At 31.9% G+C, this 50,959-nt stretch overlaps 7 protein-coding genes across 7 annotated transcripts; 3 read left to right on the top strand and 4 right to left on the bottom strand.

Moving 5' to 3' along the window:
• Window positions 1-9,157: 9,157 nt before the first annotated feature.
• LOC111041355 lies at window positions 9,158-19,749 on the bottom strand. The gene is given in 4 exon segments (XM_022325602.1): window positions 9,158-9,916; window positions 9,972-10,186; window positions 10,189-13,108; window positions 19,669-19,749. Coding segments are annotated over 4 exon segments (3,975 nt in total).
• A 3,987-nt stretch (window positions 19,750-23,736) lies between these two features.
• Window positions 23,737-24,675, bottom strand: LOC111041370 (vegetative cell wall protein gp1-like). The gene is made up of 2 exons (XM_022325623.1): window positions 24,625-24,675; window positions 23,737-24,549 (listed from the first exon to the last, which is right to left on the bottom strand). Exons 1-2 carry the CDS (start codon window positions 24,673-24,675, stop codon window positions 23,737-23,739), a joined length of 864 nt encoding a protein of 287 aa, XP_022181315.1.
• A 1,394-nt stretch (window positions 24,676-26,069) lies between these two features.
• LOC111041361 lies at window positions 26,070-26,675 on the top strand. The gene is made up of 2 exons (XM_022325609.1): window positions 26,070-26,165; window positions 26,247-26,675. Exons 1-2 carry the CDS (start codon window positions 26,115-26,117, stop codon window positions 26,502-26,504), a joined length of 309 nt encoding a protein of 102 aa, XP_022181301.1. The 5' UTR covers window positions 26,070-26,114; the 3' UTR covers window positions 26,505-26,675.
• A 2,581-nt stretch (window positions 26,676-29,256) lies between these two features.
• Window positions 29,257-30,480, top strand: LOC111041354 (leucine-rich repeat extensin-like protein 3). The gene is made up of 2 exons (XM_022325601.1): window positions 29,257-29,334; window positions 29,578-30,480. The coding sequence occupies exons 1-2, from the start codon at window positions 29,281-29,283 to the stop codon at window positions 30,478-30,480; spliced, it is 957 nt and encodes a 318-aa protein (XP_022181293.1). The 5' UTR covers window positions 29,257-29,280.
• Window positions 30,481-35,469: 4,989 nt separating this feature from the next.
• On the top strand, window positions 35,470-36,569 carry LOC111041366 (vegetative cell wall protein gp1-like). The gene is made up of 2 exons (XM_022325617.1): window positions 35,470-35,520; window positions 35,606-36,569. The coding sequence occupies exons 1-2, from the start codon at window positions 35,470-35,472 to the stop codon at window positions 36,509-36,511; spliced, it is 957 nt and encodes a 318-aa protein (XP_022181309.1). The 3' UTR covers window positions 36,512-36,569.
• Window positions 36,570-38,299: 1,730 nt separating this feature from the next.
• Window positions 38,300-41,223, bottom strand: LOC111041353 (leucine-rich repeat-containing protein 51-like). Its single transcript, XM_022325600.1, has 3 exons — window positions 41,106-41,223; window positions 40,593-40,804; window positions 38,300-38,566 (listed from the first exon to the last, which is right to left on the bottom strand). The coding sequence occupies exons 1-3, from the start codon at window positions 41,221-41,223 to the stop codon at window positions 38,300-38,302; spliced, it is 597 nt and encodes a 198-aa protein (XP_022181292.1).
• Window positions 41,224-42,759: 1,536 nt separating this feature from the next.
• Window positions 42,760-45,543, bottom strand: LOC111041337 (radial spoke head 1 homolog). The gene is made up of 5 exons (XM_022325564.1): window positions 45,481-45,543; window positions 44,923-45,142; window positions 44,247-44,491; window positions 43,516-43,633; window positions 42,760-43,061 (listed from the first exon to the last, which is right to left on the bottom strand). Exons 1-5 carry the CDS (start codon window positions 45,541-45,543, stop codon window positions 42,775-42,777), a joined length of 933 nt encoding a protein of 310 aa, XP_022181256.1. The 3' UTR covers window positions 42,760-42,774.
• Window positions 45,544-50,959: the final 5,416 nt, after the last annotated feature.

Below are 50,959 nucleotides of genomic sequence, written 5' to 3'. Positions count from 1 at the left end.
AAAAGATTTACTGTCTTTATTTTAGTTTCCATTTTTTTTTAAATTGTAATATTATATTAAATTTTATACTTTTGTATTCGACACTGGTATTTTATAAAATATAATTTATTAAACATGGCCATTTTTTTAAAGAAGTTAAAATATTTAAGAAAAAAGTTTAACTTGATAAAATGTAGCAATTTATTTCTGTGTGTAGGACGGCGATAAGGTTAAATCCGTCACTGCCACCTGTTGTACACGTATCACGTATGCATGTGATTTACAGGCGTTGATGTACCTATAATACGTCGTAGGTATTACATGGTACACGTCATGTAAAGCAATAATAATGTCATCGAAACTACGTTGAAAGTATCATTAATATTTTGACACAAATGTCGACGTCGTGTTATACCTATAACCGTTATTCTTAATCAAATCATATTTGGAAATCGGAAGGGATTCTGTATTCACCTTAAGTTCGAATTTCTGTGCTAATTTCTCATTAATATTATCATTGTTATTCTAAATTCGTGTGTAGGTACATAATATCAACTGTTGTCAAAAATATTAAAAATACATAGGTAACCACTATTTTTTTTTTTATAACCATTTAAATTTCATATTTTGACAATAGGAATTGACAATTGAACATTTTGCAAATTATTTAACACCTTCGCGTTACCTTTTCTCTTCTAGGCACCTGCTGTACAGCAGATTTTTTTAAATAAAATAGGTATTAGTTTAGAGGGCACTACCCTGTGATTTATTTTAAAAATAATGAATACATATCCTCTCCCCAATAAAAATGCGTGTTTAGGCAGCTGTCTGTTGATAGGCATCTACACACGTCGTGCACATGTGTTTTTTATTCTTATTTTTTTTGGTTGTCACCTCTCTAAGTACACGTCATTGGCGTCAATTGGTGTAATACTCCAAGTAAAAAACGTATATAAATTCTACTCCATCATAATGATTTGCGGATTGAGTCAGTATATAGGTAATAGGTATGGGTGTCTTAGTATCTATGTACATTCTACTCATACATATTACATATGTCATGTGTATACTATTATTATATTATATATTATACTACCGAATGAAAGTTATGTGATTATCGATTTCTCATATCGAATATTTGAATACATAATTAAATATTGCAAATGTTCGTACAGAATAAATATATAGGAACCCATAATATTATTATGTATACGTACAAATAAATTGAAAATGCGTAACTGAGTTATTATCGTCATCTTAAAGCGAAAAACCTGGGAAGTTGATGATGTGCAGGTGTCCAGGTGTACATTCATTGAGTAGGTCACTGTAATAGTGTAATGGATTATGTATTATATTTGAGTTCAATGACAAATCGCTGTTTATAAAAATACTACCTAATTTCCCGGCATATAGTAACAATAATAAAAAATCAATGGCGTGTTTTTGAATTTCAAAAGCACCTCTGGCTAAGAGTTATTAATTATTGTACACACAATGTTTGTTTGTACAAGACAATGGACTTGTATAATAATTTGTTAACAAATATATATAAAATAGAATGTTTTTATTCGGTAGTAATATAACATCTAATGCTGTCCAGCATTATTTTTGGCTTTCTCGGGGAAAAGAGGGTGGTATATGTATTTTATGGTGTTTATAATGAGTTCACCTTCCACAGATAAATTGTAGTCTGGGGATGATTTCTATAGGCATTTGAGCCCTGCGATATCTACGTATATTATATGTGCTAAGAGTAGATGACGAAATATTTTTTCACGAATTTCTAACTATGTTAATATTATTAATCAACTTAGTTCATTTATTACGTACAATGACTAATTATTAAATGTTGACAAATTGTTATAAATTATGATGTAACGAAAAAGCTTTAATATTTTGGGCATTTCAATGGGTTAACATAATCAGCTATATAATTTCACCTATATCTAGAATTGCCTATATTATGGGGTATACCTACCTACCACAATTACTAATTAGTAATTAGTATATATTAAACCACCCCGTAAGAATTCCAAAAATTTATGTTTTTTTGTTAGATCATAACAATATTGTTCAAGTTCAAAAATTCTATGTACCTACATATTATTAAGTATATATACACTTAGGTACTACGACGGTTATTCTTTATTAATTATTAGCGATTTTTGTCTGCAGTTGTTGCTGTGCTATTATGACGCAAACACGGACTGCGCCGCCGAGAATTACAAATTATTATTACACCTGTTATAATACTATAGGGTTTTTTTGAGACATTTATCATTAAAGTGTGCAAGATTGTAGGTGCATCAACAACTTGCAATGAAACGTGTACGAAAACGGAAAATAAAATAAAGAATATATAGATATCCAAAGCGCGGTCATGGTAATAATAATGGTGCACGGCCTTGAGGGAGGGCCGTACCCATAACACGCGACTACACGAGCCACAGAATAAACGCGAGAGAGAGGAAAAACAACAAAATGCAGTTTCGAATATTATTATTGTTGCCGAACACTTTCAACTCTCGTTTGTGTACGGAAATGTCTGTCGGCGTAAAAACAACAATGTATTATCATAGGTTTTATTAGTATTACTATAATGCCGTGTGGGTAGAAGTGGTAGTAACGATGGGTACCCGACTATCTTTAATACGAGCAGTGCTTTACCTTACGTCAACGGCCACTAAAAACAAGTTTACACGAAATGTGATAACGCGATACCGATTTGACCGCCATGCCACTGAAATAACCGAATACTAAAATATACACACGTATTAATATAATATGTTGCAGTGCGGTATTTTTTTTTGGGGAGGGGAGGGAGGGTCTCGGGGGCCTGGGGGTGCCATATATTCAGAGTCCCGCATACAAAGTGTTGCCGGTGCCCGGGAGTTGTTAAAAGTATCCCTAATACGCCATAATGATTCATTTTTATTTTTCCATAGTAATTATAAATTCAATCACTTTACTACTATTTAGCATATATATATATGTATACAAATACAATTTTATCGAAAATGAAATTAAAATGTGAACTAAGTAAGTGCCAAAAGTAAAATGTTGGCTGCACACTCAAGTGGCGCCCCAAAGAAAACCACGAATACGAATTATAGTTTTCTGGGTCATAGTAGGTTATATTTTACCAATTACACATGACGTGCTCTGCTTCGACTTTCGACAGACATCGAATTTTGTCCTATCATTATAGATGTGTTTTGGCGTTGTTAACTGTGCATTAAATGTGGTAAAGTTAGAGATTTGTAGATTACAATATAATATAAGTTAAAATGATTTTCAAACCGGTACTGAACCACTAAATACCAAAATAAAATAATATGCACAATTTGTTTACTGAAATATATGATAGCACTACGAAGACTAGAGACAATGAGACTTGGATACGGGAGACCAATATTTAGCCCTGCTGCCAAAATGATTGAAAAACGATCTGAGAAAGGACCATGGTCAAGCTGTCACCAATATCGCGACTTAGATCGTTTGTGCACCATGTTGAAATTAATATTATTCATATTATATTGTTTTAGATTTTGAAATAAATATCCAATAATTTTTATAAGTGGTATAATTTCGAATTGAGTAAGCAAATTATATAATATCGTATTATTATTGGAATTTTGAATTTGTATTATCATACTAGTGGTTACGCCTGTGCCAAAAATTTGTTTTTTTTATAAAATGTAAATTTGTAAAAATTTAATATACCATACATATTTTAATTTATTTTAATGGTATTTAATTATGGGTTTATTAATGGTAAATTAATTAATATTATACATATGAGTTTTCTCAGTAAGGTCCAGTGATCTTTTTGATACTAACCTAAATAAATACGAGATAATATGTAACCCAATGGTAAAACCTATGAATATACAAAAAAAAATATTATTTTTAGTGAGCTGAGAATAAAATTCATTTGTATTATTATTATTATCACTAACTTATAAGATATTTTAGTAAAGGGATTGAAAAAATAAACCATGAGCATCATCTAAGTCTTAAGGAATATATTTGTTTAAAACGATTAAGTAGTTTTTGAGTCTATTAATACCGGATAAATCAACGCTGCTGGTTAGAATAGTGATCGAATATCAAAGTTATAAGTTACAATTATTTTATACCGTATTATTCTTTAATAATAATATATTATTATTATATAAATAATCTAATATCTAATATATTTTGTTGTTCTCTCTTTCTATCTTTCCAATTAAAAAAAAAACTTTTTCATCATCTAGATAGGAAAATAATAATAATAATAATAATAATAGATATCATTATAATATTATTATATCTATATAATAATTATATTTTTCTCGGTCGCATAAAAAAATGTGTTTCCAAAAAAAGTTTACAGACGTGTTTCCGCTTGATGCAATGCAAATAATGCAGTAAAACCTTAACTGCAGATATTATCGAATTTCAAAAGGTAAGTATGTAACTTCAAGGTAATGATAAATTATTCATTTTATTACATTTGTAGTAATTTATATATCATTATTATAAATTAAAATACAATTTCAAAATCTCAATTAATACGACCTAAATGTTATGTGACAAATATATGCATGAATTAGAGATTTTACTACTCAAAAAAAATTTGCATGATAAAACATGTTGAATTTTTTTTCAAAAATACCTAATTTAACCATATGTAATTACTTATGCGCAGACGGTTTATTTGCTATACGCAAACGACTGAGGCAGTAGTTACCGGTTACCAGTTTAACCATACGTTATTTTCGAGACTTAGTTTTTCATAGTACTCATTGCATAAATATTTTTGCATAACATTTTCAAAAAAATTTCTATACTGGCATATTATTGAAATTAGTAACCGAACTTCATTGACCCAGAAGGCCAGACCCTTCCTAACTCAAAATTACCGGTTACAAAACAAACTAATTTTTTTTTTACAAAACTTAAGAATATATTAGTAACTCGGACACCTGCATGTTAACCTATACTCGCAAAAACAATAGTGATTTTTAAATTATTTTTTATGATAATTGTAACTATGAAAAACAATTATTTAAAAATGTTGGGTTGAAAAGCGATAGAAAAATTAATTCAGACCGAAAGCTTCATTTTATTAAATTCTGAAAACATATTTGAATTCCTTGTTCTCTACTCTAAGTTTGGTGGGAAATGGATTTTCGATTTGTACCAAATTAATAATTAATTTTTTTTTTTTTTGTAAAATTAACTTTTACTGCTGTAAACTGTAACGTTACTATAAAAAATATAGTAAAAAATGCATTTCCCACGAAACACAGACTAGAAGTCTGAAAAATCAAATAAAAAATTTTTTCAAAAAAAAATTGGATACCTGGAAGTATATATTTTTTATTGGTAAGAATCAGTGGTTCTTAGAGTAAGACTACCCGACATAATTTGTCTAAATATCTTCTCAAAGCAATTTAAGCATCATATACAATTAAAAAATTGTATGAAGTAAAAGAGTGATAGAATATAAAACTGATAATATGTCATTCCCTCAACATTTTATCCACTATAATTTTTGTAAATGTGATTTTACTCTAAGTTACTCAAAAATCATAAAAAGACGATTTTAGTTGAAAGCGTTTTATCAATGTTGTGCGTGGGTCTGAGAGAGAAAACAAAAGTATTGCACTGAAATAACGCACGGAGCTCATAACAGTCATAACGATAAGTGTAAGCAGTGTAACAGATAGTCAAGGTACCAGGATCGCAGCAAGAAAACGTGACGGCCACCGGGCCCCCGGCCGATCGCGGCTAGTCCCGACGGTGCAGTGTTGCGGCGGCGGCGACAGTAGTTTTGTTCCAGCGATCGATGATTGCATACACTCCTAGTGCAAATATAGATCAGCAGCCGACGAAAATTGTTTCGTCACGTCGGTCACGTCGGCCACGTGGTCGGGTGGTGGGGATAATGACTTTTTTCTTCGGTTCCACGTAAGTTAACGACGGAGCGTTGTGAAAAAAATTAACAGAAATGAAAATAATTACTCGTCATAAATGTTTTCAATATTATTGAGAATCGACTTCTCTTGTGGCAGGGCTATATTAATTATAATAATGATCAATAATTATTGATTCGTAACGTTTAATGTCTGAAAACAGTTTTTGCGCGGACCTCATTCATGTAAATAATAAATTATTATTAGGGCACTGACTTTAATGTCCTAATACATTTAATGCCTTATACTATATAACATCATTATCATATACCCAATAATGTGTATGAACAGATTTGAGATATAGCCGGGGATTGTATTATGAAATATTCTGACTAATTAAAATATTTAAAAAATAAAAATAAAATTTTTTTTCATGTTTCATGAGAGTTTTTGTTCAATCTGTTTCAAAATAGAACAATAAGAATAAATTGATGGAATAATTAAAAGATCATTTTAATTAGATTAAATTGTAGACTGGACTGTATAGACCTCCCAGTGAAGGTACTACGACAATAAATAATAAAATATAATTCAAATATTATTAATTAATCTTTATTATGATCCTAATTCATTAAGAGACTAAGATCGGTCCTAGAAATCTACCCCTAAAATAATTCTGTGAATAATAAAACAGATAACATAATATTGTTACATACTTATTACGTATGTTTGCGAGTCTCAGATTTGGTGAGACGAAATGATAGTTTATTTTCAAAATATTACCAACAGAGAGCGTGCCAGCAAATTAGTTACCTAATACGAACATCATATTGTCATCATCTATATTAGTCAATGACTTTTCTTTTAGGCTTAGATTTCTACGACTGATGAAACTATCGTAATATGGGTAAAATATTATTATTAAAATCATTTTCATTATAAATGCACTGAAAACAATTATCAGTGTAAAATATTTGTCTACAATACAAATCTTTCCTTTTATAGTTTTTTTTTTTTTTATTTGTATGAGATAATATACAATCTATACTGTATAGGCGTATAGCACAATAAGTATATGTCAAAAGAGTAGTTATACATGAATAACCTTGATTAAGAAGTCACCCTATGGTAACCCTTTAAATCCTTTTATCGTAAAACCAATGTTTTGGACTTGGTAATTAAACTATTTTTGCATAACCAAAGTCAAGAGGTACAACTGCTATACTAGCTGAATTCAATTCTATAGGGTAAATGCATATAATAATATTATATTATTATATTAGCCACATCACAATGAATAAACATGATTATTTAATATGTTGTTATCGTTATGAATTATGATAGTGATAATTAAAAAAAAAGTGTTTTTAAAACCAATGTCATTTTAACTGCAGTCTATTACGACGACTTCGAATATTGAAATAAATAAGGTGTTATGACGAACTTTATATTATAGTTACTCTCCGTTTGTAATACCTAGCCGAACCCGAGTGAAGACTTGTGTAGTGAGGAAACAATAATAATTATTATAGTTACGTCGCAACATTTGTAATGATTACATTCGCATCAATCACCTCGTATACCGCGATATACCACGTTCACGGGTGCAAACATTTAACACGAAAATCATGTATGATCGCGGTGTTGTGTACGTTAGCAGCTAACACTGTCATGTATATTTTATTTTAATTTCAAACCCGTGAGTGGTAAAATATAATATTAGGGCTTGCTTATGACATTATTGTGATCGTCATTGCTTAAATGACCAAAGACAAGGTTACAATGCCGGAATTATATACGACATGTATCTATAAAAATGAAAAATAACACTAATAATATTGCTTGTTTTTCGACAAAATTGAATGATTGTCATAATTAATAAGTGTACTTAAAAATTAATGAGTTTCGTGTATACATTTAATTACAAGCGACACGAATTCTATGGGGTTTTGGGTTTTTGTTTTACTCTTCGTCGACTGTTATATAATATTGTTTGAATGCGATACAGTAATTCTATATGACTATATCCCGGCGACAGTAACACCACGATTCTTCACTATAGTCTTCATAGTTACCTATATCTTATAGTTTTTTCACTATTGTTTTCAAATCGTTCAAGGTTATACTAACAATATTATGGTTAATATAAAACAGATAAAAAAAAAATAGATAAACAGCGATAACAGTAAAAAGTCAGTATCTATCTATATAAGTAATCTATATACTTAATTATGAGTAAAGACTGATGCCTAATTTACTAGGTACACAATTTGAAAATTTTAAATGAATGATAAATTTAAATTTTTTGATTTTTATATACACTTGTTAAGTTTTCTTTAATTAAGTTTTTTAAAATTAAAAATAATTCGTGATGTTCATCTTATACATTTTTTTTTATGTAACCTACCAAAAATTTCAATAAAATCTAAATCAAAAAATATATAATAATTATAAATCCAATCAATAACTATATACATTACATATATACAATATTAACTATTAATTACTAGTAGCTGAACTTATTCATTTATTAATTAATTTATGAACACCATTACTATTCATTGGATATGATCCATTCAAGAAATTATTATTATTTTAAAATGGTTCATAAAATATGTCCACACTTCATACTAATAATAAGTTAATTTTCATTTTAAATTTTGTGATATTTTTATTGATAGCAGTTGTTTTTCAATGTGTTGAACATCCAATATTTTATGTTCTGATAAAAATGTCAAACTATAATCCAATCGATATTGTTATTTTAATCGAAATTGTTTTATTTTATTTGTGTTTTAGTATTTTATTGATCATTCGTCTTTATAACTAATGTGTAGAAATTAAATTATTATGACTAATAATCTAAAAAAATTAATATAGGTTTATCGTCACAAGTGTTACAAAATTTATTATTATTATTGAAGTATTGGTTTTTATGTAAAATAAATTCAACTAAATAATAATATTTTACTATACCAACAAGTTTACTTTTCGGAAGCTAATTACGGATCGTAAAAAAATACAAATAAATAATAAGAAAAATAACAATAATTGAACAATTAGTTACAGTCTATAATATAAGTGCATATTTTGAAAATAGTTATGTGAAACAAAACACCTATTACTAATATTAGAAATTAATCAAACATGAAATTATAGTGAGTTGGTATAATAACAATTTTCAATATCACATGTTAGTTATATTTTTGTAAGATTATGATACATGCACGACGTAGTATTTATTTAATCGAATGTATTTCTCGTTTGACGAGAATTGCTTATCGATTTTTCGGAAAACTCCATACCGTAGGTGTTCCATTCACGTTTTCCGGATGAACTATTATTGGGTTTGGAAGGGTATTAGAATTTTCTGTATTGTTTCCGGTAGGGGTGATTTGCGAATCGGCCGAAGAACTACTGCTATCGCCGTTGCCTGTGACATCGCCGAAACGACTGATCGCTACGCTTGGAAGACCGATTCCGACTGGGACCATGACACGGGGAATGGTTCCAGAAGATTGTACGTTTTGAATCAATGTGAGCAGTGCAGGTCTCGGTGTGTTGCTTAGCAGGAACGGGTTGGCCGACAGGTACGCTAGGAAAGCAGTCAGCAGGGGTGTGAGCAGGATAGAGATCAAGCAAGGCGACGTGTTCAGAGTGGACACCAGTGAGGTGACTGCCGAGGGTGTGAGTGTGGCCAGCGCGGGCCCGGCAGCGATAGCCTCGAATAGCGCTGTGACGATTGGGGCCGGAAAGGCGCACAGGAACTTTGGTGACACTAAGCACAGTGCCTCTATAAAAGTGACGAGCGTGGAAGGTGGTAGCGCCTGGAGAAGGGGTGGCATCGAGGACAGCACGGCCAGGAACTTGATCAGCGTGCATGATAGAATGGAACCGAGAATGGCGGGGGTGGACACGAATAATCGAAGCAGTTCGTTGAGGACGAACAGCGGCAGGGCGGCGAATAGGTTAGGGAACTTGACGAGCACGTCGATAAGACCGTTGAGGGCGGGTGGTGGTAGAGACGCGAATGCGTGCTGCGAACCGAACGCTCCCAGAAGTGCTGAGGCTGTGGCTTGGGGCGTGTCAGACAGGACGCCTGGTTGTGCCTCGGCAATGGACGTGATCAGGTGGACGAGGGTGGTAGGTCGGAGGGATTCGAGTGCGGGCCGCGAAGACCCGACCGCCACTAAGAAGGACAGTAAAAGGCCTGGTGGCAAATGCTGGATCAGATGCGGTGACGACGCTGCCTTCACCACGACCGTGTTAAGCGTGGGGCCGGTTAATGCGTCGAGGACGCACGGTGCCGTGGCGGCGATGCGTAGTAACGAAGCTATCACGGTGAGTTGGAGCTCGTAAACGGTTTTGGCGTTAGACAGCGGTGTCAGAAGAATGTACAAGGCCATGGGTGGTACAGCACAAATTGACTTAGGGCCAGCCGCAGCCAGCAACGAAATGATGATAGACACGTCGACCTGTTGCAGCGCAGAAGGCGTCAGTGCCAGGATCGTGCAGAGGTCAGCGAGCGTGTGAGGCGGCAAGACTTCGGCCATTAGTGTTGGCTGCGATGACAGCAGGCCCAGCAAGCATTCAAGCGTGGTGGACGTCATGGCGTCCATCAAGCGCGGAGACGTGGACAGGGCGGTGACGAACGCAGCCAGGCACTCGGATGGGAGACATCCGATCTCCGACCGAGTAAATATCAACTCAAGCAGATTGGCCAGCACGGCTTTCGGTACAGCACACAGCAGACACGGCGACGCCAAGTGCGCGGCCGCCAACAGGTGAATGATTTTCTCGCGTGACAACCCGGCGAACCGGCTCGTCAACGTCGTCAGTAAGTTGACCAACACAGTCGGCGACAACGCTGCTAGCAGCGCGCGGTCCGCGGCCAACAGGTCTGCGAGGTTTACCAGGTCTGTCAATGTCAGCCCGTCGATCCCTCGTTCTGAGGATGTCAGTGACTTCAACAGCGCCACTGCTGCGGTCGTCGGTATCGAGTTCGGTGTGACTTCGTTTACCGCCAGTAAAAACCGCATGAAGCAACCCACTGGCACGAACGTTCTGAGCGGTTCGTTAAATGATATTGAAATCACTAAGTTGGTCACATCACCGGGTTCCAGGTCACTCAGTGCATTCTGCGACGTCGACAGATATTCTAAAAGGTCTTGTATCGTCTCGTGGTCGAAAGCAGATATCAGACACGGACAAGTTGAGATAGCGGCCAACAGTTCACCCAGACACGGAGTGCTCAGGCCGCGAAGCACATCGAACGAACCTAACGATTTGCATATGTTGCCGATAGACTCCGGTGGCATGGAACACAACAAGGACGGCGACAGTAAATTAATGGCAACGATCAGTTTGATTTTTACTTCTAACGGTACAGCGAATGGGGATGCGGTAATCGCTGTCAACAGAACATTCAAGTTTTCCACGGACAGATGAGCTAAGAAGCAACGGTCTTTGGTTAGCAAGCCCACCAAAGTCGTCAAGTCGGCGGGTGGTAACGAAGTGATAATCGAAGAGTTGTTCTCTCCCAAGAAATCGGTGAACGAGCTTATCACACTGGGTGGTAATGCGCAGAACACACCGCCCGACGTTTGGTTTTCAATTAGTGTCAGCAAGTCCAAAAGCGTCGCAAACGGGATATTGGACAACATTTCGTGTGTCGTGAAAAACTGCGTTAGTAAGTCCATGTAAACTCTGCTCGGAATTGCTTGTAACGCGCCGGAAACCGAAGTAAGCGTACTGAGTACGTTTACCAGCTGAGTACTGGACAGCGAGGACGTCAGGTACGGGGAACAGGCCATACAGGACAGCAATCTGGAATAGTGAACGGAGTCTAACGCCCTCAATGAGGACACTGAATTCAGGAACGACAACAGTTTCTGAATGTTTTCGGGCGGAATCTCTCGCAGCACATAGCCGGTGCCGGCTATGGCGTGAACGAAATCGATAATTTCCGACGGTGGAATGGCGTTTAAAAGCGTATCGTTGGACAACACGAAGGTCACTGTTAGGTTGACAGGACTGGTGTTTAGTTCTGCAAGAAAGCACTGGTTTTTGCACAGGACGCCAATCAACTTCACGCTTGTCTCGATCGACAAAGTGTCGGTCACCTCGGGCGATGTCAATCGGATCGCGTACGCTGACCGGACGCATGGAGGTACGTCGCACATCAGACGGGGCAACGTGCACGCGATGCCGTAGAGCAGCCCGATGATCGCGTCCTGGGAAACGGCCACCGCATGCGACAGGTCGATCAGCAGTTGGACGAGCACGGTTGGCGGGACGGTTAACAGCACGTTGGCCGGCGAAAACGCGGTCAGCAGCAGAGCGACCGTGGCCGGGTCTAACGAGCTCAGTGAGAACGGCGAACTGGTCAAGACGGCCATCAAGCGGGCGAGAGTTGCGGCCGGCAATCGGTGGGCAGACGCGGCGAAGGATGACAGCAGGGCGTCGACGACGTCTTGTGGAACGCCATCAATCAGTGCAGGGGCAGTCCTGGATAACAGGCACAGCAAGTCGACCGCTCGCGTGGCCGATACGTTGTTGGCGAAGGTCGGCGATAGCACTATAGTGTTCAGAAATTCGAGGAAGTCGGCGGGCGCCGTCGATCCGACTAACGCACATTCTGCTCTCACGAATACGTCGACGATGATCGAGATTTCCGCCGGTGTCAGAGTGCCAAACGCGGTCGGCGACAGCACGAGACGGACCAGAGCAGCCCTGACGGCGGGCGACAACGCGCACAGCGCAGTCGGTGACACCTTGCCCAACAGACAGACGACCGTGGACGGACGCAACTCTTCCACGATTTTCGGGCTCAGCACGACGGCGGTTATCAAATCACAAACCGTGCGGTCGGGTACGACTTTCGTCAGACACGGGAACGCGCACAGAGTGTCGATCAGACACACCATGTTCAGTGGTGCGATGGAGTTCAACAGCGACGGTCTAGTGGCCAATTCGTTCAAAATGTAGTTGACCTTCGGGGGCGGTAAAAAGGACAACAAAAAGGGTGACGTCTTCAGAGCGTTTATCAGCAACACGATGGCGTGCACGCGCTCGGTTTGCGCCAGATTTGTGGAACACAACAGGGCCAGTTCGGACGGGGACAGGCCACCGTACGTGCGACTATCGGAAGAAGTCGACGGTGGATACCTGGTGGCTGGTAATAGGAGTACAGGCGCAGGCAAAGTCGTGTTGTCGGCGCAGTCGAAACCCTAAAACAGGCAATATTAGTATCATTAAATTATTAAGGGTCCTGCTCTTGAGTCTTTATTAAGGGGTATTATTTAGGCAATATGCAATTTCGTAGCTGCCGCCAACATTAATGTTAGTCGTCAATGAGAGTGAATTAGTGAGAGTGTGATTGTACGCGGGTACCGGGCAATCTACGCACGCGCTGAACTCGCTCATAATATGTCAACGGCACCACCGACCAAAAATATAAACACTGTTTTTTTGCTCAAAACACTCTTTACAGGAAAAATTATCAAACATCATCGTAGAGTGATAAGATTTTACTAATTTTTTTTTGTTAGTAGGAGAATAATTTTGGGGAATATTTAACTTTGGTTTTCAATCAATACAACAAACATAATAAAAATCACAAAAGCTTGTGAAAATTTATCATATTCAAAATCGTATCGTATTGTTTAGAAATAGTCCAATGACCCTTGTAAGAAGTATTTCTGTTTCAAAAAAAAAAAAATCATCGAAATCAGATTAATACCCAACCAGACTTGAGAGTCTTCTGTAAGGAATGTTTTTGAGCAATAAAATAGGTCACGTAAAGACCCCCTAAATAATATTATAGAAATTGTTGACATTTAAAATGCATTATATTTTATAAGTACACATCAACGTCATTCGGTTCATCACGACACTAACCATGTGCACATAATATGCAGGGCTACACTAAACATTTAATGAATCAATAGTCACTTAGACAAGATTTAGTGACCAATAGTGGTTCATTATATTTTAGTGAACCATTAAATGTAATCCATTTGTATGCCTATCATTTAATGGACTGCTGATAATCACTATTAATAATTCCAAAAAAGAACTAACAATTGGTTTATAGGTCTGAAACGTAGTCGTACTTGTCAGTGTATTAATATTAACTTAAGTAATAGGTAACGACAGGTATAACTGCATTGACTATATGGTATTAAGCGTGTGAGGTTGATTATTATTATTGTTTTGTTTTTGTATTTATTTATAGAGGTTTTTGTATCATTTGTTATTTGCTGGTAAAAAAATATTGAAATTACACTAAAAAAAAATATGTTGGCAGCATCTAACTCTTCACTTATACTGCTTTACTGACTCTTAAAATGTTCAAACCATAACCTACAGGTCATCAGGTGTCAATAATTTAAGATAAACTGGATGAGTTAAAATAAAAAAACATGTATGATGATCCACAAAATACGCACAGCAAATTCCGAATTTATTTATTTATGTGCAGAACAAGTCCAAAATATGATGAATAGTTTCAGAATATTATAAAGTTGATTACAAAAGTGGAATACTGCACGGGTACGATTCAGAATTTATTGATACCTACAAATTGTTATTGGAAAACAGTCAGGTAGGTATTCGGTGCTTGCATCTTTGCGGTACATATTAGTTGGATAATTGGAAAATAATCAATATATTTCGCCAACAAATGAATGGGTATTAATTGGGACAGGAAGATAAGGGAACGCTTCCTTTGGGAAGATAGTACCATTGATTTTATAATAATTTATAGATAAGCCATCCGATTAATAATGTCAGCAAATTGTATTCAACCACTAGGTTTGTTGCATTTAGCGCAATGCAAACGGACACAGCTGCTAACCTAGTGGCTGAACGCAATTTGCCACATCCAATATTGACTGTGATGGGCTACGAAATCCTAAATGTCATACTAGTATTATAATAATGTTATGTATCTCGTTGCTATTGCAAAATATCATTGTATGTTCACAATTCCGAGTAATCTGTGAAACCAGCTAAACGTAGGTTTCTTAAAAGTCATGGCCGTAGTTCTTATTCTGTTAGTATTCATTAATTAATATTCACAATTTCGAACCCAGCTATCCACATTTTGACGAAAACGACGACTTTCCAAGACAAAAATAATTACAAGGACAAATTCCTTTAGGCGTGGAGTGCTAAGACAGTACAGCATATTCAGATATACCATAGCCGTTGTGACTTGAGCACTTTTATAATTTTTGCTTAAATTGAAATGGAAATAAATTATTATTTACCTTGTTTAATAATAATCACTGTCTTTCGATATTATTATAATATTATACATTCTATTTTACAGGATACACCGAGCACCATGAATGTCAAGTGAAAGAAATAAATGTGTTTTTTTTATTGATAAAAACAAATTTTATTTTAATAAACAATTATCGTAAAATTTCCAAGGGAGTTGTTTTGTTGGTTTAAAGTGTGACAGGGACTCAGTTATTTTTAAAATATATGGACTTAATTAGCATTTTAGTGAGTACGTTTCAGAAATATTTGTTCTTATTTCAATCTGGGTTTTTGAAATAGGTAAGTTATAATATAAATATAAATAAAATACCTATGTAACATCTTACATAATAATAGTAAAATGAGGCCTAATCGTAAATAATGTTTTAATACTACATTTGTACCAGAGAGCGACCTTTTCCAACAAATGAGTTACACAAAAAAATATTAAATATCTGGAAATCTACCAATATTTGTTTAGGTATACTACTATTTATATTATTAAATGCAGCACAATAATAAATTGTAAAATAATATATTCTTTTTCTATTATGTCTCCGTCTAGAAACCGCATGTTTTTCTTCGCTAATAAATACTTTACTTTGCTTATAAAGAGTAAAGCCAGTAAAGGTGTGTTAAAGTCTTAAGGGGATCGGTGGCGGTGACGACTGTCTTTGTCTAACACACGCGCAACATACGAATTCAGAGGTGTTTTTCGGCAAACGTACCGATTAATAAAGTGAAGGGATAAGAATTCTGAAAACAGATTTGAATTTGTCGTCAAGTCTACTTGAGATCGGTCAGTCTACATTTTTGATTTTAGATTCTGAGTGAAACGATAAAAAAAAAATTAAAATTAAAAATTAAAAAACATTCATCGTTTCACTCAGAATCTAAAATTAAAAATGTAGACTGACCGATCTCAAGTAGACTTGACGGCAAATTCAAATCTGTTTTCAGAATTCTTATCGCTTCACTTTATCAATCGGTACGTTTGCCGAAAAACACCTCTGAATTCTTATGTTGCGCGTGTGTTAGACAAAGACAGTCGTCACCGCCACCGATCCCCTTAAACTTTAAGATTACGCACGTGATGAACAGATATTACTCATATTAAGTATGATTAATTTATGGCGATCGACCAATATTTCTCCAAAGATCGAGATCGACTGGTTTGGGACCCGTAGCTGCTTTAGAGTACTTAAGGTACCTAACCTACGTTATTTGCTAAAAAATATTTTTTTAATTAAAAGATATTGACGTGATGATATGATGTAATTTAATTTACTTGGCACTATCTAAATAGTTTTAGGCCGATCATTGTGATTTGCTCTTCATTAGGTCTCGAGTCTTTAAAGTACATATAATAATGACAGCTTACCAACATGTATCCATGTCCACCTATTGATTATCTGGGATGCTGTCTACAGGTTATCACTATAATCGAACATTATTAATCTATTATGACAGCCATCAATTACTGTTTGACGTTAATGAAAATAACATTTTATGATTTTATATTCTAAAAAATAACGATGCCATGCTATAGGTACACCCGTTTGCAGGTATCGTTTTAGATGTTACCACAACGCATAAAATAAAATAAATATTAAGTAGTGCGTTCGGCCTCACAGGAAACTGCTTAAACAAATATTATCACAGTAGAAATAAGAATTTATAAATTTAAAAAAACATATAATGGTTGAAAAATGTATAGATTGTAAAAAAAAGAACCAAAATACATACATATTTTAAAAATAATTTAAATAAATAAATCCATTTAAAACTAAAAAGCAATATAATTTAAAGTTAATATTTAATTTTGAATTATGAGACATTGTAGAATTTTACATTATTTCGTATGACCTTGGATGACATACATCTTATTGGCATACAATAATTTATTGCTAACTATCCAAACAAAAAGGCTACCCGGCTAGAATAATAGGTATTCTTCGAAATTTAATATTCGTGAAGACGTGAAGTTATCCATCACGAAGGACAAATAATAAGTAATTACACATATATTTGCTTACGTCTATTTCCTTGTAATAGTTTTTATTTTCTCTAAATTTAATGTGCATTTAAAAAATATATTACTTAGTTATTATTTGTACCTAAATAATGTTCATACCAATATTTTACTTATCACCAGTAAGAATAATATTAAGTATTATATTAATGCGCAACGAATTTTTAACTATGATACTACCGCCAAATCGACACTGTAGGCACTAGGTCAATATATTAGTGTATTACCAGAACATCAAAATTAAATTTAATATTGACCTATAGCCCACAGTACTGATGTAACTCGAGAGGCTTTCAAATCTCCGCCGAAATTAACCAGGTTTTGGCGCTTTAATAATATAACGTAAGCAATACCTAAACCCACTCGCGTTGTTCCACGAGAAAAAGTACAATGAATGTCCACCAAAAATAAAAAAACAAATTCTTTCAAAAAAAATTTAAGACACGTAGTTCCTGACCCGCCAAGCGTTGATTGGCAAAAGTACCTAATAAAGTAGACAGAGATGACAATCGACTATAATATTTATATTATGGCGTTCACTTATCAAGGGTTCGACTAACCTAACCTATACTCTTATATAATATATTTTTTATATTCACGCTCATTAATTCATTACAAATCGGTTGTATTACATTATTGTAGAATTTTGACAGTATATTGATGCAATATTATAACTAGGTATTCAAAATATATGGGTCTATATGGGTTCTATATGGGTCTTTTGATTTTCTGTCTAGTCCACCGATTTAAAGTATGGTAATACATTTTGGTTACCGATTGATGTGAAGGCAAACTTAGATTTGATTTAAAAAAAAATATTCTTTTTTTATGTTCCTATTAGATTGAATGCGTAACAGACAACACAGTATTATAAAATCTGACTTATGATAAATGAGTACAAAATTTATTTAGTATTTTATTGAATTAAATCATTATTATTTTATTTTATATCACTATGCAATGTAATATGTATAAGTGGCCTGTGGCGCTGTGGTTGACTTCCGTTACTGAAATATGTTCTGAAGTCAAGCATCCACCGGTGCCACTAGTTCCCGGATGGGTGACCACCCGAGTTCTATAGTGACAAATCTTTGTCACATATCCACACGTGTTCTTACTAACCACACCCTCCCCAGCAGTTAAAAACCTACTAACAATAACCATACAATGGTTGCGGGTCAATTGACAAAAAAAAAATGTACTAAATAGGAACGTTTATCAATACTAAAGGTACCACATAAAACATTTTTAAATAACGAATCGATAACCATTATGTTTTTTCGTTAATTCAAACGGGCCTTTACGAATGAATAAACTCGCATTATTATAGAAACCTATCTATTCCACGACGCAATATTGCTTTAAGCGACCGGTTCCACATAAGTAACCTAATATAATATTCTAGTTGAATACGCACTGATACGTTGGTAGGTGCACACATATCATACAGTAAACACTTCAAAACCGGAAATTAAACATGTAAGACAACACGGAGTACTCGATCGCGTGTAATAATATTTCGATATAATTATCACAAACACCAATGAGCAACACTATCGAGATAAATGAACATTCCCTAAGTCCATAATGTTGTGGGATCGCTGATAAAAAAATACACCAATACTATAAATAGGTACCTACCTACCAATACATATAGTTTGATAGCATAGACGCTTTAATACAATTAGTTATCGGGCTGTACTATAGTTTAAAATAAACTAAAAAATAGCCATTTATGGGACGTTGACGCGATTAAGGATTGAAACGAATTATTCACAGCAGCTTATATTTTCCAAGTCGGTATCAATGTACAACATGCAAAAACGTAAAATAATAATTATTAGATTATGAGAAATGTCGGGTAAACTAATGAATTTGTATTTATAAAAACAAAATATAAAGGTTTAGGCGATAAATGCGTAATATTTATCTCGGATAACGTAGTGCCTATGCATAAGCGCCTAAATATTATACGTCATTCTACAAGTTTAGGTACCTAATACGAATAATTATATTAATAACTAGCTACCCGATCTTCCTCCGGAAGAAATTATTTTTTTATAATTTAATTTAAAAACATAAGACTATTTTTTGGCTGTACAAATAATTCAACGATTAAAAATTTATAAAAAAAAAAGAAAACGACATGGTTATCGGTGAATATATAATTGGTAATTAGTTAATTATTATTATTATTATTATTATGAGGGTTAAAACCCGGTTTCCTTCGTCTCTAAAATCAAGTTAGATTCTTGTATATATATGAAGATAGATAGATAGATGATAATATTTTACTTTTCAAAAGGTCTGCGACAGACGAATTATGAAATCTTAAATAATAATATTATTGGAGACAATGGAAACCCAATTGGCTCGGCTTCACTAGCTGAACATACTTATTTCACATACATATTTCAAACCGACAACAAGTCGCGGACTATGTTTTTGTTAAAACATTAGGTCGATTTTAATAATAAGATCATCACTCACCTTAAGCTTCAACAGCAATATTACCGCGCATGTGATTGCCGTTAATCGCTTCATTTTTATTGTACGCAATTGTTGGATCATTCATACATGAATGTCCAGGTCCAAGATTTGACATGTACTTATAAATAAAATATCGAGCAGTTTGTGAATTTAAAACGATAATGGCGCCTATTGTCCGATAATGATGAACAATATTGTTGACGTAACCATGAAAAGCGCAGTGAATAGCAATGATTTTTATCGTCAGTATAGCTATCAAAATTTCTTTCTCGATAATATTCTATAATTATATTAAATCAGAAAAAAACCGTATAATATTCGTTTGTGAGCTATACAAATGAATAAAAAATATGATCTACTGCGGCCTTAGCTGAATTTTGCCTGTCTTAGTCGTTCTGCGACGGGAGTGAATGTATTTGACAAAGATTTTAAAAATGTCAAAATAAACAAATAAACGTCAGGCAGACGGCTTATTGAGAGTTGGCCTGGCGTTGGTGTATCGGAAGAATGACGTATGTTTTAGAAGGTTTTTAAACTATTAGCCTAGGTACCTGTACACACTTGACATTACCCATACCTAGGCAAAGTAAATATTATCAGAATGGCGATTTATTTCGTTTTTTAAATATTATAAGTAATGCCATAATATTATATAAAAGTAGTAATGGTATCATTTATAACTGTAGTTACGTCTTGTCTAGTTTTCAGTAAAAACTCGGTCCTATAAATACTATACTTTGTGAATGCCACTGACTGGACATTTTTGATTTTTTTTTTTTAATAATTCAAACGAGTCAGTTTTTTGAACGTGAAATCTAGTCATTGCGTCATATTTCGTTTTATGAGTATTACAAATTTATATCGTAGGTACACGTGTAAGCATATACTACTGCAGCAATAGCACAAATCATGCCTACTCGTGTATCAATAAACAAACCCACGTTAGCTGATGTCTTATAATAACATAATATTAAAAGTATATTTACTCAAATGATCCTCGTGTTTATTTTTGATTACAATTTACAAATATTTAAATACTGCTGATTACACCGCACAAACATACAGATGTTAAAAAAAAAGTTTGGGCCAGTCTTTAATGTTGATGGATTTTTGGTATTTCTTTTCACAGCTCATAATAAATGTTCTGCAAAACATTTTAAACTACACAATTCTGATGAAATAAAATCACTACAATCTATAAACCGCCTATTAATTAATACAATATTCTTAAACATCCGAGCACGTCCAAACAATTGTTTAAGTTTTACGTAATAAATGTATCAGATTCAGATGTTTATTATATAGCCACGTCCGGATCTAACACCTGCAATTTATTAGCTTATATAATTTTGTTTGTCCCGTGATTGAGAGACCAAAATTAAATCCTTAATGTGTCAGGAGTTATTTTTTATAAGAAGTATGTATTAATAGACATCTAATTTCTAAATCATTTAGTTAACATTACTAGGGACATTTATTGTTCCGTTTAAAATCACTTTAAAAAACAAAACACATTTCCACACTGCTCTTTTCTTGAGAATTATTATACCAGGAGTACGTGAGTACTGCGCAGAGCTCTCAAACGTAAAATCATATAGGCATTTCAGTTAATATGTTCAATCCAAATATCAGAAGTTCTCTGATATACTATGCGCTGATGAGTGGTGTCTGACGAGTTTTCTCTCCAAATGGACCTACGCATTCCAATATTATTATTTATTTATATACGCGCAGTGAGCTTACAGAAATATAATACATAAATAACATTTAATATTATATGATATAAATGTATTAAATAAACTTTATTCTCTTACTTATGATAAAAAAAAATCATTAAAGACAAATTCTAGGCTAGACGACTAAAAAAGGATTAAGAGAATTACACTCTCCCTTAGCACCAACCTGGGGCAACTTCCCCTCTCCTGATCTAAATCAGAATTTATCATTACATCAAATTTCGTAATACCTACTTATTACAATATTTATATAATTATAAATATATAAAAAAAATATTATTTACAGATTGTAAATTTACTAGATATGTTAATCATTCATTATAAATGAAAAAATACGAATTAGGTTTCTGATACGTTAGCACAAAGATCGAATAGGATAGGTGTTAATAGTGTTAATATGGGAAATCGTCGAGTTGAAAATCTCCCTCGTTAGCAATCAGATAAATATATGAAAGATAACAGAAACAAATTAACATAGTCTGTGAACTGTGATGGAATAAAATTAAATTGAAAAAACAAAACTAGAAAATATATTGAAGTATTATAATTTAAATTATAATACCTTCAACGATTATAAGTTGGTTTTGTTGTAATAAATTATGAGCAGTATTGTTTTTTTTTTTTTAACAAAATATGTAATCATATTATTTATGACCAATGGCTATCTAATGATGTTAATTTTCTTAACTTATAAACTATAATCTTTCTACATGGTGTTATAATAATTTTATAATTTTGTGGGCTTTTCTAAATATGGTCACAAGCCTCGGATGACTTGAATTTTGATGTGCTTATTCAGCTGAATATTGTTTTATAAGACATAACTATAACGACAGTATTATTCTACGGTTGTCTTTACTTAATTTGTTAGACTTAAAATTCAAACAATACATTGTCCTCTACCTATAACAATGGTTTGAGCGTATGTATAGTTTTAGATCAGAGATGAAAAAATGGATTAAAATGTAATCAGCATAAAGTTTGAAATCTAACTTATATTAGGTATTATTTAAGCATTATTTTACTTTATAACTTATAAGTTAGTTCTTCAACTTTTAAATATTCAAAAATAATATGTTTAAAAAACATTATCCGTGGTTTGTGAGTACTGTGTATAAAACAATTAATTTGAACGGAGAGAAATATTACTTATGTCACACATAATTATGTTTTCTTAATAATACAATAAAACGTTATTTTATTTATAAAATGTATAAAATTAAAATGTTTTATTAAACAAATACTTCATATGGTTTTTGACTTAATAATTTTATAACCGATAAAAATACTATAAATTAACACCTACCTATATGGTTTTACTACCTATATAGAATAACATATTATAATTTACATTATGAAATTTTATTCAAATAAATTTTCCCGATAATATATACAGTTAAAAATATTAGAAGTACCTAAATACAATATTATCTATTTAATATGTGAATTTTATTTTATTTTTTCATGTGGACCAAAATTCAAACGTTTTTTGAGGATGCGTATACCAAATGTTTTTCATCACATAAAAGTAAAACGGTTGTTCTACATAGATCACACGATTCAATAATAATATTATTACGAACAACTATTAAATTGTTTATAAGGTATTTAAATATATGGATTAGCGAAGTTGTCAATTTCAGCATTTCGCTTACACATTTTAAAAATGTATTTTATAAATGCGCAGCTGTGATTAATCCTGATAAATCGCATTGGTTTGAAAATTAAAAAAGCATCATAGTATATGAAATTTAACATTTTGTGTGTGTAATAAAGTTTTATGTTGAGAAAGATACATATTTATATCAAAACAAAATATTTAATTTCAACACACTTGAACTGTTAAACATATTTGGTTACAGTAGTAAAGTATAAAAAGAAATACATAAAACGTGTGGTAACAAACAATCAATCAACTTGGAGTATAAAATATATTTCGACATACTATTGTAACTCCACCGTGATTTCTAAATTTAGGTAGATGCCTATACTGTATTTTAAACGTTGAAATTTACGAACCTATAGGGCATTTGTGAATCAAATTCACATTGATATTCTGTATGTAAATTGACGTACCATGATATCAATGTTATAATAATATAATAATAATATAATAGCCTATAGATGTAAGTGACAATATTTACTAACTATAGTTGAGAAGTAAATAATAAAAGAAAACCAATTTAAAAGGAATTGAGTCATTAGTAATTACTAATGACGATGATTTATATTTTACAAATAACTTTTGGATCTTAACAGAATACATTTGTAATCTGTCATAAATAACATTTTTTTTTTAATGTTACAATATTGCTTGCGCTTTAATGGCAAACTAACAAACGCAAGGTGCAGGGACCTTAGCGAGGACTGGAGGCAGGTTGCATGGACCCGGTGGTGGGAAGCATGGTGGTGGACATCCGTACGGCGAAGGAATCAAAAACAATTGTGGTAGACCAACTGGAGTTTGGAAAACGATATCAGGTTTTTGGACGTACAGACCGGGATTGAAGAATATTTTTGGTAATGGCGCTGGTGGTAAAACGACCGGTGGAGTCGGTAATGGGGCTGGTAATGCGAAGAATATTTTGTTTGGATCTGGAGATGGAGCGTACGAGATGGATTGTTCCTTCACTACGTTTCCGTCGTTGATGACGATAGGTCCGGGTGCCGCACCTGGAAGTATGATGGGGGCGGGTGCTGGACTCTGGGTCAGTTTAACGAGCAGATTAGCTGCTGGACCGGCTGGAACGACAATTGGTGCGCACTTTCCTTTTACTGACGGTATTTGGATTATCAATGGTCCTGGTGCTGGTCCTGGAGCGATGACCTGAGGTGCCGGTGCGGGGACTGCCAGGGTTGTAGCTACGGTTGGGGCGGGTCCGAAGGCCGGTAACGCGGGTGGTGCAGCAGGGAGGGTTGTAAGGGGAGCGACAGGGGCTGCTGCTTTAAGAGTAGCCAATAAAGAGGCTAGGGCCGCCGGACTGATTGGTGGGGCTGGAATACAAGGTGGGACTGCAGGTAGCAGGGGTGGAACTGGTAGGGCCAGTGGGGCTGGAAGGAGGGGTGGGGCTGGTAGGCACGGTGGGACTGGAAGACACGGGAGTGGAAGTAACGGGGCTGGACATCCACATGGTATTGCTTCGACCTTATTATAATTGAATAACGAGATTATTAGTTTTCTATTGAATGAGATCAACTCAATAATAATGTAATTGCTTACCTTAGTCAAACAAACCACCGCCAGAGCGGTTACAAATCCAAAACTATTCATATTTTATACTATTACTGAATGACAAATAGAATTGTTAATGGTTCTCACAAAACATTAGTACCTAGATATAGGCTTTTATATACTTGGAAATGTTTGTGTTTTCCACACTTCCACATTCCTTTAAACTGATTGTCATTGTTTATTAATTGATACGGTCGATAGAGTAGACGGTATAGTATTGTTCGTTGCCAAAAACACAATCAGTCATTATCCAATTGATTGCAACGTTTTAAAATTAGTTTATAATTATCAAGCATTAATTATTATTTTATTTGTAATAATCGTATAAGTAGCAATACGGGATTATTACGGTTAGAAATATTATGCCATGATACATTAATTAAAAGTTTATTTTATAATTTAGTGTTATTTTCGGCCTTTATTTGATATTTTTTCTAGTGATCATTATTATATAAATAAATTAATAGCCTTATAATAATTTGAAATGAACATTTTGTTTTACTAATATTATAATATCATATTGTCATATTTTATGACATATCTATCTAGTACCTATCTACATGAAATTAATAATTTATTTGGTAGTATATTATATTAATATTAATAATAATGTTTTATTAATTAAGATTTTGTTTAATGGTACTTTTGAGTTGTGACTAGAAATATGCTGAGTACAATTATTTTTACACGATCGTTATGATGAGGATAAAATCACAACAAATTGTTATTATAAAAATTGAGAATATCGTTTTTAATTTCTACTCAAAAAATATTTGCACTCGAGAAAGGATGCTCAGGATGCATCGAAATGTAAAACAAATGCTTTTTATTTAGGCTTTACGTAGGTACAACGTAAACTTTACATTTTTTTCATGATTTTCTCGAAAGCTATGCTCTGAGAAATTAACAAATTATTATTTGGTACCTTATTGTAATCTGCTATCAATTAAAAAATCAGTTGAGTAAATGAGTGATGCATATATTATTTATTGAACTGTGTAATGGGCAGCAAAAATGTCTCCTAAAAAACAGCCATAAATTATTGTTGCTCAACCAAGTTGCTTGAAACTTTGTTCAGCTATTTTAAGTACCTTAATGAAGGCTGCAATGATGATTTTTTTTTTACTCAGTTAGAACTAAATTATTTTTATTTTTTATTTTAGTTTCCAATTCGGAATATAAATTAGCCAACTAAAATCATTGAGAGCGATAATAGTGAACGAATAAATTTATCGTTAAATATTTTATGAAAATATGCATCTGACTATTATCATCATCGGACTTATCTTATCGACGACTTGTAAATGGTTTCCGAAACAAACAAAATTGTTAAACAGCCGATAGCACTTATCCAATCGGTCACAGGAAATGTGCTGGTGCGGATAACAAAACGTAAATGTTTTAAGTATATAAGCATAACCGGATAAATGGTTTTCACGCTTTATCCGCCGTCGTTTTAACGATCCACTCTTTACAAAATGTTCTCATTAAGAGCAGCCGCAGCTTTGGCGGTTATTTGTTTGGCCATGGTAAGGAATAGCATATATTTAATATAAGAGACAAAAAACTATATCACACAAAACTATTTTATTTTATTTTATGTTAATAAGGTCATAGCTGACTGTTCAGCAACCGAAGAACTACTGTCGTTGTTACCAGAAAACCCATTCTTTCCAGATAATTGCAAACCTCTTAAATTTCCGTTTTCATACCCTTTGCCACCTCTTATCAACGACTTTCCGCTCCCAACTATATCTTCCATGTTACCTTTTCCTTTTTCCGAACTAGATAAATCCATTTCACCTCGCACATCCACACCATCAGAAACACTACCACCAACCGTACCAGAATCAATTCCTGCAGAATGAAGACACTTACTAAGACTCGTCTCCAACAGTCACCGCGACCTTATAATGAACGCTTCGCCAATTTTAACCATCAAGTTTATAATATAATATTAATTCCAGCATTGACAATTGCATATTTTAACTGATTTTTGATTATACTTTATGAAGTTGTGTACACATTTTTTTATTAGCTCAATAAAGTACGTTCTGGAACACATGTATTGAATTTATTATAAATATGAGTAATATTGTTATTTTATGCAATCGATTTTGGTAAAGAGTGAAAATAGCTGTCAACAAACCAATGTTTGTAATATTTACTTCGTAAATTCAAAGAAAAGCCTTAAAGTAGGTCTTCAAACACTCACAAAAAGAATAATTAAACACATTATTGTAAAATTAATACATCTTCGGACTATTGGAGCAATTAAAATAAAAAAAATAAAATAAAATAATTTGAATATTTTGGAAATAATATGAAAATAAATTTATAATAATAAATTAGTTATGTATACAATATAAGTACAACAGTGTCTGCCCATCTATAGAGATCGTCTAATGAAATGTCGACACCTTTATATGATAGCTTAAAAAGAAAATTAGAAAACTTTAACGAATATAAAATAAGAAATAGGTATATAATCTATTATTTGATTAAAAAATCAATATAATATCTACCTCTAATTTTATAAAATTCACTAATCACAACATTCAACCACACTGTAAATCAATAAGAAATTAAAAAATGTATGAGGTTTACCGATATCATAATCATATTGTTACGATAGTTCACGAGACTTTTATTAGGTACTTAAAAATATATATGATATACCACAATATTAAAATGTACAATGATACTGTATAGTATGATCGTCGACCGACGTACGAATTGGGCAGATAATTTATTTACCTTTTTGTGAAGATCACAACAAATGATGGGAAAATTGTTGGGTAAAAATATTATAAAATTTGTATTATTAAATATTAAACACGCATTGTGTACGTAATACATGATATTATATTATACACACACGAAAAACGAATCGTATATAAAACATATTACTACACTAAGCACCTACCTAAATGATAACATTAGAGATATTGATTTCGATTGAGTACCTTCCTATATAAACTAATACGTTAATATATTATCATAGGTTTTGATGGATATGTAAACACGGGGAAATTATATACAATTTTGAAAATCTAACAAATGTATTTTCTTTAGGTAAGTACTATTATTAGGTTCAAATTTGATTATGTTTCAAATGTTTACTTCTAAGACTTATGCAATGTTACGACTTATATATACACAGCCACAGCGTCAATGACCGTTAAAATATTTAAAAATAATCGTTTTAAAGTGTAGCAGGTATGCTGTCGTAGAAATGTTTTTGGATGTTTGAAGAAACACACAACAATATTGCTTAAAACAGCAATAGGAACTACTATGTTCTTATAAACAGACTGCAGTAGAGTACAAATTGTATTCAATGACACGGGAAATAACTCTGTTATGACTTAAAAATAGAACTTAAGTCATAACAATAAATTTAAAATTAAATTAAAATTGAAAATAAAAGATACGGATAATATATTTAAATTTAAGAGATTTTTTAAACCTCGGAGGATTTTTAAATTTGTTGATTCTTTTTGTTTTCACTATTTCATTGTTATTGATTGAAATAAAATTAGATTTGTAATATTGTACATATCACTATCATTGCCACTTATGGGTTTCAGTAGGATATGTATTTGACTATTTGAATGTGGTTAAACAATTTTTTATAAATTATATTTATATTATAATATGTGGTATATTATTTGTAGATAAACATATTATTTACAATTTATATTCTATATTTTTTCCTAAATTTAATATTTTCTTTAAAAATAGCTATTTTTATAAAAAAGTTGTTTATTTTATAATCGTATAAATTTTATCAAAATTTAACATACATTGTTAGCACAATTGAGTGATAACTGAAGACATACATGCACCCTTGAAAATATATGTCATAACATGTTGCCTGTGTGGCTGTGTAGTCTTTGATTTTGTATTTTACATTGAAATCTTAAAAGTGAAATGTAGGAGTGTGTTATATAATATACGGTGTTATATTATTATACTGTAGGTACCGATAGTTCAAGATATGAGGTAAAATGCAAAATAATTAAAGCTGACAACCAAAATATTGCCAGTCATATTATGTTTTTGGAAAAAGTATAATTATTAAAGTACAAAATATGTTTCTCAACAAAGATAGAACTACAACGACTGAACAATACATTCAGATATTTTAAATTGATATATATATATATATAATATATATGTATTATAAGCAGCTAGTTGATTGTAATAATCCTTGAAATTGTATGAATGCCACAACGAATAGTTTATTATTATTTTTAAATGAAAAATTGTTTTTGTTTTTTTATTAGGTTTATTATTATAAAAGTCGACTTAATATATTTTCATATCATTATAAGAATCAAATCAATTATTAACCATAAACATAAAAAAAGATTGATACATAATTTTACAAAACAATATTATTGCTATCTTATCTATAGGTTGGGTCAGTCGTTCAAAGATATACCCGACGATGTTCTAGCTAATGATATATATTGTCACACTCGTTTACGGTTGCATCACGTACAACAGTCTTACTCTCGTGAAATCTTCTTCATTTATCGTCTCATTATATCCAATGAATTCTAAAAAACATTTATAAGGAAGTGTGAATCCCATTATGAGTGCATTAAGATTAAATTCGTTATCCAGTCAAGTCTTGGAATGAAGTTTTCGACTTTAGTTGCCTGCTTGATTGTGTGCCTCTCGGATCTTAAGGTAATAATATCACTATGACATTTTGTGCGATCAAAACATAAACATTACATTTATTTCAATTTGTATAAATATTGAATTATACTATTATAGGTAGGTACATAGTTTTTCTGTAAATACTCTTAAATAAACAACAATTGATAAAAAATTAATTATGTCAACCGATAATATTATGAAATTATTTTTCGGATGATAGTTGAAACTTTGAATTAAATATTGAAAATTATTTGTGTCTTTTTTAATTAGGGTTCCGATGGGATTTCCGCGGTTCCTTGTTCCCAAGCGGGCTCAGATCTGCAAGGCAGCTTCGTAAATGCGGATCAGTCTCCAGTCAGCACCTCACCATTAGCACCCCTATTAAACAATTTATGTTCGACGTCAACACTCAACACACTACCCCCTTCAGCACTCGTGTCAATCGTAAACACGCTGTCAGCAACACCTGAGCTCTTCAAAACGTTGCCACCTCCTACGCTCGCAGCTCTGTTGAGTGCTGTCTCATCGTCGCAGCCGGTGCTGAATGAACTATTACCTATCTCAATTCTCGTCTTGCTTGCCGCTGTCTCTTCAGCCAACCCCACGTCGATTTCCAGTGTACCGAAAGACGTGCTATTTCCGTTGTTGAAGAAGTTGTCCTCTTCCGGTCTACTGCCGCCGATTGGTTCCGTGAAACCGGACACAGTTTTCACTCAACTACCGCCCTTGCCACCACCGGCACCACAAATCATAGTTCCCGGCCCAGCCTTAGGTCCCATGTACATAAATCTACCAAACAAACCGCCCAGACCCCCGCCAATCATCATACCAACTGGACCCCCACCATCTATCGTCGTGTCCATCCCCCAACCGTACCCAGCCCCACCACCTTTAATCATGCCTTACGGTACCCCTGGACCAATAGTGATTAACGAAGGACTGAACACTGGTCCTCAATCCACTCCAACTGCAGTATTACCCGCCCCTGAATCACAAAAAATATTTTTTACCACACATCCGTCAAAAGCATGCCTCAACTCGATCAACGGTAAACAATCGTCACAAGACTATTGTCAATCACAATTTGAAATTCCGAAAGTGTATGCGTTACCACCCGGTGTTATGCCTAACCAATATTTCCAGCAGTTGCTAGAAAAGGTGCCTAAAAAATGATTATGTTTTCAATAATTAAAACCCTTTGTAAACCGTAACCAAGTAAATAAATTATGAAAAAATTGTATTGAAAAATGTTTATTTATTGTTCTAATTATCTATAAAACCGATATCACCCAGCAAAAAATGAACAAATATACGGGGATATGTACCTCAGTTCACGGTTATAACGATGCCTAAATACTTACATTTATGAACTAATATATACTATTCCATTTTCCTTGAGCCAAAACAAAAATGCTGCGTGAGTCCCCCTAGCTATAAACACTCTTCGTCTTTTAAGGACTAGGTATATCTTCCAATTTGGACTTCCAAATCACTATCTTTCGCCCTCAGTTTTACATGCTATTTAATGAGTTCACAAAAATGCGAGTTACCAACCCCTCCTCTATCACCGGATATGATATCATTACCACCCTTGAAAATGTCTAGTATAGTATGATAAAAGGGCATAATATTATTGTCAACATTACACGAATAATACATTTGGTCGTTTAGAGTTCATTATTGGACGATAATTAATAGCTTACTAGATAACAACACATAATATCATATTAATAACTAATAAATAGTTTGGTAATAGTGAGTTACTTGTTTGGAAAAGTAAATAATCGATTTATTAATATTTAATTGCAATATGGATATTTAAACATGGTGTCGTATACAATATTAAGTAGCAGTAGGTACCTAAAATAGCTATCCAACGGATAAATCGTAATAAATCCCCGATAGGTACGTAAAAAGTTACAAAACGACTATTGATACAAATAGAAAATTAATTATTACATTTACGACTGGTTAATATTTCCCACTTAATTAGTTTTGTTAAAGATAATTGATTACAAATTGTAAATAAACATTAAGCCAATGTAAAATATTTTATATTTAAAAAATAATGCACGAGGTATCTTATAAACTGGTTACAAAATAATATATTATTCAATTATTTTCACAACTCTATTTAGATACTAAATTTTAATTTAATCTTGTATATTAATAAATATATTCGATTATTGAATTTGGAGCTTCATATTATTTATAGATATAGGGGTTAACACTATTTAATTTTTAAAGACAACGATAACAAATATATTAGATAAGTGTGAAGTTTTTTTAAGACACTGTCACAAAACTTATCGCTGGTAGTCCAGTAGTGGATGTAATGTGACATACACATAACACTGTAATACAACAGTAATATATTATATTAATTCAAATAAATTAAATAAAACATGGGCATTGGGGGCATGTATAAACAAATTATAATTACAAGGAATCTATTTAACACTTGCAGTTAATAGAAAAACTAATGTTATTGAATATGAATCATATTTTAACTATAGGTTCTGCATAATATTATGCAAAACTACAATCATTATTAATTTTAGTACTGTTATGTAGCATTGGTACACAACCTTGAGTAAACGAGTAACTTACATTAAATATTTTAAAAAAAATGTAATCGTTATTTTAATCACTTGGTTTAAAATAAGAACGCAAATAAATAATAATGTAATAGCTATATTTTATTACTAATAGTGGATTCAGTAATATCACATTATATTATAAAATCAATTACATTATTAATTCTGGATGTATATTATTATTTATTATACTAAATACAAAATAATAATTTTTCTTAACAGGGATTGATGAAGCAAACAATATTATACTAGCACATTATTACAAAAATTGTTTTTATACCTTGATTTTGTACACCTGCCACATAAAGCATTGTTACTTGTATAAAAGCGTATGTTCAAAACCTCAGTTTTATACTCATATTACTTACTATTTACGTTTTTAAGAGTATATGAACAATTAAGGATTATCGATTATCAGTATAACAGATTTTTATAACATAATATATTATAATTGAGTATTTTATATATTGAGTCTTCAAATACATAAAAATTTAAATAATATAAATGTGATGTCGACACTGTCTTTTTATCTCGTATGGAGTTGTTAGGATAGAGACGAAGCTTAAAACTATGAAAGCAAGAATGTTGATAGAGGCAAACATGGACGTGGTACATGATGACCGTATTGAAGTCGGTAAAGTCCAATTTTTTTTGTTAAACAATATTCAATTAATCATAATTAACTATACATTCTTAATCTGCATTCTGGATAGCATGGATGAGTAGGAAGAAATGCATATGGTGGTTGACTAGATAAACATGGTAGAGGATTAATGGAGTTATTGGAATTAATATTAAATTTGGTGGTGGTAAGAATCATGGTGATGGACAATGTAGCAAGGAAGGGAGATTGCATGGCAGTGGGCATGGTGATGCTGGTAAGAAGCATGGATGTGGCAGTGGTGGTAGGAAATAAGGGTTTAGTTGACAAGAAGAAGGTATGGATAATCTCCACATGGAACTGCTTTAGCCTTTAAATTTAAAAAATAAATATATTGTTAGATATTTAGTTCAATTAAATCACAAAAATTACATTCTTACCTTCGCAAAATAGGCTAACGCCAAAATCATAACTCTTGAGGTGATCATTTTTTTATAAATTAATATTACGAAGAACTAATGAATGAAAGACAATATATTATGTTTGTCAGACATTGAAGTAATTAGACTTTTATAGACGATAAACAGAATAGCATTGTTTTTTATTCATTCACGTTCTTTTAAACTGATTAGAAAAATAATCAAAAATAAATGATCAATGATATCTTATCATCCTCATTTATGAGATATCAATAATGTTGATGATATTGAAGTTATCAAACAAGCAAAATACACGTTAACAGTAAATAGGTAATAGGTACACAATATGAATTGATGATTAAATTTTAAATTTTAAAAATAATTTCAATAAATTCAAAAATAAATATGGTAAATTTAAATAAATTGTAAAACTTGGTATAACTGTATAAGAATCTACACTCCTTGTCCTTCTCAAAATCTTATCAACAATAAAAATGTATAACTTGTGAATGTAAAAACTAAAAACACTTGGCACAGCATTTTTCTTCTGAACTTTTTTGTCGTTTACCATGCTCAAAGTAAAAGCATTTTCCACAAAATGTAAAAACAAATTTTGGAATACTTTTTAGTTTTTAAAGTCAACATCCACTTTCCTAATAGCACTGAGCCACAAATTACACAGTTATTCACTTTTAAGAACACAAAAAACAATTCTTAATTATTTAATGTCTTAAAGTAAATCTGTAAATTGCTCAAAATGAGTCAAAATATTTTTAAAATTTTATGAAGTACATAAATTGATAATATAAACATATTATGGTATAAACTTCAAGTATCAGTAGTTGTTCGATTTTGAATTGCAACAAAATAATAATAAGAAATAGTGAATATACTCAAGGTCGTAAAATGTCATAAAAATTTAATTTTACTTTCCGGTAGAATTTTTTTTTTTTTGATAAAAATGTTCAAACTCATAAAGAATTCTGTGTTCAATTTTTATGAATTTCTAACTCAAAATAATTCGCTAATTTTCGTGATTTTCAACTGTGTCGAAATTCTAAATTAAAACTCTCATAAAAATTATTGTGAATTTATGCTCAACTATGTTTTTAATTTCCACTAACAACAACTCACGAGGAACCTTGTATTACATTTTCAAGTTTTTTGACTGAGCCAAAAAATTTTTATCGACACAAGTTCAAAAAAACAAATAATAATCGAAATGTTCATATTTATAAATACCTATAAATAGTTTAACACCAGTGAAAATTACAAGTATATTTTTTTAGAGTTATATCAAAAACCAAATTCGATTTTTTCAGAAACCGGGTTTCCGTAAAAATCCCGGTTTTTCTTAAATTTTTTTCTTTTTAGTACCGCTTTTGAATTTTTTACTTTTAACTTCACCGAAGAACCAACTGCATTCACTTTTCTACCAGAAAAGTTGCTGTTGAAGAAAATTGAAGCACTTTTATTGTCTCAAAATATGACGACTGACACAATAAAAATAAATAAAACACTACTACATTGCAAAATTAACACATTCATCGAAGAATCTAAATTAGAAATGTACTATAAATAACACCTTTGTTTTTAAAATAAACTATTTCATCACAGATTCATATGGCACATCATCGTTAATAATGGCATGTACACTATTTAGGTACATATTACTATAACTGAATAGAATTGACTTACAAATAAGAAATTTTAATACTTTGAATTATTAGAAAAAAATTTTATCTTCTTTTTGTATTGACGGTCAGTGGTTTTCTTTGTATTTAAAATTTTTCTTTTCCCAATATTTTCTATAATTCTTATTATTTATGCCAAGTAGGTATACATATTACGTATGACTATTAAATCCAATTTATATTTCTGGATTGTTTTAACACGACTAAAATACTAAAGATAAATTCATTAAACAATTTTTTTTTAAATTTTACTCTTTTACTGCATGTAAACAAATTATAAAGCATAATTAGTTAATAAATCAAACATAAATAATGTTGACTAACATAATTTGAATTTAATGTTATTAATTTCTAAGGAGGAAATACATTTATATTGTAATGTACACTTCATTCAGTACCCGTATAAAAAAATCATGATATTCATAATTGTTCGTGTCAAGTACTGTGTGTTTCTTTGTTTATAATTAAATTTTGAATTAGCCAAACATTAATTAGTTGTATTCAAATGACTTATTAAAAAAATAAAATAAATAATTTATTTTCTCAAAACAAATACCAACAATGACCTCTATTATAGATTGTTATTGAAATACACTATATGTAACACTTATATATTGATATCTATATCAGTTGATAAACATAAGTATGTCACAAAGATATTTTATAAAAAAAAACGTTTGATTGATCGCATATCCGTTATCAATTTAAAGGAACGTGGACGTATGTAAAACAAAATACAAATCGTACGGAGTATAAAAGTCGAGCTGTTCTGTGGCATCGCATACAACGTTAAAAGTATTCCAATCCTCACATTCGTACTGTATATTAAAAAATATAATAATAACAAAAAAATGAAAAGTTTTGGAGTCATAGCCATCTTGGCATTGGCTTGCTTAGCTAAGGTAAGAATTTTTTTGTATACTAAATATTATTACATTATAATTTAACAGAACCAATTAACTAATTATTATGTATTTCGATAATTAGGTCAATGCCACTCCTTGTGGTTGTGCCCCGTGTGCTCCACTTCCATTACCCCTTGCCCCACCATGCCTACCAGCTCCACTCCCATTACTCCCTGCTCCACCATGTCTACCAGCTCCACTCCCATTACTCCCTGCTCCACCATGTCTACCAGCTCCACCGTGCCTACCAGTCCCACCCCTTCTTCCAGCCCCACCAGCCCTACCAGTTCCACCCCTGCTACCAGTCCCACCTTGTATTCCAGCCCCACCAATCAGTCCAGCGACCCTAGCCTCTTTATTGGCTACTCTTAAAGCAGCAGCCCCTGTCGCTCCCCTTACAACCCTCCCTGCTGCACCACCCGCGTTACCGGCCTTCGGACCCGCCCCAACCGTAGCTACAACCCTGGCAGTCCCCGCACCGGCACCTCAGGTCATCGCTCCAGGACCAGCACCAGGACCATTGATAATCCAAATACCGTCAGTAAAAGGAAAGTGCGCACCAATTGTCGTTCCAGCCGGTCCAGCAGCTAATCTGCTCGTTAAACTGACCCAGAGTCCAGCACCCGCCCCCATCATACTTCCAGGTGCGGCACCCGGACCTATCGTCATCAACGACGGAAACGTAGTGAAGGAACAATCCATCTCGTACGCTCCATCTCCAGATCCAAACAAAATATTCTTCGCATTACCAGCTCCATTACCGACTCCACCGGTCGTTTTACCACCAGCGCCATTACCAAAAATATTCTTCAATCCCGGTCTTTACGTCCAAAAACCTGATATCGTTTTCCAAACCCCAGTTGGTCTACCAAAATTGTTTTTGATTCCTCCACCGAGTGGATGTCCACCACCACCATGCTTCCCACCACCGGGTCCATGCAACCTGCCTCCAGTCCTCGCTAAGGTCCCTTTACCTTGTGCTTGTTAAATGACTTTGTGAACATGACATTTTGAATGTTCAATTCATTCAAAACAATAAGAACACATTTACGAAATATTATTGAACAATTTTGAACATAAAAATTACTCCGTTTTAAATGCTTATATTTGGGAATTTAATAAATGCAAATGATTATATGAAACTAAACATCATATTATTTTTTTCATAAACTGATATTATATACCTATGCATTTTAGTACAAATTTTATTTTATTGATTCAAGAGCTTATGATCAAATTACCTATGTTTTAAATGAAACATTTTAAAAATGTATATCCTATAACCAATCTATAATATTGATAATCAATCAATAAATTCAGTATTTTATATTATTTCTAAAGTTTAAACAGGTACTTACTAATCGTTTCCTTGCCACCATTCGGTGGATGGAAGATATAAAAATATTGTTTTGATTATATTTTTGTCGTCGATCAAGCTGTGAACATTTGTGTTTGCGTGCAAAATATGGTCGCTTATTTATTAGTTAGAGTGTATATATTATATACTATATAGTATATAGGTACTGTACATATATTTAAAATGTAAGTACCCCTGTTTCTTTTGATATTTTGTTGTCGCTCGAGATGCATTAAGCGAAATATTATTATGATTTATGATCGAAGTGTTTAAATATTTTCTACTCGCTAAACATCGTAAATTTATGTCCAAAAGTAGTTGAATCATTACAACCATTTTTCTGGTCACTAACCTCGATCATGGTTAGTCAGTAAGGTAATAAGCTTAACAGAAATTATTAATTATTGACACCTCATTATCAATATTATGGTAGAGCAAACGTTGTAGAACGTAATTTTAAGCAATGATTGTTTGATTGATGTGACTCGGGTAAATTTTTATTTTTGTTAAATTTCTTCAATTAAAAATATTTTTGTTTTTTTTTACTCACGTCTGTGAAAGTACGAATATAATTAACTAAGCATAATAAGTAATAACTTTAATACTATCGTTGTATTTGAATACAAATACACATTTCGCAAATTAATGTATATAGGCATATTAATTAACAATTAGGTAGGTCTACTATATAATATTACACAAATCATTTTTTATTTAATGATTTTTTCATATCGTTCTGATGAAATTGATGTTGCAGTTCATATTAATATAGTAAGTAGTTAAAAAAAAATTAAATATTTCAAAACTTTGAATACGATAAATACTTTGATTTAAATGAATATATTAATATAATTTTTGTTATTTAATAAATACAAATGTATAAATGAAATTAAACAACATATTTTTTTCAACAATTAATATAAAATATGCATTTTATTACTCAAATAAAATATACTTATTATGGTGTATCGCAAAATTTATTTTTGATTTAGTATTTTTTTTAACATCGTTCTGAGGAAATTGCTTTTGCAGTTCATATAACAATATTTTCGTATTATTAGGTAGTTCAAAAAAATATTTTCAGATAAAAATGATCTTTGTTGATAAAATAAACTGTTATCGTATATATTATTATGCTGTTTTGACACGTTTACGGAAGTACAGATATAATACATTATAGGTACAATAACAATTATAATACAATTGCTGTATTTGGCTATAAATGCACATTTTTAAAATTAAAATTTTTATTTATTTCCATTATCAATTTTAAAATTACAAATATTAAATCTACTGGGAAGCCTATTATCACGATTAGGAAGTTAATCATCGTTCAATTGTATTGTAATTATTATAATGGAAATAAATAAAAATAATTTAATTTATAAATAATTAAATTCTTTTGATTGCAATATCATCTTAAATTATTTTGTTTATTGTGCTACAGGCTATCGGAGAAGCAATACTTCTCTCTTGACGAGTGATTAACGAAAAGTCTAAACTTTTAATCTGCGGAAGATAGAACAATACTAGAGAACGATAATTGACTAGCCGTGATATGGGATTTCCGTGTAGAGTTAATGTTCGTAATTTTAAGAGTGATTTTAGTTTTATAACGTCCATAATGTCATTTATTTGATTTCCATGCATGTACAGTATCCTCAAATTTTGAAAATGAAGAAACTCCTGAAAAATAAATTTGATAATAAATTTAAATAACTATTTGAGTCATATTATGTACATACACTAATAATTCATATGTATATTAATATTATTATATTTACTAATATTCTCTAATCATAAATAATTAAACATTGGCGATGCATAAATAACTAATAAGCTAAATACCTAAGCGTTTCATTAGGTTTACATATAACAAAACAAAGCAAGATAATGAAGTAGTTGGACAGATGAAAAAATCTGTTTTCATAGAATATTTTATTTGGTGACCTAGATAAACCTTCCCATGTAAATATGGAGAAATTAAAACTTTTACAGATTTGAGTATTTTACTTTAATATTTACATGAATAATAAATATACTTATATACATGTGCAATATATTATACTAAATTAAAGCCAAGATAAAAAAAATGTACAACTTAAAACTGTGAATTTGAACATTTTCAAAATTAGTTCGTTATAATAAATGGATTGGATGACTATAATAATATATATTATGATTTCAAAAAGAACCTTCATTTCCGTTTATAAATATTATTACATTGATGAAAAAAATTATAAAACGTTACGCTTATAACAAATTAAATCAAATACTTATAGTTTATTTTGTTTAAGTAAAAAATCATAAAATTGATCTCATTATTAATGTCTGAAATGATTCATTTACAAAAAAAAGTGGATGTAAATGGATCAAGCACTAATAAAATAGGCCTTGTTCAATTTAAATCAACATGACCCGAATAGTTGATCTACAGTCAAATCAGTCAATATTTAGTTAATATATATATAATCCTATTATAATGTCACTCAATTCTAAAAAGGTACCTGTATAATAATTATATATATGAATCACCTACACTTTAAACATTTAATAAATAAGAAATAAACATTGCTAATTTATAAATATATTTATTTATTTTTTATAACGTTTTCTTATTGTACACGTAATTTTTTTTATAGACTGTAAATCTTTTTGCCTATTATTTCGTTTGTCTATTATTAGTATTATTATTTTAAGCGTATCTAATGTTATTTGAAATTTTATTGTTAATGATCAATGCATACCGTATTATTATACATGTATAAGCTATAATACTATATAAATTATATATGATAATCCAAGGTAAATTAAGAAATTAATAAAAATAAATAAATATATTAAGTATCTTGTATCTTATAGGTATCTCAGATATATGTATCTTGTATCTAGTATCTTTAAAAAATATTTTCGTATCTTGTATCTTGTATTTAGATACTTTTTTGAGGTATCTTGCAAAGCCCTGTATGTAGCTATATGTGTTCCTTATAAGGGGATTTTTACTGAGTGAGTACACAGTCTTTGAACCTTTAATTTTTTACTCACACAAAAGTATTTACCATGTAAATATTGTCAAACATGCTGTTAAAATATTTGAAAAATATCTTTTGTAAACCTTTGATTTATTAAAACCTTTCAATCAACCCGAATTAGTAATTTCAAGTTATAAAAGAATACAAATTGTTTAAGTAGTCATTTAATTTAAAAACATTATTGTTTTGTGTTAATAAAATATGTGTTCGTGTCGACATTCCTCTTTGAACTTTCAAAGCTACGAATGAACAAATATATACTACTTACTACTTAGATAGGTAAACTACCTAAAATAAGTTAACCGTGCGCACAACGACACTAAAAGATCACAAGGTTCCTGGTTAGTTAAGTAACTACATACGATTTTGCGTATTTTTAATAACATAATAACGTATAACACAAGTATTTTTGTAGGTTTTCATTGTTCTCAACTAAAAATGGACATTTTGATAAATTAGGTATGATGTAGATGCCAACACCGAAAAACCGTGTAGACGTGTTGGATAAAATATTTTTAAAAAAATGATTTAAATACATGAATGTCACGTGAATAAGACGTCGAAGATGATAAAAACGGGATTACTGTTTTAATATAAGAACAGTATCGCAATTGTTGTTCGTGTTGACCTTGAATTTTATCAAACAATTGTAATGCGTTAGTAGGCGCAGTTATTTTTACCTGACCAATATTTTTAAATTCGTTATAAGATACGTCAATCCAAGTCAAATATGCCGGCACTTCGAGCAGCTCTTCGACTGATTTGTTCAAGCCTTCTAAGCTCGTCAAATAATTATTATTCAGCCAAATGGCTCCACAGATGAATCTCTTGTTGACGCCTCTAACGGGAACTCCGTGGACTCTGACCGACAGCGGCGTTTCGTTTATAAGTTCTGAAAAATAATTAGAAACAAATAAATCGTGGGTACCTAAAGTAGTGAGTCAGCTCAAAAACTGTCCACGATTTTTTTTGTAATAAGATTTCTTAATGTTGAACTTGTACAGTATTATGTATGCACCTACCTACCTTGGTAATGAGTGAAATGATGAAAATAATGAACGTGTAAATATTCAAGTTATAGGCATTTAAAGCTGAGCATTATTTTCTCAAAACACAAATTTCTGAGTCATTACCCCAATAGTGTAAATAATGTTCAATTGATATAGATTATTCAGTCTCATTTAAATTCTTACTGTCAAGTGTCCTTAGGTTCTTGGACGAATAATCCAAAGGTTTCCCAATTTTAATGTCTTGTACAAACTTAGGATCAGGTAATTGAATTTTTGGCACGTTTTGGCTTGAATCATTCATGGTTGTGAATATTAACTTATCGTAGGTATAATCGTATATAATTGTGTAATGTGTGCCTAAATTTTAGTATGTAAGTATATTTAAAAAAAAAAATGTGTTGTATTGTAAATAAAAATAAATTAGTGGTTTTAATAGTGTACGACATGTGTGTATCCAAGACAATAACGCGAAATGTGATAGTATTGTTTTTTTATTTTTTGAAGCTCGTAAACCGCAATCCACAAAATCCTTGACAATTAAAAAAAAAAAATGTATTTCATACAATTATATTAAAATTATCAATGAAATATTAATATGTTATTTAATTCTAATGTTTTTTTTAAGTTGTATTACTTATAATTTATGTTTAAATCAACATAACAGTATTATTGGTATAATAATTATTTATCTAATATATAACATTACAAATTTGATCCACATTAATTAATAATAATTAGTAATAACAAATGTTGTTAGGTACCTAGTTAGATATTGTCTTATACATTTTTCAATTATAGTTGTGTAATGCAACTTTTACTAGGTATATTTATAGTTCATACATCGTTAATTTTCATCATAAGTTGCTCTCTAATTCTAGGTATCTAATTCTTACATCTTATTCTTATACAGTTATTTTTATTATAGTATATTTAATTTAACTTAAACAATAGTATGTGCCAATAGTATTGGGGGCTAATTCATAAAAAATAAAAATAAAAATATAATAATATATTACTAAAGCAATAACTTTAGAAGTAAATAAAATGAAACTTAATCAAATCTTATAAATATTCTATTTTGGCCAAATGCTTTTAAACCTAACTTATTACTGACCATAATAATGTCCTTAAAAATAAGTAAGTTCTAAGTCTATATTATATTTATGTTACTCTGGGTTCAATTTAAAAACTATAAAAGTGAGACCAAATTTAAGTAGGTCATGATTTTTTTATGTAAATCGACTTATCATTTTAATTCGATGGTTGCACTTGTATTACCGGACTAGCTATGAACTCGAGATTCTTAAAATTTTTATTTCTCTAAATACATATAGGTAATTTTTGTTTATTGTGGATCAGCCATTGACGTTACCATTAACTAACGACTAAAAATAAAACGATTCAAAATGATAAACCGTTAAAATATTATAAAATCTGTATTCATGATATTGTTATCATTAATCCAGATACCTCCCCGCGGCAGAAGTCTTACACTTACTGACGTAAAACGTTTGAGAACCTTTGCTGCAACCATACAGACCATCTATACAGACTGATGTAAGATTATGTCTAACAAATATTGGCAACGCCTATAATTTGTTAGCTTAAATTTTATTTCTCAACCCTTATTACTATCGATTTTTAATTCAAAATTCGAAATACCTAACGTTTGCGTATAGTATCAAAACTTCGTGAATGTAAGAATTTAATTTTTTTATTTTTAGTTATCCATGGTAGTGGTCTGAGATATGTATTATATAATGATAGATCTCGGATACCGACAGAACAGACACATTCTGAACGCAGTGGTTTGGGTATAGGCAGTTTCATTATTCAGTTATAGGTAATTATGTCATTCGGTTTGATCATTATAATTCGACGACTTTGCATCGGCTTCCTGCAGATTGAGCCTCGACTCGGTTTCCAGTTCTTCCATTTCAGCCCAAAGGTCGTCTTTGTGCTCGTACATTTCCATGTGACTCGAAGTCAGCCCCTGGACATCAACCTCAGACATTTTGTCAGATAACAGAAAACTGGTGTCGCACGAAGACCTCGCTCTAGCCACTGACCTCGTTTTTGGCAGACGTGGCAACATGCCACCGATGATCGGCAGTATTTTGTTTGACAACCACAAAGACTCTACGTGAAAATCATTACAATTTAAATAAAATTGCATAATAAAGGCACACGAGTAAAAAATATCAGCAACACGGTGTATATCACGTAGGATATAATATATTATAATACTGTGGCTTGAATCTAAAAATGCTCAAATCTCATTTCAATCAAATTTAAAAACTAATTTTAAAAATTTAAAATTTAAAACTCATTTCAAAAATGCTAATATATTAATACACATGAATAAATATTGTTTATAATATAATATGTAGTAAAACCATTCGTGCAAAAGTTAATTTTTTTTATGTATTTTGAAAGTCGTTATAACTAGGTTTGATCCTCTTAGAACCGAGCCATCATACTATCACATATTTTATACTATAATACATTATTGTTGCATTATATTGAGTGTGTACGAAGTATAAATTTGATGGGTTGGATGGATGGTTTTCTCGAGTGTATAATACTAACTTACTGCATATCTTGTTTTGTAGTTCAACTGATTCAGTGTTTTTGTAAAATGGGTTTTCAATGTATATGCCACTTTGCATGCACTTCAAATGTTCGAACACAAAATATCCTTTCCCGGCAACCTTAAACGGCATTATATTAAGCATGTAAGTGATGGTTAAACTTTTAAATGTTTTATTTTAGATTAATATTTTCCTTCAAATGACGTATGTTGCCCATATACATTATACATCGTAAATCATAATAATATAATAATAGGCATTACGGCCCAATATTTATAAACAGTTCCAAGACTTTTTTCCAGAGACAATTAATGCTGGTTGGAATCAAAGTGGATGATTTATTTATTTATAAATATTTATAATATCACATTTTAATCTTCGATGTTTTAAAGTAAGTACTTAGCTATTTAATTGTTATTAAGTTGCATATTTTTTTATTAATTTATTTATATAAATTAGTTGTACATTGTATAATATTACGTTATTATTATTAATTATTATTAGCTTATTTATTTTTAAAGATTTCTGACTCGTAATTTCACAAGATCTATTCGAATATTATTGGTTTGATATTTTAGAACAGACTTGTTTTTTATTTGATTTTTACAAGAGTTTAAATAATTGGTATTTTAGTGCATGAATTGTATTATTTTACAGTACGTATTATTGTTAAGTAGGTACTTTTTAACATTTTGTAGAGCATAATGAGTCAGAGATTCTACTCATCACTCACCAACTCGTTATCATCCCACGTGCCGTGAAAAGTGAAACCAGTACCGTCACCAATCGGATAGAAAACTTGAAAGTTTTTGACTTTTTTGTCGTTCAGCCACAATCCCTTCAATACGGCTCCGGTCTTACAAAACGTATAGGTTCCCAATCCATGTTTCATATCAGATTTCCACGACCCGGAAAACTTGTCGTTGTTTTTGAACTTGAAAACCCCTTCTCCATCTTTTTTATTGTCTATCCAAAAACCTTTTCATAGGATGTTGTTGTGTGCGACAAATAAAAATCATCGTTTCATTATAGATAAATATTTATTATAGGTAAATATATTTATTTTTTAAATGTGTGTCAATTACCACGTCAGAATTCATAAGGATTATTACTCATATTAAGTATAAACTCAAGGCCGTACCTGGGGGATCAACCTCCCCCACCCCCACCCGAAATGTATTACGTTATATTATACCATGGTAAAATAACTCTTTCAGTCTAGAATACAGCTTTGGTCAACGTTATAGATAACAATACCTGATAAATTCGCTTCGGGTGTATCAACTTGATATCTTGATAATATTATACATATAATACATTACCACCAGAATGTGTTATCTTAATAACCTCCTCCCCTTTCCCCGAAGTTAATTTCCAGTTACGGCCCTGAGTATAGTATTAAGGGCCACCTTCATATTTGCTCTTGTCATTATAAACCATCACTCCTTTTCCGTTCCTCAGACCATCCCTATAACAACCCTGGTAAATGGCACCGTTCACAAATCTGTACTGCCCGCGGCCGTGCCTCTGTCCGTTTTTATACGTCCCTACATAGGCGTCGCCGTTTGGTAAGATGGCTTTTCCGAATCCGTGTCGCTCGTCGTCGCTATTACGTTGGCCTTTGTACGCCTGAGAAGCGAAACAGAAAAGGTATTGGAGCAGGACGTGGATAGTACCTAACCAGTAAATTAAGGTAAGGTGTAACGATTTGGACCAATAAATTAAAAACATCATCTGCTGATAACGTGGCAATTGGAAAATCTATTCCGATAGTGAAGAAAATATGAAGTACTTTTGAACAATACTACAGTTGGAAGGTAACTTAAACAATTTATAAATCTATGTAAGTACCTAGGGACTGACTAAAAAAAAAAAAAAAAATGTTAATAGTAATATGAATATTCCCATGTTTGATTTCTATATTGCTATAATAATTTAACCATCATATAATGATAAACGGATATTACCCCTATTACAGATAGTGCATCGTGTTCTAAATCGCTTTCGCCGCCGTACTCGTCTTCTGGCATGACGTATTCGTGCATACCTTCATCATTGACGTCGGAATTATATCCTGTATTCATGTTGTTTTATTCTCAAAAAAAAATATTATACCTTATTTAACAGAATACCTTTAACGGCTTTCTATAGGACTATTATTATACATGCATAATATTATAACACAACTATTGAGGTTCTACATCATAATTTTTAACTATACCTAAATATACAGCTTTGCTAGGTAACTGCTCTATTGTTATATAATAAACGCTCGTGTTGTACAAAAGTGTCATAAAACCTATGGATTTTTCTGGTATTTGTGTTATAGGGGCTCAGTGTCTGTCGAAATCACGTAATACATGATTAAATGTAAAAATAAATATTATAATGCTAGTGGGTGGGCTTGTACCAGTTGCCTTCAGAAGTACCTTTTTTTTATCAATCCCTCCAAACTACCAAAAGCAAAATGCATCAGTTGCCTGAATCAAATTCGCCAATTTTTTACCCACTTATTATAATTTACATAACTACAATATAAACTCGTAAAAAATATGAGGTACTTTCATATGTAAATAAATAAAAATTTAAAAATACAAAGGTACAGTAAACGAATTTTTATTATATATACAATTGTAAGCGGCAAACAATATAATTAGTAAATAAATAGTAAACAATTCATATACATGCAATTATATATTAAATTGCATTTTTACAATCGTATTTTTTCGACAAATAACTTTGTATGTAATTATAAATATTTTATGTAATATTATTTTATTTCATGCATTATTTTTATATATATGTATATCATTTATTATATGTATATTTACCTCACCTTTATATTTTTACGGGTTGGTATTTTAGTTGGGTATATAATATGTGAGAGCAACTGGTATATTTTTTTTATGCCAAAAACAGCCGCTGAAGGCAACTGGTCAGCCCTTGTAAAGTGTTTCCACAATATTACATACCGGGAAAATGAATCATGTCCATAATAGATCACGATCCCAATTTTTTTTTTTTTCATATCGGTTTGAGCAAACTCGTTTCTATTATGGCACGCTACTTATATTCTTCCCGATCCTCTCCCCCGATCACAGCAGTAACATTACAATGTTTGATGTTAAGATAGGATGGCCATTTTAAGAAAATAAAAAGCGGAACTGTTGGTAATCCCCGTCATCCCCTCATCTCCAAAAAAAAATTGACATCTGTTCTCGATCCTCCTTCCGTGAAAATTGTTATTTGTTATTCTATGACTTTGGTCATAAAACTGTTTTATATTTGTTTCGTACCTATATTGATTTATTTTAAAGATACAATGTAATAATATGGAAAAACAGGATTAAGACCAGCATAAAAAGTGTCCTGTCCGAAGTTTGTCGGGACACCGGGACATGATGGTCAAAAAAAGGACAATCCTGTTTTAAACAGAAGGTCTGGTCAAGCTGTGTTAAGAACGAAACCAGCGGTTTCCAACCTTTTTCATTCGACGCCCCCCTTAAATTAGAGTTAAGGCAATTTTTTTTGTGAGCCGTGCAAATAAAACATACAAAGTAACTGGGGAATTCTCAATTCATTATTCTATTGAATTGTTTTTTTATAGACTATAACTGATTAGTATCTATAGCTTTAATGGCTAGGTATAGTGTTATATTGTTATGTGGAGATGCAGTTTCCTAGTCTACTGAAGGACCACCGCCGAATGGGGGTCATACATTTTGATTAGATTGAGAGTCTATACAGTGATAGGTTTGTAAATTTAAAAGCCAGTCAATAATAATATATAGGTAGAGACAACTGGTGAAATTAAAAATGTATCAAAACATTCGAAAAAATCAAACCGGAATAATATTAATAAGTAAACAGACTATCCATTCACGTTTAACATTCATAAGCCATAACATGTTTGTACCCATTGTAAATAATAAAGATTTACAATTATTGTTTATGAATTAAATTGTCAAGTAAAAGAAATTGTTCAACTATTTTTTTTTAAAGCTGGTTTAAATCTAAAAAATAGTAAAACACCAACAAGTGTTTAGCTTAAAAATTATGTAACTTTTCGATATTTTTGCCCATGAAAAAATATTAATATAATGTTTAGAACTATTACGCCTTAGTAAATGTACTAGTAGCTCAAAGTTTAATAGTAATAACAATAATAATATAAACAAATCGTATCACCCAAATGCAGGTAAACAATTATGAAGAAAATTAATTTGAAAATCAAATTGAAATTTGAAATAGTGTACAAATAACATAATACTTGGGCGGTATCAAGGGTGGTGAGAAAGGTAGAAGGGCAAGGGGCGAGTATGGGGCTTCTGCTTTAAGAGTTGCCAATAAAGAGGCAAGGGCCGCTGGACTAAAAGGTGGGACTGGAAGACATACAATCTCACATTAGTAAAATAAGCCACTACTAAAGCTGTTACGATTCCAAAAGTATTCATTTTTGTAAAATAATTTTATGTGGATACAAGATAAAATAAAGCATTGTAATTGTTTCTGTTTTATATTCAATCAATTCGTATTTTGTTTTCGATATTTTCACGTTTTTTTAATCTGGTTACGGAAATATGACAAAACACGTATTTGTTTTATGTAATGAACTATTGTACCTATATTACACTGTATTGATACCATTATTTATAAAAATTAATCAATTTGTTAATCTTATAAAATGAATAAAGTCATTATTGTTTTAATATTTTTGATTACCTATATAGACAATAAAGTAATATTTTTGTGCATATCTCACAAACAGCGGTTATGTATATTATTATTCGTATTTTTTTTTAAATTCATAGCAACATTTAATTATTATTTAATAATAATATTAGTAATACAAATTACAAGTTGGTACTTGTGAAATCATAACACATAATATTTTTGAAAAATGCAAAGTTGATTCGTTATGTAGGTTTATATTTGTATTATGTTACATAATAATAAAAAAAGTAATACGTAAGACAAAGACTGTTGTTGGGACATAGGTGGAAATCTTGGGAGGGCTTGGATGTCTTAGCCCCCTCCCCAAATATCCCATCAGCCCCCTCCAAAAAACGGACTGCTTTTTAGTTGTGAGGGACCGAAGCCCCCTGCTCATATCAATGTCGAAAATGTTATCACTCTATCCCACTTCCTTAAACTGTAATGGATTTCTGCTTACAGGTTGGGACGTACTTAACCTCACATATTTATAATAATGTCATATAGTTATGAAAATTAATTTAAGCTTCCAACCAGTTTTAAGCCAATTTGTATCAACTTCTTATCGGAATATGTTGAATTTAACATTTTAGATACCTACATTTATACATTTTTTAATAGATATTTTAAGTTTAAACTTGAACGAAATTAGATATTTAAACATAAAATAACAAATTTAATTTTTTTTTTTTGTTATTAAAAATTATTATTCGTGGGTACTTATAAATTCAATATATCAAATTACATGTTTTCTTCCAAAAATTTATTCAACCTACTTTTTTACTTATACCTAGTAAATTGATTACTTTAATATCAATATATTATTAAAAATATTTATAGACTACCTATAGTAATATTAATCAAATAAGTTGATGGACCATTTTCGGCCTTAGCTCAGAACCATTTGTTTTTTGTACACAATGATTTTATATAATTTAAGCACAATTTTAGTTTACAGGTAATTAAAATCTGGAGGGTTTACAACCGCTCTTCATTTAAGTGCCTCATATTACTCCTAATTTGCTCCAGACCCCGATATTTTTTTAATTTCTGTTGTTATTGGAATTGTTTTTGTATACAATAATTTATCATTGAGTTAAAATTTTTGTGACTTGCCCCCGGTAACGAGGCACGCTTGACACCTACTATTCGGGAGCTCTGACTTACTGATTTTTCAGTTATTTTAACTTATGATTTAAAACAAAGTTGATTTATGATTTTTAAGATTAGTTGAATAGATACTATTCCGCGATTGTCTGCTGCAAAATCTAATAATTGAAACATATATCTCTATTATGATATGTACTTATAAAACAAGCCATAGATTACTGAAATCAGTAAATTAAACGTGAATAAAAAAACGTGAAGTTTTGAAAAACAAAATATTTACGATTTGAGTATAAAAGGTAAGCCTTACTAGCAATTTATATGTATTATTCGACAGTTCTTCAAACAATTACATACAAAATGAAGACTTTTAGAATTGTATTTGCTTTGGCATTAGCCTGTTTGGCTAAGGTAAGATGTACTTTTTAATCCTTACGCACCTGAATACATTATCTAACAATTATTTTTTTTTTAAGGTTGAAGCAAGTCCTTGTGGCCCATGCGGCGGATTACCATTCCTTCCAGATCCTTACCTAGAACTTTTCGCTCTACCGCCACCACCACCACTTCCACTTCCACTTCCACTTCCACTTCCACTTCCACTTCCACTTCCACTTCCACTTCCACTTCCACTTCCACTTCCACTTCCACTTCCACTTCCACTTCCACTTCCACTTCCACTTCCACTTCCACTTCCACTTCCACTTCCACTTCCACTTCCACTTCCACTTCCACTTCCACTTCCACTTCCACTTCCACTTCCACTTCCACTTCCACTTCCACTTCCACTTCCACTTCCACTTCCACTTCCACTTCCACTTCCACTTCCACTTCCACTTCCACTTCCACTTCCACTTCCACTTCCACTTCCACTTCCACTTCCACTTCCACTTCCACTTCCACTTCCATTATTGCCACCATGCCCACCACCACTTCCACTTCCACTTCCATTATTACCACCATGCCCACCACCACTTCCACTTCCACTTCCATTGTTACCACCATGCCCACCACCTCTTCCACTTCCACTTCCATTGTTACCACCATGCCCACCACCTCTTCCACTTCCACTTCCATTGTTACCACCATGCCCACCACCACTTCCACTTCCATTGTTACCACCATGCCCACCACCATGCATTCCACCTCCAGCATTGGTACCTGTGCCAATTGCACCTCTACCTCCTTTCTCAATCCCATTATCTCCACCTTGTTTACCACTTCCTATCGTATGCTAATTGACACATACAGTTAATTGCCGTCATTCTGCACTGTTCTATATGGACATTTCAAATCATTCCAATTAATCAAAACTGCAAATTCACCCTATAAATGTTATAATATTTAAAAATAATATTGTATCTATTTATCAAATAAATGTTTCATCTCATATATTTTATCTTTGTTATAATTTTACAACCTTATCATAAATGTTTCATATTGAATTGATACATTTTAAGTAACCTCGGTCTTATTCAAAAAATGAATAATTCGTCATTAATTATGAGACAAGTTAATAATTATTGACTATAGTCCGTATTATAATATCTCTGATGTTGTACACTAGTATACTTGATTCAAATAGCTGCGCACTTTTCTAAACCATGTTTATACTACAAGATGCTG

The sequence above is a fragment of the Myzus persicae genome, unplaced genomic scaffold, assembly GCF_001856785.1.
Source record: "Myzus persicae strain clone G006 unplaced genomic scaffold, MPER_G0061.0, whole genome shotgun sequence".
Classification (NCBI taxonomy): Eukaryota; Metazoa; Arthropoda; class Insecta; order Hemiptera; family Aphididae; genus Myzus; species Myzus persicae.
The sequence above is the reverse complement of the archived record's forward strand: the minus strand, read 5'-3'. Positions and strand labels throughout refer to the sequence as shown.

Excerpts from the sequence above, each read along its gene's own strand:
- LOC111041354 (XM_022325601.1), top strand. The coding sequence starts at position 29,281 with ATGAAGTTTTCGACTTTAGTTGCCTGCTTGATTGTGTGCCTCTCGGAT. Across the intron at positions 29,335-29,577 it reads TGTGCCTCTCGGATCTTAAG|GGTTCCGATGGGATTTCCGC; the intron begins GTAATAATATCA and ends TTTTTTAATTAG.
- LOC111041337 (XM_022325564.1), bottom strand. The coding sequence starts at position 45,543 with ATGCCAGAAGACGAGTACGGCGGCGAAAGCGATTTAGAACACGATGCA. Across the intron at positions 45,143-45,480 it reads ATGCACTATCTGTAATAGGG|GCGTACAAAGGCCAACGTAA; the intron begins GTAATATCCGTT and ends TTCGCTTCTCAG. Across the intron at positions 43,634-44,246 it reads CGTGGGATGATAACGAGTTG|GTTGCCGGGAAAGGATATTT; the intron begins GTGAGTGATGAG and ends ATGCCGTTTAAG.
- LOC111041370 (XM_022325623.1), bottom strand. The coding sequence starts at position 24,675 with ATGAATAGTTTTGGATTTGTAACCGCTCTGGCGGTGGTTTGTTTGACT. Across the intron at positions 24,550-24,624 it reads CGGTGGTTTGTTTGACTAAG|GTCGAAGCAATACCATGTGG; the intron begins GTAAGCAATTAC and ends AATTATAATAAG.
- LOC111041353 (XM_022325600.1), bottom strand. The coding sequence starts at position 41,223 with ATGAATGATTCAAGCCAAAACGTGCCAAAAATTCAATTACCTGATCCT. Across the intron at positions 40,805-41,105 it reads GAACCTAAGGACACTTGACA|AACTTATAAACGAAACGCCG; the intron begins GTAAGAATTTAA and ends ATTATTTTTCAG. Across the intron at positions 38,567-40,592 it reads AATTTAAAAATATTGGTCAG|GAGTTTCTTCATTTTCAAAA; the intron begins GTAAAAATAACT and ends TTTATTTTTCAG.
- LOC111041366 (XM_022325617.1), top strand. The coding sequence starts at position 35,470 with ATGAAAAGTTTTGGAGTCATAGCCATCTTGGCATTGGCTTGCTTAGCT. Across the intron at positions 35,521-35,605 it reads CATTGGCTTGCTTAGCTAAG|GTCAATGCCACTCCTTGTGG; the intron begins GTAAGAATTTTT and ends TTCGATAATTAG.
- LOC111041361 (XM_022325609.1), top strand. The coding sequence starts at position 26,115 with ATGTTCTCATTAAGAGCAGCCGCAGCTTTGGCGGTTATTTGTTTGGCC. Across the intron at positions 26,166-26,246 it reads CGGTTATTTGTTTGGCCATG|GTCATAGCTGACTGTTCAGC; the intron begins GTAAGGAATAGC and ends TATGTTAATAAG.